The sequence below is a fragment of the Barbus barbus genome (assembly GCF_936440315.1).
Source record: "Barbus barbus genome assembly, chromosome: 19".
NCBI classification, from domain to species: Eukaryota; Metazoa; Chordata; class Actinopteri; order Cypriniformes; family Cyprinidae; genus Barbus; species Barbus barbus.
Genome location: NC_136747.1, coordinates 27,857,958 through 27,930,046, shown reverse-complemented (window position 1 = coordinate 27,930,046; position 72,089 = coordinate 27,857,958). Strand labels below are relative to the sequence as shown.

Sequence of the window (72,089 nt, the reverse complement as noted above, 5' to 3'; positions counted from 1 at the left end):
GCTCAAGAATCATGAACTAGCTGATGTGAACACATCAACTAATAAGCAGCTAATACGTTTTCCAAAAACTCCTCTATATTCAGGACGGCCGACAGACCTGGCCTGACCGCGACCACGGCCCTTTGTGGAGCAGCAGTGAAGCAGATTCATTCTCTGCTGTTCATTAACATACATATCCATATGAAGAGTCGGCACAGCTCTAAACAGCTGTCCCGTCCTTCAGAGCAGCTCGAGCAGAAAGACAGTGATAGAGCTCACATTAAACACTCCATTCACACACACAGACACGGGGGGCTGGCCTGAGCGCTGACCCTTACTAACATTTACCATGGTAACTACAGCTTCTGCCAAAACACCAATGTAAAATCATAGTAAATTAATATGGGATTGACTTCAGTGTGAGAAGCTTCAGGGACATTTGCTACATTGCCTTTCAGAAGTTTAGGGTCAGCAAGTGCATCAGAATTCCTTAAAATGTTACAAAATAATCTATTTCGAATAAAAGCTGTTCTTTGGAACTTTCTATTCATCTGTGAATCCTGAAAAATAAAATGCCTCAGTTTCCACAAAAATATTGTGCAGCACAATTTATTTCAACATTAATAACAATCAGAAATGTTTCTTGAGCAAATCAGCATATCAGAATGATTTCTGAAGGATCACGTGACACTGAAGACTGGAGTAATGATGCTGAAAATACAGCTTTGATCACAGAAATAAATTACATTTTACAATATATTCGCATAGAAAACATTTATTTTAAATTACAACTATATTTCACAATTTGACTGTTTTTACTGTATTTTTGGGATTAAATAATTGCAGCCTTAGTGAGCAGAAGAGACTTCTTTCAAAAACATCTAAATCTATCTATATAATAGATAATAGAATATATCATTAACGGAATAGTTCACCTTTAAAATTAAAATTTTGTCATTTACTCACCCTCATGTTGTTCCAAACCTGTATGAGTTTCTTAATTATGTTGAACACAAAAGAAGATATTCTGAGGAATTTTGAAGAAGCAAACAGTAAGTAAGCAAAGAAATAGGCCGATGGGAACCGACAACTGTTCGATTACCAGCATTCTTCAAAATATCTTCTTTTGTGTTCAACATAAGTAAGAAACTCATACAGGTTTGGAACAACACGAGGGTGAGTAAATAATGACAATTTTTTTTTAAGGTTAGCTATACTTTACAATGTTTTTAATGGCAAGTAATTAAATTTGTGACTTAATATTGATTTGCAATTTTTTGACCAGTAGGTGGTGCTGTTACAAAACGTTTATGAGGACAGGACCCCAAGGTCATGCAGTAAGTTTCATTTTAATATGGTAAAGTGTTGCCAGGATACAGTCTCACTCTCTGTTTGGCGCCATCCTGTTCAAATGTGTTGGTAAAGGGGTATGGAATAGTAAATGTTTGAATAATATATTTTACATTTAAGTAAGCTGCATAGTCTAAAGATTCCCTTTTTGTGAATGATCAAATTAATAATATAAAATGAGATAAAAAAAATCCAACTAGCAGAAAACCAGTATGGCGTACCGAGGAAGACGTTTATTTTTAGCAATGCATCCAACATTTAATGCAATGACTGGTAACACTTTATTTTAAAGTGTCATAGTTCCAAATGTTACATGTACTTGCTATTATAATAACAATAAATGATGCATAATTACATGCAAGTAACCCTAATCCTAACCATATGGTAAGTACATGTAGTTAATTAATATTACGCAGTACTTAAATGTGTAATTACACTGGAACAAGGACATCTTAAAATAAAGTGTAACCCAATGACTTTATGAATTTAAGACTTTCTCCACTTATTTAAGTCCTTTTAAAGATGTTAATTTGTGGAAGGGTGAATTAAGACTTTTAAAGTCCTTTTTAAGACCTGCAGAAATCCAACTTTTAATATCTGAGCAAATGGGAACGTAAAATCATATTTGTTGTTAAAGTTCACCCAATGAGGATTTCAGATTCTGAGAAACTTGGAAATGTGAAAAGCATTATACCTCCTTTTCTAATCACTGTAGCGCACTGGTGTCAAGTATCTTTAATTAACAAACACTGAGTGCCGAGTTTTAGTGATAACCGGATTCTGTCTGGTTTTGGCCCCTCACCCCCGTCGCAGGTGATGAATGGACGCACTCGAAGCGAAGGACTTTAAGCAACAGATTTTCTTTCATCGCATGCGGGAGAAGAAGAGAGAAGAGTGATTGATAAATTCTCTTCCCTGGTTTCTTTTACAACAACCCCCTTCCTTGGTTTTATTGACCCCCCCGAGGGCTTTTGACTCATTACTGCCCCCGAACAAAAGCCTCCATACGGCTCTAAACTCCAGCGTTTAGTCACACAGCACAGGGACAATTTGTGCCCATTACAAACGCTACGGTTCATTCAGGCTTCCCCCTATGAGCCCAGCGCCAGCCGTTAGCTCGCCTTCGCTCCTCCGTCCATCAATCCCTCCGGTCTCTTCATAAACACCGAAGCATCAAAACAACGTCCTAATCCTTCACAGTTCCTCCCAGCTGTCTTTGTATCCATTTCCTACTCTCTCTTTCGGCTCCTTAATCCATCGCATCACTTCCTGTCCCGCACTGGCACGCATCACAGAGAGCCTCTGATATGATGAGAAAGACAAATAAAGTGAACTAGAGCAGAGGAGGTGACTTCTGGAGACCCTTTGAAAGAGGACGGTAGTGTTTAAGGGGAAAACCCCTCCAGACTGAAGAGGGTAGCTGGTTTCCCAGGTTATTGGGCGCGAGTGCCCCAGCAGCCTGACCCTCCAGCCATGGAAACTGCAGTGAGGTGGAACATTTCCTCGTCACGCCTCCCTCCTCATGCGCTCGCTCGCTGCTCCTCGCTCCATGGCCAAGAGCCTTCAACACCATAAAGCATTGAGAAACATTCAGAGGCCACGAAAAAAAATGTCATTGCATTGCATAAAGAAATACACATTTAAACAAAACATTTCAAAACATTTAATATATATATATATATATATATGCATAATTGACATATATTTTAGATAAATATTTACGTAGTTTATATTTATATTTTAGCATGTGTGTACTACTAGAGTATGTGTGTGTGTGTGTATATATATATATATGCATGTGTGTGTAGAGTTCATTTGCAAAAACAGATAACTCAACAATAACAATTCTCAGAAATCATGTTTTTTCATTGTGCATTCCAATTAATCTCAATCAAAGTGCAGTATGGTTATTTTGATTAGGTTAAAAATAACTAAAAAAACAGCTAACTAACACAATAAAACAATAATAACATGATAACAATAAAAAAAACATGATTTTTAAATTTTTAAAAAAAACTGAGTTATCTGTTTTTGCAAATAAACTCTTCATATATTGATATATATTCACTCTTTAAGCATAAAATAGTAATACAAAGGAATCATGTATGAAACTAAATATGAATTCAAATATTATTACAAAAATTAGAGAATATTCATGAAAAAAAAAATATTTCACGCATGTTTTGGCCACATTCTAATTGGGATGCAGCTTTAATTTCAGCTCAGCTACATGCAATCACACAAAACAAACATAGTATTCACATAAATGAAAGCTGCTGTCAGTGATTTTTCTGGACCCACATAAAAACTCCCTGACAGTCATCAGTGTAACAGGTGAAATCACATCTGTCTATGGCACACCTGCAGAACAAATGCTAGTGTAGCATAGCATCATCTATCCTCTGCAATTTCATTGCTTGACGACTTCAATCAAACACCTGCAAACTTAACATATACATCATCTCCTGAGCGGCAAACAATGCACCACACTGATGCTTGAATTCTGGGTTGTCAGGTATCAATATATCCCACATCTGACGTTGAATGGAGCGCAACATTAGTCTGCCAGATGTTAGCAGGACAGATACCATTGCTTACAGCTGCAACTAAAACTGATCTTATTTATTGTCTTAATTCTATTTCTTGCTCTATTGTGCATAATTCATTAATGCAGATTTTGAATTTTCCTTTTGAGCAGACATCACAAAGCCCTCTTATTTTTCAGTCACTTCCCTCGAACATTATGTCCAATCAATTCATATGATAAACAATATAATTTAATATAATAAAAAATTAGCAAAAATGCACTCTCAAATCATGTTTACATGATTACATACAAAGCAGCTTAATAATGAGGAACTTCTTGACTTAAGGAAAATAACAAGAAGGGAAGTAATTGAAAAAAAAAATTAATTGAAAAATTATTTGTTTATAAATTAAGGTGAAAAGAATTCTGTTCTTTCATAATTTCTTCATATAGAAAGTAAATATGTAAAAAAACATTCTCACACTGCAAAAAATTTTGTTGTGTTTCTCATTCCAAATATTTAAACATTTTTAAATCAAAATGCAAACAAAGTCTTGTTTTCTGAAAAATGAATCAAAATTGTGAGTTTTGTGCTCATTCAGTACAAATATCTAAAAACTCTTAAATCAAGATACATTTTTATGAAGTCTCGATATTACATTAATATTATGCCTTTTTTGAAAAATATATCAAAATTAAGTGCATTTTTAATTAATTTATTTATTGCTTAAAACAACTATCTGTCAATTGGGTAAGAAAATTAAACTTAATTTAAAGCAAAAACAAGGTTATTTTTCAAAAACACTTCCAGATCTTTTATTTTTTTGAAACATTTTGCATAATATTTTTGTCTTGTTTTCCAGTAAAAATGTCTAAACGCTTAAATCAAGATACTTGATAGAAGAAAAATGTATATATTGTCTTGATTTCTGAAAAATGCATCAACAGAGTTTATGATTAAATCAATAAAATATATCAAATAGACCTAACAGTAATTTTGCTTCATGACTAAATGTATCTTGATTAAGAATTTTTAGATATTTGTAACAAAAAACAAGTCTGTGTTAAAAAAATATTTTTGCAGTGCAGTGGTGAGCTAAAAAGTTTCCCATATGCGGTTTATCGTACACGTCCTTTGAATCAGTTCGTCAAACACACTTTCTCATGAATGCTCTCTCCTTGTCTTTCTCTGGGAGCTCGCAGGGGTTCTTGTGCTTTCCTCCTCCACATAATGAACACAATTTCACACCACAGAGGCCAATTAGAGACATGACAGCCACCTGCCGGCACGCCTCCCAGAGAGAGACGGACAGATCGGGACCAGAAGCCAATTCAAAGCAATGTCCCTCGTCTTTGATTTGATTCAGACGTTCAAGCAGCTTTTAACCGGACCTCTTCTCTTGATCCCATCAGGAACCAAACTACTGAGAACAAAACAAGGAAGATGAGGCAAGTTCAGATTTCCTTTCCATTGCATTCCGCATCTAAATGTGCAGCTTGGCCAAAATAAATAGCATCGCCCTCCACACACACACACACACACACACACACACACATACATGCTCAAGTACCAGATTTTATGTTGTGACCTCTTGACCTGTATAGGTAATGTTATCAGTCCGGGGATGATCTGCTTCTCGAGGGACGAGCGCGTCTCACTAATGATGCAGAACAACCTCAGACTCCAGCGGTGAACTCAAGTATGGCAGAGATAAATGGTATTAAATGGGACGAACACACACACACACACACATGCATAGATGCACACAGTTGGTGTGCTGTGATGAAATCACATGTTGACAGACAGATAAAAACGAGCGTTTCTGAGGTTTGATTACTCTGAGCTGCTTTAAACCATCAATTCAGCTTCAACAACACACACACACACACACACACATAGGAGAAGAAGGGGAATTGATCTTCTGGAGATGTGAAATACAGAGTAGCGAACATGTTAGACTGCCAGTGTTGGGGGTAAAGCATTACAAGTAACGTAATCAGATTACTTTTTTAAAGTAACTAGTATTCTACTTTTGTTGTGAAAGGGCCTTTACAGTTGCTTTTATATATAATTACATGTAACTTTTGGGTTACATACGTATAGCCCAAAAAATATTACTATTATTAAACATATTATAACATATATTATATATGTTATTAAAAATAAATAAGCAAGCCTAGCCCAGCCCAGGTAACAAAAAGTACCGTAAAAGTAACGGAATGCATTACTTTCTGTAAAAACTGTAAACATATCCAAGTGATGCTAAAATAACAAAACAGAATTCAGAATTGAATGTAAGGTTGTAAAATTAAAATGAAGTGAAATTCACGTACGACACACTTTTATTCACCAATGATGCATTAAGTTGATCCAAAGTGACAGCAAAGACAATAATGTTACAAAAGATTTCTATTTCAAATAAATGCTGTTCTTTTTATCCCGAAAAATAAATGTATCAGTGTCCACAAAAATATTAATAATCAGAAATGTTTCTTGAGCCGCAAATCAGCATATTCAAATGATTTCTGAAGGATCATGTGACACTGAAGACTGGAGTAATGATGCTGAAAATACAGCTTTGATCACAGAAATAAATTATATTTTACAATATATTTACATAAAAAACACTTATTTTACCTTGAAATATTATATCGCAAGTTTATAGTTTATACTGTATTTTTGATCAAATAAATGCAGCCTTGGTGAGCAGAAGAGACTCCTTTCAAAAACATTGGTTCACACCAATCAGATTTAAAGTAAGTGGTTGCACTACATGAAAAGCAACTCCCACTGTGTGCTTGATGACAATACAGAAATAGCATCCACATATGAAAAGACTAAATCTACTGGACAAAGGCATAACCGGTCCAGTAAGTGTTCTCTTGCTCTCATTACCACCGCACAACAGAGAGCCGCTGACCAATTAGACCGCTCCAGAATTTCTGCTGCTCTGGGGAGCTGCTCAGCTGCTCTTAATAGATTTGCAAGCAATTTACCTTTTCAACATGTTGGCAATCTGATGCAATTTGTGTGCAATTTGTCTGCTTTTAGACCCACGTGGAGCTGACTTCAGTGCAGACCAAATGACACAGAGTTGAAAATATCAGTCCATGCTAGACACACACGGCTCTCAAATGTCACAGGGAAAAAGTCAGCAGACAGCGAGAGAGACAGAGAAAGCAGATAGAAGGCTTCTGGATCTGTGCAAATGGATGTATGTATGGATATGGACCGCTGAATACCTTGGGACTGAATGTATGGCAATTGCTCTGACATTTTCCCGAGTTTGTAGTTTTGACGCCACTCAAAAAAGCGAAATGACCATGATCAAAAGTTTCCCTGTCCGTCTTGATGCTCAACTTTTTCTCCCTTTCTTCTGCTTTAACCCTTCAGTGGCCCAATACGTGTTCAAATTGTGCATTACAATAAAAACAAGATATTAAACAAAGTTTCTTTTAATATTAATTTTTTTAATGGAAGAATGTAATTCTCTCATGCATTATTTACCAAGTTTTCTGGTTTAAATTTAAAGCAATAGATCACCCAAAAATTAAGATTTGCTGTTAATTTACGCACCCTCAGGCCTTCCAAGATGTAGTTGTGTTTGTCTCTTCACATTTTTAGTTGAAACTGTAGTCCTTAGTGATTCATAAAATGCAAATCAAGAAAGCATATGCAGGCAACAGAAAATTAATACCCGTGGCTCCTGATGATATACTGAGATCTTATGAAGGGAAACGATTGGTTTGTGCAAGAAACTGAACGTTATTTACAGCATTATTTTCTGTAATCCAGAGTCTCAGGCAAACTGGGAAATCCGATTCTTTTCCACAAACTGATTCTTTCAGACAGTTCATTTCAATGATTTTGATTGAATAACTTAAGTAACTAAGATCTGAGCTGCTCGAGCTGTGAACTTTTTCAGACGTTTCAATCCGATTTGATGAACTGGTTCATTTAGTTCAAAAGGATGATTCGTTCGTGAAATGAACATCACTCTGGACCATTTGCCAGCGAATCTGGATTATAATTTAGTAAATAATGTTCAGTTTCTTGCACAGACTGATTGTTTCGCTCCATAAAACCTTAATATATTGCCAGGAGCCACGGGTATTACTTTTGTGTTGCCTGTACATGATTTTCTTTAACTCTTAAAGTGCCAGTCACCACTGACTAGCATTTTAAGAATCACCAAGAAGCACGCTTTCAGCTAAAAACGTTTACATTTTTGGGTGAACTATACCTTTAAGTTTGTCACTGTATTTCTCTCCCTTTGCATAGGTCTCAAAACTCATCTGCAGATATGCGCATATTCAAAACTAAAAAGTCAGATGTGGCACTTAAAATATGCAAATAGATTTGAAAGCAATGGGGGCTTATACTAAGCAATGCACGTTTCACACTTAGTTTTCAAGGTAATTTGGGGTAAATGTTTCCACTCATTGTTCATATACTTAAGAGTGAAACATGTCTTATCCCAGGGTTAAAAGTAGCTTTAACATGGGATTTAAAAAATGTTAACCCATGCCACACTTACAGCGTGAAAAGACTGTAATTATTTGCTAATCATAACAGAGGTCGTTTGCATGTAAAACGTATACATTAAAGTTAGTGATAGGGTGAAAATGAACACGAAAAACAAAATTACGGCTGTGTCCGACAAACCTTTGGTAGGTCATATCTGATCAGCCGGATGGAAGCGAGCGAGTGCTAATCAAGTCAGACCAGATGTTTTTGTGAGTTCAGTCCACACGCCGTTAAAATAAAAAAGTGTGCCAGAGAGATTATACGGCCAATTTCACCATCTGAAAGCACTGGAATACTTAACGCGTTATAAGGTTCCCACAGCTGTTTTTCCTGAAAGCACACACACAAACAGTCATTCAGCATCTCTTTTACCCTCTTGACATTTTTCTGCATGTTCTTAAAATGACATGTTTTATGTGATTCTATCAGAGTGTTTCTAATGCAATAATCACTGTGTGGAATCTGTCATGAATCTGCCAAAGTGATTTTCTCCCGGAGAGGAATTCAAAGTGCTTCTTTTGCTGTTCATCACTACACTTCTGCTGAAAATCAGCAAAAATTTCTTCAAGGGTCAATAATTTGTCAACCTTCAACACAGTATAGAACATAAAACTCATAGGATATGAAATAGGACATACAGAATATAAAACTGAAGCCCTGACAAAACCCTAGATAGATTTCCAAACATTAATTTTGTCATTATTTGTTATAATCCAGTGAGATTTTTGTCTGACAACAGCCAGTGCTCCACACAGAGATCTGATCTGATCATCATCTGTCTGAATAACATGAAGAAACAGAACAAATTGAGACAGACTAAATCCAGAAGAACTGTGGCAACGCCTCCAAGATGCTTCAAGAAACCTACCTGCAAATCTACAGTACTGTTAAAAGTTTTAGGCACTTGTGTAAAAATGCTGTAAAATGAGAATGCTGTCAAAAATAGTGTTGCACAATAATCCCAATCAAGTCTGTGGTAATCAAGTTAGGTCAAAAGTAATCTAAAAGTAATAAAAAAAAGTAATCAGATTACATTATGTAATGTGTAATCCACATTGTCACTAATTTAGTGATACTAAAGTAACACTGGTATACAAATTAAATTAGACTTGATTATATTCAAAAGGAAGGCAAAATGTGATATTGTATTTTTGTGTTGTAAACAGTAAAATTCAACTGACTATCAATTTGGCATCTTTCTAAAAGATCACAACAATCATCATATAATTTTAATATCATTATAGTAAATGGTGTAATGGTTTTAGCATGGCTGAAAGGCTTAAGTGTGATCCATCACATCCTACCTGCTTTCTCCCCCCCCTGTGTTTTTCTCTTCACGCTTTGATGCACACGTTCAACCGCCAAATAGCACATAATAACAGTTTAGACACCTTTCAATTTTAGCATTCCTGCTTGAAAAGTTGAGTGTTTCTCCAGGTGCCATGACAACCGCGCAGCCCAGCATCAGCACCGCGAGATTCTGCTGCCATGGCGATGGAGCAGCTGTCACTCACACGGGAACACTTGACATGCACGCAGATTCCCGACAGCTCCGTAAATCACGGTTAAATACAGTGGTTCGATGCGATCTATTTTACAACACTACTAAAAATATGAGAGTGGAGCGGAGAGTACGATTGCTCTGCCAGATTGGACGGCATCGTTTCATCTTTCGCTCTGTGATGGCTGATGTCTAAATATCGCTCTTTTTCTCCTCCATCAGAGAAGCGAGCGCGGTTTTCATCTGATTTCTAATCTTTCGGAGAGTTTCCCTCCAAACAGCACACCCACAATAAGACGGAGCGAAAGAGGTGGAGCAGACAGTTGATGAAATCGGAGCAGTTATCACCTTAAACATTACCTGTCAGCTTTCTCTGGCTGCGCTCTGATGGGGCAACAATTTTCTGAAGTGGAAGTCAAGGGCGCCAGTGTGGCACAGCACGAGTAAATGTTAACAAAAGCGCTGCTGTCCACTTCTTTATTTATGAAAGGCATTGGTGAGCGGAGAGAGTTTCCATCATACTCACACAATCACTGCTAGAACAACTCCTGACTGAGCAGATTTACATTCACACTCTATCTAATCCTCCTCAATCCAGACACTCAGTGTTTGCACTTTATCTCTCATCTCTGTTTTTCTATCTCTCCATCAGCCTGGGAGACACAAATGCAAACGCCTAGAGAAATAGTTCAAACAAACACACACACACACACACACACACACCTGAATGTTACTTCCATGTAACTATAGAAATCTCAATTATCTGTTGTAAAAGTGCCAAACAAACAATAAATTATCATTCAGTGCATGTTAACGAAACAGATCTTAACTTCAGATAGATAGATAGATAGATAGATAGATAGATAGATAGATAGATAGATAGATAGATAGATAGATAGATAGATAGATAGATAGATAGATAGATAGATAGATAGATAGATAGATAGATAGATAGATAGATAGATAGACTAATCACGTAAGACATCCAGTATACAGGGAAATAAAGCAGCTCAGGCCTGTTCCTGAATGACCTGAATGTTTTTCTTGCATGCAAATATTGTGGTCAAGTGAAGCTGTAAAACCAGAAACTAACAGTTTAAATCATCTCTGAGCTACAAGACACACGTCAGGATTTCCTGATAAAATGCCAAGATGAATCTACTAGACGAAAAGTTGATTAAAAAAAGTTGATTTGCTTTAGTTACATAATACAAATGCACCTAGTTTGCTATCCTCAATTCAAATTCTTTAACTTAATTGTAATTTAAAGTTAATTCTCAATTCAGTTCTGAATGGCACACAGCTCTGGTGACATAATACTGTTGGAAGTATTTATTTTTGCTTACTGCACACAGACTCAAACTCTATTTTTAAAAATTAGGCATGCAGAATCCAGAATATAATCTGCAGTATGCAGTACATTAGTATTCTATTCAGACATAGTCACTGTAAAAACAACAGTACCTTAACATTTCCAAAAACAGTAAAAGTTCAAAAGTTTAAAGTGCTTGTTGCAATTGGGCAAAAAACGGAAATAAGAGTAGAAGGATCAAAAAAGGGAAAAAACAGAGTTTACATGCACTGACTAAAAAACAAAATGAATTCAGAAGAAATGCACTGAGAAACAATGATGTCAACCTGTGCCAGAACATTCACCTGAGAAGCTTGTCCGTTCCTCTCACACACACTTAGAGAGGATTAACCACAAATGCAGCTAATATCAGGGTTTCATATGGCACATTCTCTTCTTTAGTGTGAGAATCACTTCTATTCATAAGCATTTCCTTTCACCGGCGTGACTTGAATGAGGCTAACACCGAGCCTTTCACAAGCCATGCCGACAAAGAACATATGTGAAAAACCAAAGCCTTTCACGGATTAAACCACTTATGTCATTTAACCCCTTTTGATAAACACAGCCGGGTGGGATAAACACTCACCAGCAGACAGACGCTAAAACCCTCGTGCGACCGCCAGGCAGCGGTTGTCTTCTTCATTTGGGTCTTTAATCAGAGACTTTAACCTCTCGGGGTTCGTCTCTAAACAAGCTGCTGGGACAAAAGCCGCTAATTGCCCCCCTCCTTCATTCTGCTGACAGATAATATTGTTTTATTACCCAGAGGTCACTGGGGCAGAGGAGGAGAGGAGAGGCTGTATTAATGAGTGAAAGGATCCCGTAGGGACCATTGTCCACTTACTGTCCACTACTGTCCTAAACACCGTCCTAACCAGACCGCACATCCCTGAGGACAAATAAAGACACATAAAAGGCTCCGGCTAATTTAGACATGGTTAAGTGACCTCGTCTGCTGACCTCAGGTGGAGTTTATTGGTTGAGGAGCGTGACAGCAGGACCCTAGACTTGTCTAGCTATGCATGAACCGCCCAGCATTGACGTTACTGTAAAACGAGGTGATAAATGTGACGGGAAGAGCTGTTTCAATCAGCCTATTAATCCATCCTTCCATCGATCAGACCAACCGTAAATTCATCCGTCCTAACGAGAATAAATGAAGTGCAAGTCACATAGCGTGACTCTGAGACACTGAAGAAACCTTGTATCAAATCAATGAGATTCAATTCAACTCATCTTCTCAATAACGTTTAATTAAGAGTGTGAGAAAACAAAAAGGCCTCCGCCATGAATCTGAAAGTGTTTTTGAGGTGTCAATGAAATAACGATTTATTGAGATGTAAATAACACTGACAACAGAGAAGCCGAGATCTGTTTGGCACTGAGAGCCGTGATGTATTTTGATGCATCAGCATTACGCTCGTACATAAATTGTAAATTCAGGTTGATTAGGATACTTTTTCCCAGTCATTTCGATGTCAAAAAATGGCCCAATCCACCTGAATTCACCCCTTACTGTTCTAAGATCAACAGAATGAATGTGTGATCAATTCGTGTTGGGAAAAGTTACTTTTAAAAGTAATGCATTGCAATATTGCCTTACTCCCTAAAAAGGTTACTTTTTATGAAAAGTTATGCATTATGTTACATTTGTTACTTTTTATATCTGGGCAGGGCTTGCCTGTTTGTTTTTAATATGAAAAATCAATTTTGGCAAATGTAAAAGCTCTTTCTCACTAAAATTGACATGAATAAGCCTTAGGTGGAAGGGATTGTAAAACCACATCTGTACAAACAAACAAACAAACCGTTTAGCTGTGCTGCTGTTCTGGATTGCATTAGAGAATAGGAAGCAAGAAAGTTTAACACTCTTCAGCAATTTAAAAAAATTATGAAACTCAATCATGATGTTTAACTAAAGACATTGCTTATTATTATGGTTGAACTGGATCATCGAAGCTCAGCATGGGATTAAAATACATAAAGGATATTTGTGTTATTTAACATTTAATTATTGCAGGTTTGCTTCATATTCTGAGTTTGCATTTCACTGTTTTTATTCATTATACTGAATCTGTTTTTGTGCTGGTGAGATGAGTAAATGCATGTTGACATTTAGCCTAGAATTACAGAAAGCATCATGTTCACACAACGCCTCTCCAGATTTCTCTCAACATGTAGACAAGAGAGCTGTCAGTCAATCAATAAATGGCAAAACAATGTACCTGGCGTTACTTATTTGAAAAAGTAACTTTACCCGTTACTTCAAAAAGTTTACGTAACTCGTTACCCCCGACACTGAATCTGACATCCTGATTAATTTATAAGTGTTCTCATTAACTTCTAAATTTTGTCCAATTTTGATGTGAATGGGTTGTTTATTCTTAATAAACAATGAACATTACTTAAGTGTAGCACTTAGGTTCAATGAACTATCCATTTTGTTGATGACTTCATGCACAAAGAATTGATATCCATACCATCAGGAAATATGGAGGACAAAACAATGGTTCCTATCTTGTCAAAACAACAGCTTATCTGATTGAGCTTTATCTTAGTTATTTATCTCAGGTGTTTTAAGACCTGTCTTACCTGCGAGTCTGTCTGCATGCTATAGGCTATTTAGATGCTAACGTGTGGTTATGTTGCATTTTTCGTTGGCAAAAATAGCCTACCCTTACCATAAAGTAGTATACTTAAAGTTTATTTTATTAAGTATACTTAAGTAAAGTTCAAGTATATTTTTAAGTATACATGCCCCTGGTTTCACAGACAAGGCTTAAGCCTAGTCCCAGACTAAAATGTAAGCCTGAGCTGTTTCAACTGAAAGATTTTTGCACTGATTGATCTTAAAATAAATCAGTGCCTTTGTTTTGTCTCAAGATGCACACCAGTAATGTTTTTTCCTAAGCACATTTATAAAACTTACTTAAATGTCCTAATTGAACTATGGCCTAATCCCGGTTTAGTCTAAGCCCTGTTTGTGAAACCGGGCCTTTATGTAGTAAGAATACAAATATCAGTGTACTAGTAGTATACTTGCAAGTGTACTATTTCAATACTCATTGGGACTAAATTGGACCACTTTCTAGTATATAAAAGTATACTTTTAAGTATACTTCAAGTATAACAGTAGTAAACTTTGAGTAAACAACTAATTAACATTAAAGTTTTTAGCTTGGACTGCAACTATACTAAATGTGAACTTGTAGGTATACTGATAGTTTACAAATTAAATACTTGTAGTAGCATTTTTAGTACATTTTGAAGTAAAGTCTCAGTAAACTACTAGCTTAGTATATTCTATACTGTAAGTATACTCGTAATTTATACTCGTAATTAATTTGTATATATTTTGTTATATGAACATTTGTATATCTGAACATACAAAACACCAAAAGAACAGAGTATCTGCTTGTGAACATAAATATTTTATTCTAGCTGCATGCATTCTTTTTTTAACACTTGAATGTGGGTAAGTTTCATAAATAAAAAAATAAAGAACATTTTGAACAAAAAGCTGAAAAATGAATATGGATTGGATTCAGAATTATAATGAAAAAGGAAGATGGCTATCAACACCCCAAAGCTTGACAGTCATTATTACCTCTTCATTGGGGACATTTTATTCCATAACGTTACACAGTTTTGATGCCGTTTTATGTCTGATGATTGTGTCAGATTTCATGTGGAAACATCTGTTGTTTAGGTTTCTTCTTCTCTTGTGTTTTTTGGAAATTCTTTACAGAAAATGTGTTCTAGGAGCACAAGTTTAGCTCATATTTAGACTTTTTCTAAGTATAAGTCAAGTATACTTAAATGCCATTTTAAGTATATTTCTGATAAGTATATAAAGCCCACTTCTGAGAAGTACATGAAAAGCAGACTAAAAGTATACTTAGTCTACATAGTATACTTAGTATACAGTTCACTGCTGTGTGTGTGAACACACACACACAGCAGTGAACACACACACACACACACACACACACCGTGAACACACACACACACACAGCAGTGAACACACACACACCGTGAACACACACCCGGAGCAGTGGGCAGCCATTTATGCTGCGGCGCCCGGGAGCAGTTGGGGGTTCGGTGACTTGCTCAAGGGCACCTCAGTCGTGGTATTGAGGGTGGAGAGAGCACTGGACATTCACTCCTCCCACCTACAATCCCTGCCGGCCCGAGACTCGAACCCACAACCTTTGGATTATGAGTCCGACTCTCTAACCATTAGGCCACGACTTCCCTAATAAGTCGTGAGTACTAATAGAGTACGTCTAGAGTACTAATAGCACACTAGAATAAATTTCTTTTTCGTAAGGGTAACGATGTAAGAAGCATCCCACACAAAGTCATTTGAAAACCAAGCAGCTTTCTGTTGGTTAATGCGGCAAATTTTGAGGGGAAATCTTCCGTACTCGATCGCGTGGATTCCGATCATGACTGGGTTTCACCTGCGAAAATTCGTCGAACGACAGTAAGAAGTCAGAACAAAAGCGTAGAGTTTCTTAAAAACCTTTAAACTTACATATAACATAGGAAACAAATTCCAACAGCATATTCAATCGTTAGAATTTACGAAGGTTAGATTTTTAGAGAGATTTTTCATCCATGAGAAGAAATCGTGTTCGCGATATATGTCGGTAACTATAGCAACAGCACAGCGTTCGAGCGAGAAAAGTACTTTTACCATTATATTTTACATGTCTCAGTTAGGCTAGGCTATATGAAAATCTAATGTTTTGTTTTAAACCTTGTGAAGATGTTTGTGGAACATATAGCTATAGGCGCGAAAATGCGACGAAACACAAAAAATGACCTGTAGACATTAAAGACATTTAATGTTAATTGCACAAAATCAACTTTGATTTTCACTTTTAAACTTACTGTAAACTTAGTTCTGGAGCAGCTGTTAATGATTCTTTATATATACACAGGATAACCTGCAATCTTGGGTGCCTAGTAGGCCTATCCTGAATTTCTAATTATAACATAATTTGGTTTGCTTAATTATTAAAACCACAACTCACTCATTCACTTAAGCTTTTTATTGCAGATTTATTGCAGACTGTTTGCCAGCAATTTAATTATGTTTTTGCATAATCCTGTTACATAATAGGCTACTGACTACTATTTATCCAATGACACAACAAATCTGAAATTTTATTGATTCTTCCTTACTACACACAACACACACACACTACCAAACATACGTGTGCACTACACATGTGTGCGATACCGCAGATGTGATGAGCGCTTAAATTATGCCTGTGATGAACGACTTAATGGCGCTCGTGTTGATCAGGGTTCACATTTATCAGAGGCTAGAGGAAGATTCACTTTCTCTGTCTCTATCTATCGCCTTTACCCCTCTCTCTCGCTCTCTACACATCTATCCATCTTTCTCTTTTGCTCGGTTCACAAAGAAAATCTGACGTACTGCAGTTTCATTTAACCTTGGACAGCAACAACTGCTTACAACATCCATAGAATGACTGTCAATAAGAGAGCTTTGATTAAACCAGAGCGACACACACACACACACTAACAGTATAACACACTACAGCCTCAAATCACACACAAACCTATAATAATAAACTTCCACAAGCCACATATTTTATCGTCATGGAAGGACGCAGGCAGTCATTGACTCAAAGTGGTATCAGGGCTCCTGATTTAGATGATCATGTTATGATGGGGGATGTGATTGTTGCCGCTGACCCATAATTCAACCTGTCGTCTCTTCGATTCCCTGGAGATCCATCTTTCTCTCTCTTAGATTCACTCAGGATTCAACAGGCCTTACAACAAGAGCACTATTTAGAGACTTAGGCATTATATACACACACACACATATATATATATATGTATATATACAGTGCACACAACATTGGACCCCATTGACTTTCAAAGCAATCATGCAATCTCATTGTGCAAGTGTGCATATGCTTAAATGTACAAAAATAAACTTATGCAATTAGAGTCTAGACCTCTCCAGCACACTAATTACATTACCCAGAATTCACTCAGGAAGACACACGATGATGATGCCTGACCTCTGTGACCTCGAGGACTCAGGAATGCTTGCAAAATCTGTCTCCGTCTTTTCTGTCGATCAGCATAAATTATCACGTCTGCTGATGGACAACAGGTTGATTAAAAACAATGCAGAGTGTGTTTAGCGTACGACAAGTCAACCTAATGGAGAGAGAGAGAGACAGATTCCTCTGGGAAATCTGCAGGTCTGAGCGCTAATGAAGTGTCTGTGGCTCTCTAGTGGATCTTCAGAGTCAGACACAGCAGAAAAACAGGCAACTTTAAGCTTTTGCCAAAGGAACGTTTCTCATTTTCATTTAGTTACTAAAACTGAAAGTTAATAAGAACTATAGACATATCTAAGTACAAAAGACAAAAACACAATAACCATAACTTTAACAAAAATGTTAAAATGTCAAAATATTGATAAAAGCTATCTAAAGTATCTACAAATATAACACTGGACTGTAATAAAAGAGTTAATTTAGACAAAAATGAAAATTCTGTCATCATTTACTCGAGAAAAGTGAATGAGGACAGATGCTATCAAGCTGCAAAAGCGCCATAAACATATCATAAAACTCTCCTAAAATAATAAAATGGCTTTGTGTGTGGAACAGGCTAAATTTGAGACATTATACTCTAAGAAATCTTCATGTGCCTTGTATATTTATCATATCAAAATGAGCAGCGTAAATATTCAGTCTCCTTTTTGACACTTAAAGTCATGTTATATTTACATTATGAATGCAATCAGTTTGTTGTTACTGTAACACTTTTCTGTAATCTCACAAACTTCACACACACACACACACACACACACACACACTCACTCACACACACACACACACACACTCACTCACACACACACACACACACATTCTCTCATGATGACAGACAGTGAATAACTTTCACCAGCATGTCCTCAGGACGAGACACTCCCTCTCAAGAGATAATAAGAGAAGAGGAAGCTGTTAATCCTGCTCAGAGACTGCATACACGCACACACACACACACACACACACACAAATATACAAACACACATTTACTCAGCTTCTAAATGAAGACATACCTGCAACTGTTTTCGTGAATTATAAACACTAGACTCAAACCCTCCCCCTAAAAGACCTTATTAAAATAAAACTCAACAAATGTTTAATAAAAATAATTTAAAGCTATTTATTTTGCCAAAAAAACTTGTCAATTCAAGACACTCGAAAATATTGTGAAAAAGTAAGACCCTTTATTCACATGGCTTTAACATTAAAAACAGCACACTAAATCCAACGTACATGTGTGTTGTTTTTAATATTAAAGCCATATGAATAAAGGGTTTTACTTTTTCACAATATTTTCGAGTGTCTTGAATTGACAAGTTTTTTTGAAGACATAAAGGAATCCCTGCATCCAAAGAGCACCGATTCATGGAGTTCCCACCCCTGCAGCATTTTTGGCATATTTTTGGAGGTATTCAGTTCTCCTTTTGTCCAAATGACGACAATATCAAACTCAAAGAGAAATTTAAGATTTGGCTCACTTCTGGAGTTACATTTGTATGGCTACAGAATTCAAACGTATGCCTGCGTGAATGCATGCACAAAATTACACAGCTGTCAAACCAGTTTAACAATCCACACACACACACACACATATTTCATGTCACACACCCTGACTAACAGGCAGGCCGTGTTCAGGCAAAGTGTCATAAAAGTGGCTCCAAAACGTGTCTGATCACAACAATGTACAGTGAGGATCAAAATACTTTTATGAGCTCTTGAAACAGAGCCTATGTAGGTGTGTATACAATATATATAAATATATAGCCCTATGTGAATTTACTATACAGAATTATTTAAATTTACTAGAATTAAATCAAGTTTATAAGAAAAATACTGCTTGAAAATAAAATATACTCAAAGCAACATCCAGAATCTGAAGAAGACTTTAATCGGGATAGATGCCATATTTAACGCGGATGAAAACGAGGCTGTGAGGGATGAATGTACAGTATTTATAATGGCGCACAGTGTAGCTATAAATGTCCTAGATCGTGTAATTTTCAGAATTCCCGAGTTTTTGTCTACTTTGGTCAGCAGAGCGATCGGAATTGTTAAACTACAGTAAAGTCCAATAAACACCTGTAGGCCTAAGGCTCTCACAGCCTCTGTCAACAATCAGGCTACATGGCATAAAACCTGATATTTTATATTTCATTTAGTTTTTACATTTTTGTATTTAATTGTTATTATTGGATCTTTTTGTTTTTACTGTAAATGGAGTAGCCTACTGCTGATCACAATATGGACATTTTTTTTCTTTGGTTTCCACTCAACATGATTGGCTTTAATTGCAGGATGTTAAACGGGTTCTCTGTGCATTTCTGGATAGACATTTTACGTTCTCTCAAAAACCAACAAGCAAACAATTAAATCCCCCCCCCCCCCCCCCCCCCTCTTTCTCTCTCTCTCTCTCTCTCTCTGTCGGTGCTCGATGGTCCGTGTTAACGCGCTTATTATGAGAACAGGTTCCTCGCGGGAATTCTGCACATAGGCTATACGTGTGGGAAAGAATGCGAAGAGAGAGACATCTGTTCAACACACATATGTGCAGGTCTACTGTATCATGACCTCTGATCTCCGACTAGGACCTTACCGCACTTTATGTTTATTTATTTATTTTATTTAAAAAATGCACTAGGTTTAACCGGCTCATAGCCTAGGCTATGTTTTTTTGACGGATTTAATTTTTTTTCTGTATTTTGTATAGCCTATAAAGGAGAAAAAAGGGAAAAAAAATTCACGAAAAAAAAGCCTACGCTTTATTTATTTATTTATTTTACTTGAGAAGACTATTTAATGTTTCCAATAAACATGTATGCAAATAGCCTCGATATTTTACTATAATTTATATAATTTCGCATTCCCAGAAATTAAAAGATTTTGGGAAAATTAAAGAGAAATAAGAACAGTGCTCATCAAAATAAGAGAAATATAGGCTTCTCACAAAATATTATGCATGATTTCATTAGCAATATAAAACCAAAAGAGTCTGTGATGCTTCGACCGAGTCTTATTCTGGTTCATTTTCAATAGCCTAATTGTGATACAGGAAAACTGCACTGATCCCGCGCGTGATTTTAATTAACTTTTTCCCGCTGCCCTGTAATGATCGAACATTAATATCAAACAAATAAAATGGCATGTGATTAAAGCTCACCTCTTTATTAAATTTGAAAGTCAAATTAAAAGCATGATCTCCACGTGCACTGCATGCTGATGCGCTCTCCTGTGAAACTGCACTTTATGCATTTAATTTCCATGCCATAATAATAATAATATCTGAATAATATCTGAATATCATAATAATAATAATATACTGAATATCTGCAATCAAAATCTAATACAGACCTGGAAATAAATAGAAAGTTTTAGGTAGAAAAAAAAACGATATACTTCTAGATCACCAAGTAAGTAGGCTACATGTGTGAGCGTGATCAAATGAACTGTAGCCTATATTGTGCGGATGGGCAGGTTTTCTTGCTTGCATTAAAGCCCGAAATGCTCTTTGTGACCTTCTCAAATCATGCAGTGAATCTCAAATTCACACTAAAAGTCTAATCTGTAATGAAGGCATTAGAATTAGAAAAGAAAACATAATGAAAGCACTACTGGGAATCTCAGACTTTTTGCATCCCACTGTACTTCGCAACGCTTGCAGTTATGTTTAACTGGAAATTTGCACAGCAAATACAGAACTGCAGATGATTGAAAATGATCCACACAAACAGGAGTAAATCAGATCAGAAACTGGACTGCCTGTGGATTAACACACATGAATCTCTACTGTCTGTGAATGGGATGAAAGAGAAAAGAGCTCGTGGATGAAGTTAATCTCCTCTTGTTTGTGAATCTGCTGCTCCACCACCCACCTCCACCCCCTCGAGTTTCCCGCCACGCCCTCCGACCCAGAATTCACAACGAGTCCTGACGAATAAAAACACAGATCTTGAAGAATAATAAAAAAAACTAAATCATGCACTTTTAAATATTTTATTCAAAGATGTCATATTCAGATGTTTAAAGATAGTGGTGAATTTTGCGCAGCATAAAATATTACGTAGGCTATCCTTACATGGGTTTCCCCAACAATTAAAAAAAAGGTCCTGGAAAGGTTCACCCCCCCCAGTTCCTCCCACTTGTAAACAATTACCCGCGCTCCGCCGATGACATCACCAGCGAACGCAGATCTGATTGGTAGTGCGGGATCTGCCGGATCTTCAAAGCCCGAGCCGAGCGCATTTGTGCAGCTCCAGAACAGCCGAGGGACTTATAAATGCAGAGACCTTTCACAGGTGATGGCAACTTCACTTCTTGGGGTGAGTATAGATACAGCTCTTGCGTCCGTGCAGGGGAGATCTCGAGTAGATTTTCAGATGAAATTAGAACAATCTAAGATTGTTTAAAATTTATTTGCTGTATAGCTATTCTCATTTGGCTACAAGCGTGTTTGTGCGTAATGCTGCGTAATGCTGAAATGCAGTTGATTTGCATTCGGATTGGAGGAGCAAATAGTAGGATATAATCCTAAAAATAAGTGTTCTTTGAAAATAATATTCACCAAAGAATCCTGTAATTATTAAATGAATTAATTAATCTGGAGAGTAAAAAGTTACTGATGTTTCATTAGGTTCTTCAGATCGGTGTTTTGATTCCTGGGTTCTTTAAAAACTTCAAAAACATAGAAGGTTTAATTAGTAAATATAATAGAATTACAAGCTTCTCCTATAAAACTGTAACACTCATTGCGGTTCTATGTGGAAGCTTTATTTTTATTAAAAGACCTGCTAATTGCAATAGAGATTCTGGAGAGTTTAATGCAAGAATATTAGTACAATGGATTGAGTTTAAACAATTGCAACTCTTTGCTTTGTAGAACTATACTTAAATTGTCGCCAAGCAAATCAATTCAATGCAAAATGTATTAGTTCCTTAAGATTATTCCCACGGACAAATCAACTATCTCTGAAAGGTTTATTGCAGGAAAATTTGCAAAACGGGCTACGTTTAAAGTATTGCAACTGTAAATTGACCATGTTTTGATATGTGGCAAAGGGAAAAGTCCTTGATCTCCTCTCAGCTTTATAAACGATGTGTTTGGCATTGTTTATGAGCAATATTGTTGCCTTTTTTGCTCTTCTTTTGAAAGTCGCTTTGAATAAAAGCGCCTTGAGTGTAAATGTGAATGTTTTTATGGTCACAGGAGGAACCGAGGGTTGGATCCACTCCATTGGCCATGTTAGCAGCGACCTGTAATAAAATCGGGAGCTCGAGTCCCTCCTCGGACAGCGGCTCGTTTGGAAAAGGGGGTTTTCACCCGTGGAAGCGCGCAGCGCCCAGCAGCTGTTCTCTCTCTCCGTTCGGCGCGCAGCTGAACGACTCGTTCAGCGCCAACAGCTCGTTCTCCTTAACGGGCACCAACGCCTCCACCAGCCCGTTTGGAAACGAGTATCCCGTGTTTCAAACTTCAGTGGCCAACAGTTCTCAGGACGCGAGCGCGCAGTCGGTGTTCATATCCAAAGTGGACACTCTGCAGGGGATTTACCCGAGGATGAGCGTCGCGCATCCGTATGAGACGTGGTTCAAATCCGCGCACGCTGGCATCTCCCCCGGAGACGTGAGCGCCGGTGGCGGCTCCTCTTGGTGGGATGTTGGCACCGGTTGGATTGACGTTCAAAGCGCGAACGGCGCCGCACTCCAGAGCTCTTTGCATTCACCCTTGGGTGGATACAGCTCAGAGTATTCCTCCCTCCCTCACTCTGCGTTCAGCGCCAGTCCGTCTCCGCATCTCCTCACAGGTGGCCAGCACCTGATGGACGGATTCAAACCGGTTTTATCCGCCACTTACCCAGAAACCAGCCCAGGTACTAACGGCGCAGTGTTAGCCGGGTCTCCGCGCTCATCCACTCGGCGGTACTCCGGCAGAGCGACCTGCGACTGTCCAAACTGTCAAGAGGCGGAGCGCATGGGGCCCTCGGGGGCCAGTTTGCGCAGAAAGGGCCTCCACAGCTGCCACATCCCGGGCTGCGGAAAGGTATACGGAAAGACATCGCACCTCAAAGCGCATTTGCGCTGGCACACTGGGGAAAGGCCGTTCGTTTGTAACTGGCTCTTCTGCGGGAAGCGCTTCACCAGGTCCGACGAGCTCCAGCGGCATTTACGCACACACACCGGGGAAAAGAGATTCGCCTGTCCGGTGTGCAACAAGCGCTTCATGCGCAGCGACCATCTCAGTAAACACGTGAAAACGCACAGCGCCTGCGAGCCCGGCTCCAACGGGGTTAAGAAGGGCAGCGATACCGACAGCGAACAGAGTGTACCGGGCAGCCCAGCCTGCCAGTCACCCGAAATGATCCACAACACAGAACCCGTCCAGAACGACCTCTGAGAAGAGATATAGATAACAAGCGTTCTTAAAGATAAAGGTTCTCATTAGAGCCAAAACTTTTTATTGTCAAATTCCTTCGAAAACAAGTCTGGTATTTTAAAGAACCCAAAAACACTGATCTGAAAACCTATAAAACATAAACCGTTTTAATCTCCTCTAAATGTTTTGTTGTTGTTTCAAACCAACTTTGGGTCAAATATGGACTAGCCCAGCTTTTGGGTTAAAATTTTAATGTAAAAAATTTAACCCAAGCTGGGTTAGTCTATATTTGACCCAAAATTAGTTTGAAACAACCCAGCATTTTTTAAGAGTGCATAAACACTGGTGTTTCTCGCAGCGATGCGATAAAACCACCATTTTTGGTTCCTCAAAGAACCTTTCAGTGAAAAGTTCTTAAAAGCATTTTTTTCTTAGAACGTTTGAAATATCTAAAGAACTTTTTTCCCCCCAATTATAAACAACATTTTGCGTAACGGATGTTAAACGTTCTTTATGGAACCATTGATGCCAATAAAGAACTTTTATTTTCAAGAGTGTAGCAACTCAAGAACTCTGAACAGAAAGTGTTTCTTGGTCTTCAAAGAACCACGGATGTTTATTAAAGAACCTTTGTTTTTAAGAGTGTTCACATGTGAACGCACTAATTTCGGTGCGCAGTGAAATCACGTTTCTCAGACGCCAATTTTGATCATATTTGACTGTAAATCAGCAGAAGGTCTCTCTCAGGTGTTCTTGGATATTTCAAATAGTCCTTTTTGGATGCAGTGATGAACATAACCTCGCCATGCAGATAAAGATGAAAGAAACTGCTGAACTTTAATATTTGCGCTGCGTCTACAGATTCTCCATGCACTCATGTCTATTGAGGCACTTTATTAACTAAATAAGAAAATCAAGGATTTTATTCCTCAACAGCTGCACAAATGTCTTATTCTGTATTTGCCAATTGAACTGTTTTGTTTTGTGCTCCTTGATTTGGAAACGGAAAGTCTCTAACCCAGCGAGTCTATAATAATAATACGCTTAATCTGGAGATGAAAAGTGCGTTTTTGTACATTAGTCGTGCAGTTTATATCTATGACCGTGAATCTGAACTCTTCTCAATGCAAAGTGAAATTGTACATAGGATTGTCTTGAAACTCTATTTATCATCGAGTTTGATTTGTGCTTTGAAGTCTATCAGAGTCGCACTTTGAATCTATATTTATAATTTCAGGACCTCTTGTTTTATTATTATTTAATTGAGCATGTGTGTTTGTATTTACTGACCGTTTACTTTAAGGTAATAAAGTCAAATATGACTTGGCTATTTGGACTGTTTTTGGGGGAAGTTTGTGATAACAATAATGATGGTTTACCACAGAAATAGTCGCTAAATGTGTTCAACGCTGCACATATTAATAAATACGCAACGTTATTAAAGCCTGTATGAGATAATTAAAGACGACGTCACATGCAGTGAAGAAACAAAGTGGTATTGAATGTTTTAAAATATTTAATAATAAATAGCTAGCAGGCCAACTTAAAAATCTCAGCTGGTTTTGACATGTCTCAGACTGAGCTGTTAGATAATAGATAATAAAGTGAAATAAAAAAATCTAGATTTAAAAAATATCATTATACATAATATAATAATGAGAAAAAATTTGAATTGATTTATAATCATGACCCATGATCCAAAGTTTTATTTCTTTGAAATGGTCTAAAAGAGGTTGGCACGAACTGTGTATTTGGAAGTGACTTTATCTCAGAACATACAGTCATAAGTCATTTCTAAGTTAAAATCAAAGATGAGATCAAAGTTTTAGTTGCAAATCTGTGACGCAGTGACATTTCATTTCTCACAGCAGCGCTCTTCTGAGTATTTGAGCCTCCAGTGGTCTCTGGCAGAACTGCAGCTCAAGTTCATTTAGCCTATTCTGCTTTACCAGAATACAAATGAAAACTGTTAGGAATAATATTAGTAGACAGTATTTATCATGCTCACCTTATTTTGCAACGCGGAAGCATATTCTGTGAATTGTGCTAGACTTCTGATTGGCATGAAGCTAAAAGAGTAGCAAAAAACAAGTAGTTTTAATGTCAATTTAAATTTGGGAACAATATTTGCAGGCCTACTTGTATGCTAAAAACTAAGTTTAAAGTAGGCTATACAAACATTTATTGTACAACATTTTTCACATTCAAATCCATGCTCTCAGTTTTGCTAATCTTTCACCTTTCGTGCTGATTTGAAAAACAATAAAAAAGGTCCCACTTTATATTAAGTGGCCTTAACCAGTGTACTTACATTTAAATTAATCATTAGTACAATGCACTTATTGTCTACATGCTTTTGCATTGTAATCTGTAATTACATTTATAATTACACTGTTGCCCCATCTCTTACACCTTAGCCCACCCTTAAACCACCCTAGCCTGTCCCCAACCTTACCTGTATCCCACCTCAATAGCAGCAAAAGTGTTTTGCAATACAATGCTACTTATTTTCTGATGTAAGTCCATAGAAGGCCACTTAATATAAAGTGAGAATCTCAGTATTTTTACGCTACAACATGCCAAAATAAATCAATTGAATAGCCTACATTTAAAATAATTTGATATACTTTTTTTTTTCTTAAATTAAACTCACAATAATGAACTGGAATGATGACAGTAACTGAAGAACAGTGTTATGATTTTTATTTATTATTTCGTTAAACCGGCTACAAAGCATAACCGAAATGGCTGGTGTGATGTTTGCTTTACACAAGTACATTCACATATCAGTCGGAAATGTGCGGTTACACATGCTAACAATATTGCTCAGTACCACATCTGTTCACACTATACAAAAAAAAAAAAAAGTTTTAACAAAAAAGAGAAAAAAAACCCTAAAAATAAATATTGTTTAATGTCCTCCAGATGTAAACAGTGTGTAAAAAATGGATTTATTAGAGCCACAGGAATGCTATGGTGACCTCAAGGGTTCGTACCATCACGCACTGCGTTATAGGGCCGCTGCCGGGGACAAACCGGCCCTCAGTAGTACACGACAACAGATATAAATACCGACCAGCAGCTAAATAATTAACACAACTCAAAGCGCAAATCTGAACATACAGTAAACTAGTGTAGGAAGAAACTTCCTTGAAACTCCAGTTGCATCAGGGAATCATTTGAGTTGGGAAAAGTGCTGGGAAATAACTTAGGCTACAGTTCTGAGATCTCTGCTTAAATATTAACACATTCAATACCCCCCCCCCCAAAAAAAAAATTCCCCTGCTAAAGTTGTTAGAAATGGTTAAGCTCTGTTGAACACTAGGTGGCATACTAATCCAAGTCAGCACGACAGGGTGTCCTAAACACTGTTCAGAATTGAGTACTAGCATACTGCTTCAGCATACTGTACAGGATCTGCTGTATCCACTTTATTTTTGACGATCGGGCGCAGGTATATTAGCTGTACAAAGTCCCTTATGCTGCTCGATATTATTGCTTATCATACTATTTTAATGTATTATCATAATCATAAACACTGGATTGTTTACTGCACTTTGTTATTTACCGAGCAGCTAAAGAATCAGATATTCTCAAACATTCACAGAAAATAGCTTACACCCGTGTCGCAAAATAAAGCGGATACTGTGAACATTGCTATTAAAAAAAAGTAGGCTAATATAATAATAATAATAAGCTACTCAATTTATCATTCCAGCATTTAAAGTAGCCTACTAAAATGAAAAATAAAATTAAAAATATAAAATATCATACATACTAAATATTATATTTCTATTTAGCTTTAATTTATTCATGTATAAACAAAATAAAAGCACATAAAATTACTAAAATGTAAACTGAAATGAAAACTATATAAATCTAAAAATAATTAACTTTAATTGATTATATAATTAATTTATAATATAGTTATTTAGTCCAAACAAAGCATCATTATGCTGGAAGTGTCAAGCCCATTGCATCGGTCTGTGTATTTTCTGCATGCATCCTGCAGAAATAGTATGCGCAGTATGCAAGTACGCTATTCTGAACGCAGCCAGTGTCTGTAGCATGTTGATGATTAAAATAAAACAAGTAAAAATATCACAAACACACATCTGCTAACAGACGCAAACAAACAGTAACTCAGCAGAAAACTGGCTTATTGAGGTGAACGTGTCTAAAGCACATCAGTAAGGGTTTACCGTACCATCTCTTTTCTGTGACAAGAGATTTAATGCCATTCGATATCATACATGAGAAACAGAATGAAAAACACCTCTCGTGAAGTAAGTGCTTAAAAAGAAAGATTGTGTTTTCATTCAGGTAGTGCTTCGGTTCTAGAGCGACCTTTGACCCCCATCATCACTGCCAGGCGTCGCTCAGGGGCTTCTTGGGCTCTTGTGAGTGCATCTCCACCGGGTGATTCGGCAGACGGTCCCTCCTGTATGTGATCGTCTTCTCGCTGGTCGTGGGGACGTATGAGTTCTGCATTCAGAAAGAAAGAGAAATACATCTTTTATTAATAAAACATCTTTTATTAGTCTGCTAAATGACTAAAAGTAAAAAGTAAAGAGTGTAAAGACCATCGACTCTACCGTGCGACTCCACCGGGCTGGGACACCAGCAAAGGATATAAGTATCACTTTTTATATTATTTTAATTTTTTTTCCTTTATATGTTTGCTATTGAAATGTTGTTGTTGTATGCATTTGCCAATTTTATTTAATTTCTGTATTTTCTTAAATGGGTGTGTATTTACAGAGTGTTAACTTTTAGTTACTTTTTCTTATTTGTAAGTCGCTTTGGATAAAGGCGTCTGCTAAATGACTAAAAGTAAAGTAAGTAACGTAATAAGCAAGGAAGCATTAAATTGAGCAAAAGTGTCACAAAAGATTTCTATTACAAATAAATGCTATTCTTTTGAACTATACATCAGAGAATCCTGAAAAATAAACTCTATCACAGTTTCCACAAAAATATGAAGCAGCACAACTGTTTTTGTACTAATAATAATAATTAGCAGAGCATATTAAAATGATTTCTGAAGGATCATGTGACTCTGAAGACTGTAGTAATAATGCTGAAAATTCAGCTTTGATCACAGAAATAAATTACATTTTAAAATATATTGTATTAAAATACAAATATTTTAATAAATGTTTAGTTGGCAGTACTAAAGAACTAAAATTAATAGAAGTAAAATTTAAATATATAAATTAAAGTGAAATAAATATAACAGAAAAAAGTTATTACATAAAAAAGCTAAATTTATAAAATGTATTTGGGAATTAGAGATGTTTTGTGGGCAGTAATACATGAACAAAATTAATAGAACTAAAACTAAAACAAAAAAACAATAACGCTCAATAGAATAGAACAGAAATAAAAAAAATGAATAAATTAAACTTATAAAACTTGTAAAAGGAATAAAATAAATAAAAAATGCAAAAATCATTTTGAATATAACTGGAAAAAATATATATTTATATACGACATGAGGATGAGTAAATAATATTAAATTAATATCAATATTATTATTGAACAAATGGGCGGGTGAACATTTCTTTAAAGGGGGCCATATGATGCGATTTCAAGTTTTCCTTTCTCTTTGGAGAGTTACAAGCTGTTTGTGCATAGATAAAAATCCCTGAAGTTGCGAAGACTAAAGTCTCAAAACCAAAGAGATTTTAAGACTCGACCACGCCCCCCTAAAACGGCTCATTCAAACACGCCCCCACATGTCTACGTCACGATGTGGAAATATTTGAGTAATGCCACCCAAATGTTCACGCAAAGAAAGAAGGCGTGGTTTCAGTACCACAGTAGTGTTGATGCAGTCATGTCAGGGAGACGCTGTGTGTTTCTATGCGAAAGCAAAACCCCTTCATTTGGCCTTCTGAAAGCAGATGCATTTAGGAATCATTGGTTAAGATTTGTTTACATTACAACAGCACAACCCAAATGTTCGAATTTGTGCTACGCAGTTTAATAGAAGGCTGGCTATGCACAAAGTCTATTTAAAAAAGAAAAGGTCAATTCTGACTTTGCTATGACAATCTGGCTCTTCATGACTGTAAGTATGTTTTTTTATTAGTTCAAGTATTTGCTATTGACTGTTCAAATGCGGAGTTTTGCGCGTAACGCATCGTGTGTGTGTGTGTGTGTGTGAGGGGAACAGGGTCACATCACAGCGGAGTGTACAGCCCGTCAGAAAACATCTTAACCGTGGCTTGTGTGCAAATACATAAGAGCATCATCACACTGTGTCTGTCATGCGACTCTGTTCCCCTCTCGGCCTTGAACTGATAAAACTAACGTTAACTTGAAAGCTGAAGCTCACGATTATGGTAAGGGGCGTTACATTTCCGACGCATGATTCTGGTGTTTGGCCAATCACAATGCACTGGGTCTGTTGGCCAATCACAGCAGACTGCACTTGATGGAAGGAGGGACTTTGTAGACAACGACATGTTTGAGACAGTCGGGCATAGAGGGACTACAATAATGTACAGTATTTGAAAAATAATGTTTTTTGAACATTAAAGCATGTCAACACATTCTGTTACACCAAATACACAAAATAATGATCTTTAAAATAGGATCATATGACCCCAGCTGTAGTTTTCTCATACTGAACACACACATGAACGCACATTACCTTACGGCTGTGGTCAAACTGTTGCTCAGGTTTGGACTGCCACGAGCAGTTTCTAGCTCTCAGCAGCTGTCTGACGGCGGCCAGCATGCTGATTCCCAGCGTGACGGTCAGAAGGAAGGTGCTGAGGAACGTCTTTAAGTACCGCCGACTCCAAACACACACTGTTACACGACAGAGACCAGACTATAAACAACACAAACAACAGCCAAAGTCCTCACAAGACTGCATTTTACTCATCTCTGATCCCATAGGAAGTCATACTGCTCAGAAGTTGCTCTTCAAAGACATTTCTAGATAATCGTTTCTCGTAACATTCTTTAGTCAATAGCATACCGTAAGATTGAATACAGTAAGATAAATAAATGTGGAGTAGATTAGTTTATTTTATGATAAATGCTTGAGTTGCCGAATAGAATAGAAATGGAAATGGAAATGGAATATAAATTCGAACTTATAAAACTTGAATGAAAATTAGAAATATTTTACTGGCAATACTAAAGTACAAAAATTAATAAAACTAAATTAAAGCTGAATAGAATAGAACAGAACAGAACAGAACCAAGCAGAATAGAATAGAATAGAATAGAATAGAATAGAATAGAATAGAATAGAATAGAATAGAAATGTTAGATAAACTAACTTATACAACTTCACTGAAAAGTTGAAATATTTTGCTGGCGATACTAAAGAACTAAAATGAATAAAACTAAATTAAAGCTAAATAGAATAGAATAGAATAGAACAGGATACAATAGAATGGAATAGAATAGTAATGTTAGATAAATTAACGTATAAAATTAACTGAAAATTAGAAATATTTTGCTGGCAATACTAAAGTACTAAAATTAACAAAACTAAATTAAAGCTAAATAGAATAGAAATGTTAGATTAGAAAAGTTTCACTGACAGTACTAAAGTATTAAAATTACTTAAAGTAAAACGGAAAAAAATATAAATTAAAGCTGAATAGAAATATTAAAAATAATAATAAAATGAAAATGATAAAAAGACAAAACTAAACTAAATCTTTATAACTATACAGAAAAAATATAAAACATTAATAAAATTAAAATGAAAACAGAAAATGTAAAAATATGATCTAATTCAGAATATTAACAAAAACTAAAAGAGTATATAAATGACCTTAAAACTCAATAAGATCTCAACTGGTTCATATTGAAATCTCTGACTTTTAATAGCAGAATTTGTTAACTTGGCAAGTCTGACATATGCTTGAGACTTCTGAGACACGTGGAATATTTTTCTAAGAAGAAACATCTGGGAAGCAGAAGACTAAAGGCACGTTCACACCAAAAAATATCCACACCATCAAAGCTCATTAAAGCAGGATGGATTCTGGTTGTTTTTAATACTCAGTCAGCTGGAAAAAAAAAAAAAAAACATTCTGAAAAGATTCCAATAATATCGTTCCTCTGTATCGTTATTGTTTATAGTTGTAGAGTGAACTTCCCTGTTCTCATCAATCTGAATGATTTTAACATTTTTATGTTTTATGGTTTCAGTTTTTTTACTGAAAAAATTACTTTTTTTTTTTTTTTTTACGAATTTTTTTTTTGATTTTTTTTTACTTTATTGGAATATGGATTGGAATATTTTACCAGGCATGAAACCTGGTAAAATTTTTGCCACTTGTGGAAAATTTTTCATATGTGGAAAAAAAAAAAAAAAATCAAGGAAGTTTCGAAAAGGTTAAATGGTCCTGAAAAAACAAACAAACTAAAAAAAGTCACACTTGTAGAACTAGTGTTAAAAATGAGCGTATTGGAAATGAATAGGAAGCGAATTTCATCTAGTGGAAGCATTTGGTACTACGCCCAAACTAAATCTTACTGAAAGCTCATTTTTCATGATATCAACCTCAAATTTAGAAAACAACTTGTTTAGATTCATAGGTTTGACTTTCACGCAGTTTCAGAGTAAAACATAATTTGGAGAATATATATTTCATATAAAACTTGCAAATAGTAGCCAAGCGTCTTCAAAAACAGACCAAATCTGTGCATTCAAGATTCAAGTAAGAAATGTCATTTTCTATGCTCAAAAAGTGGCTAAAAGGTAATAAATGAATTATAACTCCTGCAGAAATATAATTCTATAAAATCCCCTAAAAATACTAATATCATATATATATATAACATTATCAAACTAAAATATTGTACATTAATTTCACTGAAGTAAATATCGGTTATTTTTGACCGCCACGCGAGCAGCACCTGAAGGTTATAATTATCATCTCTGGTGTGAACGAGGCTTAATAAAGCAGTAGTCTCTCCGTTTAATCGCATTACTGTCACAGCAAAGCAACAGAGATATTACAGCGATCTCAATAGTGTTGTTTTGGTCTCCTGCACATTCTCTCTTATAAAGCCACTCATCCGAATGGCGTTTGGGACACACCCCACGCCCCCTCAGTGCTGCACCGAAACAGCACAAGCCTTTGTATGTGTGTGTGTGTGTGTGCTGCTTCCAGATTACCATGGAAACCTGCTAAATGTCAGTATGCTACTCTGTGTCCTCTGTGTTGGGGCCTGACTGGATCGGAGCCACTGAGAACAGGAACGCTGGATGTGTGTAGCTCAGCTGCTGCTGATGTTGTAACAGCACACAACAGAAACATCTGGCCGCTGTTTAACTTATGAATGAATGATTGGATTCTTTTGTCCTAAACAAACCCTTTCCCTGAACCTCTTTATCTGCCTGACACAGTTCAACCAGCATTGTGAAGATTTTGAAAGAAATAATAACAATGATAAGTTTTTTCAGATTTTTTATATGAATTAAAAATGCATTAATATATCAGACGTTTTTCCTAGGCAGCAATGAAAAGCAATCAAAATAGATCTCAATATGAACTCTAACATTTCTCATCAAATTATCTGAACTGCTCTTTACTGTAAGTAAGTGTGTGTGTGTGTGAGAATTTAAAGTGGAACATAAGCTTTGACTCTTACTTCAAAGAAACAAAACTCCTATAAACATCCTGAGTAAAATATGAGCAATAAAGACTCCTTTTGGCAATAAATCAGAACAGAGAAGAGAGACTCTCCTGAATGTTGCCACAAAATCTAAAAAAAAAAAAAAAAAAGAATACAAATTTAAAATACAAAATGAATACAAAATTAAAATACAAAATAAGTAAAAATAAATAATTAAATGAAGGAAAACAGCTTACAATTCACCAAAGTATAAGACAAAAAAGTAAATAAACAATAAATAAAGTTATATAAAATAATAACTAAAAATAAATAGACAGCTTACGATTCACACAAAAAATTATTAAATATAAATTAAATAAACAATAAATAAATAAATTATGAATAAATAAATAGCTTTTATTCATCATAAAAATCAAATAAATAAATACATAAAATATAAATAAATTAAAATATAAAGCTTCCAAATTACTACAATTCACCACAAAATTATATATATATAAATAAACAAAAATATAAATAAATAAAATATAAAATAAACAAATAAATAGCTTACAAATTCACTACGATTCACCACAAAATAAAATTAAAAACAAAGAAATAACTTACAATTAACTACAATTAAGCACAATTCCATAATAAAATTGCACTACTATAAAGCAAAAAATTACTTTTCACATTACTGTAATGTGGAAAATAACGACTGTAATATATTTATATAGTAACACAAAACTGTAAAGTATATATACGTCGTGGAACAGCAGTCATTGTTAAACTGCATTTAATTGAGTTTAAACAAAATTTAAATACCAAAATAAAAAACAACAACAATGTTGTATTTCAGGAATAAGAATCAAATGAGAAAAAACAGCTCGAAACTAAAACATCTGAACTGGACACATTACAGTAATGAGAATTTGTTGGGGGAAATGTGCTCTTAAAATAGGCTTCATTCTCTGTGAGCGAAATTTCTAATTTTTCAGCGCTGTCGAACAGAGGAGGGAGAAGGGAGAGGCGGAGGAAGAGCAGATGAAGAAAAGAATTCATTTCCTCACCAGGATGTTGACTGATGTGCAGCTGAGGCCGATCCGAATCCAAGTCCACGAGGAATCGATGCTGACACTTCTCACTGCTGGGATACAGGCAGTATTTCCCCCGCACCAGCTCTGAACAACAGCACAGTTCATTCAGACGCACTGCAGCCTCCTGTGTTTGTCTCTGTGTTTGTGCTGTAGTACCTGTGATGTCTTCCACATACTCCACCACTGGAGCGCAGCTGTGATTACAGAGCTGCAGCGCGTCTGATCCCAGCCCGTGAGACAGGTGACACTTCACACAGCTCCTGATGACAGAGAGCACAGCATTAGGATTATTAGGACGGAAACTAATAATGATGACTGATCAACTGAGGATGTAAACGACACAGACTGAACTCTTAGGCTAGTGCGAAAAAGACAAACTTTGAAGTTGTTGCAGAAAAGTGGAGTAGATCATATACATTTATAAAATTATTATTTAACATTTCAAGCTATTTAACATATTTATTACATTATTATAACAACCTTATTAAATTAATAAATAATAAATAAACAATTATAATTAATTATATAAATCAGGGTCATTTACTAATACTAAAATTAAAACCATAAAAAAAAAATTGTTACTTGAAATAAAATAAAAGTTAACTAAAATAAAATACAAAATAAATATTTATTTCAGCTAGATGCCAAAGCAAAATTTCTTATTTTAATTTAATTTAAATTTTAACCTGATGTACTAAGATGTACTAACTAAAAATGAATAAAAACTATATAGACATACACACATAATTATTTGTTTATACACACACACATATACACATATATATATATATATATATATATATATATATATACACGTCTATATGTATGTATGTATGTATGTATATATATATATATATATATATATGTATGTATATATATATATATATATATATATATATACACACACACTGAACAAAATTATAATCGCAACACTATATATGTGTGTGTGCGCGTGTGTGTATATGTATATATATATTTTGTTATGCGTTGCTGAAGTAGGAGGCAGGACGACGAAGGATGCAGAATAATCAGGTACTTTGATTGAGTAAACGTATTAACAACAGAAATAACAGCATGAACATAACTTTAGTTTGAGACATGACGAAGACTACTACAGAACTCAAGGCTTATAAAGAACACAAACTAATGAGGAAACAAGATGATTCACACAAAACAGGTGAAAGGACTAAACAATGATTAACTAATGACTGGAAACAAGAACAGAAAATACCAAATAAGGGCAAAACAGAACTAAAAGTAAACCGACACGTGACAGATATGGCCCCCCTCCCGGAAGGTGCGTCCCGCACCGTAACATACACATAGGGGAAGGGGGGCAGCGATTCAGGGGATTCCGGAAGCCATGGCGGGACAGGAGACTCAGGGAGCCATGGCGGGACTGGAGACTCGGGAGACCATGGTGGATCTGGGAGCTTGGAAGGCCATGGCGGATCTGGGAGCTTGGAAGGCCATGGTGGACCTGGGAGTTTGGACGGCCATGGGGGACACTTGGGGGTGCTTGGGCAGCGCGGAGCTGGACGGGACCAGCGGAGACATAGGAGGGCACTCTGGAAGCGCAGACACTTGAGGGCGCTCTGGAGGCGCGGAGCTGGACGGGACCAGCGGAGATGCAGGAGGGCTGGACGGGACCAGTGAAGACGCAGGAGAGCACTTGCGAGGAGCGGGCATTGGAGGGCATTTGCGAGGAGCAGGCACTGGAGGGCATTTGAGAGGAGCAAGCACTGGAGGGCACTTGCGAGGAGCAAGCACTGGAGGGCACTTGCGAGGAGCCGGCACTGGGGGGCACCTGCGAGGCACAGACTCTTGGGGGTTCTCAGGCAGCGCTAATTCCTGGGGGCCCTCGGGAAGCGCTAATTTTTGGGGGCGCTCGCGAAGCGCTAATTCCTGGGGGCGCTCAGGAAGCGCTAATTTTTGGGAGCGCTCGGGAAGCGCTAATTTCTGGGGGCGCTCTGTCAGCATAGGTACAGGAGGGACTGGCCCTGGAGAATCGGGCACTGGAGGGACTGGCTCTGGAGAAGCGAGCACTGAGGAATACTGACTAGGAGCGGGCACTGGAAAGCGCTGGCGCGGAGCGGGCACAGGAGGGCGCTGTTGAGGAGCGGGTTCTGGGAGCAGACAGGAGCCAGGAAATCGGGGGTATCGCCATATCCAGAAGCTCCAAGTTAGGAACAGGCGGGTTTGGGAGAGCCACGGGCAGTGGCGTAAACTTTACCGCGGGCAGAATCATCATCATCATCGTCGCGGGCGACGGAACCATCTTCGCCGCATATATATATATATATTGTGGCGGGAGGTGCAAACGACAGACACAGTGGGTGTGGCGTCAGGCCTCGGAGAGGCTTTTATTAAACAAAATAATCAAACAAAGTGTCAAAAAGGGGGTAAAAGTGTCCAAAATAAACAGGAGGTCTGGTGTCCTCGCCGTGCTGTGGGGTTCGTGAAGGTGGGCAGTGTTCGGAAAGGAAGGGTCCAGGTAAGGGGCGGAGTCCAGTGGCCGCACACGCTCCCCTCTCGGGACCGGGGCGCGAGTGGAGTCGGCTTCTTATCAGCGGCTTCGTCCATCTTCTGTCCGCGGCACTTCCGGGGGATTCGACGGCCCGGCATCCTGGCCCGTCAGCCGTCTCACGGGTGCGGTTTTCCATCCGCTCTCGACGCTCCCTTCCTGGACCCACGAGGACACCAGCGTGCATGCACGGGGAAGAGACCGGTCTCCCGAGGAGAGGCGCGCTCGGCATTTAAACAGCGACGGTGATGAGGCTCTATTCACATCAGGTGCGCCTCATCACACGCCGCCAGCCCTGGCTATTCAGCCAGTATATATATTGTATATATATATACATACACATACAATTATACAAATAATTAAAAATAAGTAAATAGCTTACCATTCAACAAAAATAAACAAACAATAAAATAAATATAAGTATTAAATATTACATTTAAAAAAATTTTAATACAAAAAACAAATAGATAAAATAGACATAAAAACTGAAAAAAAAAAAAAAAAAAAAAAAAAAAAAAATATATATATATATATATATATATACACACACACACACACGTACACACAAACACTGACAAAAATAAACAACAAAATTACTAAAACTAACTACAATTACAATGAAAACGGAAAATAAAAATAAAAACTGATTCAAAATATTAATGAAAACAATAATAGTATCTCAATGATACTAAAATAGCAGTGATTTAAATATAATTAATAATAATTAAATTAATTAACTTTAAGAACATACATACATTTATTTAAAATAATAATAATTTTTAATATTATTAATGTAAAAAGGCATCCTGGAGTATGACATAATTTCAGCTTTTTCCAGAACTGGTCGATACCGATACTTATACGATACTTATATTTTTGGTACTTGCCGATACCAAGTACTGATACCTTTATTTTCATTGCACTTGTAACAGAGATGAACATATTTTCTGAAACTTAAGTCACGTTTTTTTTTTTACACTGATCTATAACAGATATATATATATATATATAGATAGATCAGTGTTTTTTTAATCATCTGAAACATGCTGCAACTTTTATTTCAAAGCTCATATAATGCAATTAACATCAACAAGCAAAACATGCAAGGTGTGTACAGTACACATCTGTATTGAAGCAGAATGAGAGCGACGCATACAGCCGAGCGCATTTCACACAGGCTCCTAGTTTCACTTTCACTTTAAATAAGTTGTGTATGCTTGACATTTAAAATAAATGTTGTTTATAGTGAATTCCCCTATAATTTAAAAAAATATATATTTATGATGTAGACCTAATCCATATGATGCATGTGCTAAGTGAGCAATCATGCATCCCTAACAATTTTACATAACTTCTTTTCATGTGACCGACACTTTAGGCTATGTTGTGAATTTAAGCAATGTTCAGAATGGCATACTACTCATACTATTTCTATGAAATTTGCTCTGGTATAAAGTCAGACCACACTGCATTGAATACAGCATCCCACAATGCAATGCGATCGATTTGACCTTCCATTTCCAGTGTGAGAAATGAGCTGGAAACGTTATCAATGACTTTATTTCATTTCAGTACATACAGTAGAGACATTTAACATGCATTTTAAAGAATACTTGCATTTTTATGCAGAATTACTGTGCAGTATGCAGTACGCTTGTATTCCATTCAGAAGATTGTCTAAATGGGTGATCATGCTAAACTTATGCAAAATTATTTCATAATTAAAATTACACATGCGATGTGATGAAGTTGTGTAGAATACTACTTCATTGTTGAATACTGGATAATATTTTACTTACAACTCTTAAAAATAGTATACAGTATATGCTCTGCATTATGTAGTACACTAGTATTCTTCAAGTATACCAAATTATTGCATATTAAAAAAATATTGTATGCTTTAAGCGTGCAAAATTGTAAGTACGCAAACGTATTTCAGAACTGAAATGACATGCAATTATGTGATGAGGTTGTGTAGCATACTAATTTATTGTTGAATACTGCATACTATTTTATTTACAACTTAAAAATAGAACACAGTATATGCTGGGCAGCATGCTTGTATCCTTTCAGTATGCAAAATTATTTCTGAACTTAAATCATACATGCAACATGATGAGGTTGTGTAGCATCCTACTTTACTGAATACTACATATTTTATTTACAACTTAAAAATAGCATACAGTATATGCCTTGCAGTATGCTGTAAGCTTGTATTCTTTAAGTATGCAACATTATTGTATACTGAAATATTGTATGCTTTAAGTATGCAAAATTGTAAGTATGCTAAATTATTTGAACTGAAATTATGAAATGCGATGAAGTTGTGCAGCATACTACTCTATTGTTGAATACTGCATACTATTTTACATACAGTACATCTCTTAAAACTAGTATATACTGTACAGCAGTATGCAGTAAGAATTATGGTTTTATTGAGTATGCTAAATTTTAAATATGCAAAATTGCACATGCAACATGAGGTTGTGTAGTATACTACTTTATTGCTGAATACTGCATGCTGTTTCACCTCCAACACTTAAAACTAGTATACAGTATATACTGTGCAGTAAGCGGTGTGCTTGTGTTTTTAAATTATGCAAAGGTATTGTATACTTTAAGTATGCAAAATTATTTCAGAACTGGAATTACACATACAATGTAATGTAGTTGTGCTACTTCATTGATGAATACTGCACTATTTTACATTCTAGCATAGAGTATATACTGTGCAGTATGCAATACGCTTGCAATTTTGCATACTTAAAGCATACATTTAAAAAAATACAAGTATGCAAAATAATTTTGAAACTGGAATTACACATACAATATAATAAATAATACAGTATATACTGTGCAGTATGCAGTATACTTGATTTCCATTAAGAACAAAACCTAAAGTGCCAGTCCCACAAAACTTAGCATGAAAAATAATTTTATACAAAAATATGGGCAACAGGATACGACATCATATTCCAGGGTGTCTGTTTTTACTAAATAATAAAATTATTTTAAAATGAATTTACATAAACAAATATTATTTAACTAATGTAATTATAATGGTTTATATTTCTATAAATAATCATAATTATTTATTTTTTAATTATTAATTTGATAACCCTTTATTTTATGGTGTCTTTGCTAGAAATGTTACATGTACTTACTATTATAATAACAATAAAATATGCATAATCACATGCAGCTAACCCTAAACCTGTCACGGTGCACACAGCAGGGAGGAACAAGGAACACGCAGACGAGGATGTAACTCAAAATATAGTCTTTACTGAAGACTAAAGACAAGACATGGCAGGACAAGGCAAGCCTTACAAACAGGAAACACCGGGGTAACGAGTAGACCAGACGACATCTCACAACACAGACAGGACTTAAATACCAGGATAATTAACGAAACCCACACCTGGAACAGAATAAACTACTAATGGTTACATCAGACAAGGACAGGAAACAAACCAAATAAGGGCACAAGAGGCAGGAACACATGACACACAGGACAGAGGTCTGACATAACTCCCCCCTCCCCAAGCCTAAACAGTTCCATCAGGGAGGGGGAGTGGGCGCTCTGGAGGCCCCTCAGGACAGACACGGACCGGAACACAGCACGGGGCCCTCCAGAGTGGAACAGACAGACGCAGTCCGAGGTGGAGCAGGGAGCTCAGGAGGCCATGGCAGGTCTGGTTCCTCGGTCTGGCCACTCCAGCCGGAACCCTTCTACCCCCCCCCCCCCCCCAATTTCCCTGGGACAGCTCAGGGGTATCAGGGTGTCCGGGACCAAACGAACTGGCACAAGTGTTAAAAAGAGCTTGGTCACTGGTCAATACGGCGGCAGCCGGCTGACACTACAACAACGGCGGGGACCGGTGGGCTGGAGGAAGCCACAACCGGCGACAGGCCGAGTGACCGCGGACAGCGGATTGGCCTTCCCCGCGAAACAGCGAACTAGAGGGGGCCGCGGACGGCGGCGTGATCTCCCGCGAACGGCGGGGTCGGAGAGCCGCGAACGACGCCGTGATACCCTGCGAATGGCGGGTATGACTCAGCGGCGATCCGGCGGGCATTGAGTCATCTACTCCATTTTTATGACGTTTACATCCTCTATTTATTAAACGTGTTTTCGCTTTATACATTTTCAGGCCCGAGTTTAAGTCTGGTATGCAGCAGAAGACGAAACATTCTCTCTTGCATTCCCACGTTTACATGCGCATGAATGACAGTGAATAGAAGGCAAAGTCTAGTGTGATGCCCCTTTAGAAAGGTATACAAACTCTCTTTTTAACTGTGTGATTGACAGCTGTTCTAGCCAATCAGTGCGAGTGGTTACCAGTGTGATTGACAGGAGCTGTAGCAGATGGGGCATTTCTCACAGAAGGCTCCAGATCGCAGAGCGTCGTCACACACACACTTGCCGCACACACACTTTCCCCAGCCGCTGCAAATCAAGCCGTCGTCTGACACGCAGCTCTCGGTGGAGACGGGACAGTCGCAGGACTCACCCGTCCAGCCAGGGAGACACACACATTCACCCGAAACACACCGGCCGTGTCCTGAAACGTCACAAAGGAAACATAAAAACACACATTTATATGACGGTATATACCAGTACAAATGTGTCCATTCCAGAGATTTTTCTGTTGTTTAAAGCAATACACATTTTTTATACATTTATAATACATAAAATGAGATTATGAGTACCTTTCATTGTTAGATATTTATTTCATAGTATTAACCAAAAACAGGTATTAACGAATGATTATTTACTATGTATTTACTATTTAAATAAATATTCTAACAATTTGTTTTTATTATATTTACTATCTTATCTTTTATGAAATGATCAAATTAATATTCAATATATAAAACCTTTTTAAATTCCAAATATATATATATATATATATATATATATATATATATATATATATATATATATATATATATATATATATATATACACACACACACACACATACATATACATATACATACACATATATATATATAATTTAAAAATAGGAATTACCAAATTAATTTAACACCTACAACTTTTTTTTAAATCCAAATTTAATATTAATTATACATGCACACAAATTATATATATGCAGAGATATACTTTGTTTTTAAATATATATGTACAGTGGTGTGAAAAAGTGTTGGACCCTTCCTGATTTTTTATTTTATTGCATGTTTGTCACACTTTAATGTTTCAGATCATCAAACAAATTTAAATATTAATCAAAGATAACACAATTAAACACAACATGCAGTTTTTGAATGAGGTTTTTTATTATGAAGGTAAAACAAAATCCAAACCCACATGGCCCTGTGTGAAAAAGTGTTTCATGCTCGAAAACCCTCCAATGTGTCTGAATTACAACAATTCTGCCAAGATGAGTGGGCCGAAATTCCTCCACAGCGCTGTAACAGACTCATTGTAAGTTATGGCAAACGCAGTTGTTGCTGCTAAGGGTGGCCCAACAGTTATTAGGTTTAGGGGGCAAGCACTTTTTCACACAGGGCCATGTGGGTTTGGATTTTGTTTTCCCTTCATAATAAAAAACCTCATTCAAAAACTGCATGTTGTGTTTACTTGTGTTATCTTTGATTAATGTTTAAATTTGTTTGATGATCTGAAACATTAAAGTGTGACAAACATGCAAAAAAAAAAAAAAAAAAAAATCATGAAGGGGGCCAACACTTTAAATTTGTTTGATGATCTGTGTGTATATATATATATATATATATATATACACATAGGGCCCTCCATAAGTACTGGAGCAGTAAAGACAATATTTCTCTGTTGGCTGTGGACTCAAGACATTTGCAAATATGATTAAAAGATGAATATGAGACAAAACTACAGAATGTCACATTTTATTAGCCGTTTAAACACAAACATGTTTTACCAAATAAAAAGAACAGCACTTTTAGAGTTCATCCCACTCATTGATGTGAGCATAAGTATTGGGACAGTTGAACATAAGGCAGATATAAAAGATTAAAAGCTATTATTTAGTTGCATATCCCTTGCACACAATCACAGCAGTGAGTCTGTGACCCATAGACATCACCAGACTCTTGCTCTCATCCTTTGAAATACTTTTCCCAGCCTTTAATGCAGCCGATTCCAGCTGTTGCTTGTTTTGGGGAGTTTCTGCCTTTACTCTCCTCTTCAGCTGCTGAAATTCATGTTCAATCAGATTTAAATCTGGAGATTGACTTGGGCAATCTAAGACTTTCCATTTCTTTGCCCTTATAAATTCCTTGACTGAACTGGCAGGGTGTTTTGGGTCATTGTCCTGATGCAATATGAAGCACTTCCCAATGAATCTGGTGGCATTTTCTTGAATATTGGTAGGCAAGATGGTTTTGTACTCTTCCAAATTCATTCTGCTACTGTCATCATACATTAAGTCTTCAGTAAAGTTGAGAGGGCCTGTTCCAGAGACAGCCATGCATGCCCATGCCATGACACCACCTCCACCATGCTTTACAGATGAGGCTGTATGCTTGGGATCATTGCAGTTCTGTTTTTTCTCCACATTTTTGCTTTCCCATCACTTAGATAAAGGTTCATCTTTGTCTCATCGGTCCATAAACACAGTTCCAAAACTCTTCTGGCTCACCTTTGTGCTTTTTTGCAAACTCTAATCTTGCCTTTCTATGTTTGGTGCTGGTCAGAGGTTTGCATCTTGCTGTGTAGCATCTGTAATTCTGTGTCAAAGTCTCCTGAGGACAGTAGATGGTCAGAGCATCACCCCAGCTTTCTGGAAGTTGTTGGTGATTTTACATACAAATCTTTTATGATTCATTTTCACAGCTTTTATGATTTGTCTGTCATCAACTATTGTTGTTTTCTCAGCCGATCAGGTCGTTGTTGGTTGCTGGTGGTTTCCAAACTCTTGATTTCTCCATGCCCTTTGTTTTTGCTGGAGCTCTAATTGACTTCCTCTTTTCTTTTAACATCCAAATTGCTTGCTTTTCTCTCAAAGTCAGCTCCCTCATCTTCATCCTGGTTTGTGTGTCATCATCGAATGCAAGATTCAGAATACAGAAGTAATGGATATAACTGATACGACACATTCCCTGCTTTTAATATCTGAAGAATTAATGCAACAGGACACAGCTGATCACTTAGAAAGACCTGTGAGGCAACTGCTCCAATACTTATGCTCTCATCAGATAGAGGGATGAACTCTAAAAGTGCTGATCTTCTTAGCTGGTAAAACATCTGTGTTGAATCACCCAATAATAAAATGTGACATTCTGTAGTTTTGTCTCATATTCATCTTTAAGTCATATTTGTAAATGACTTGACTCCACAGCCAACAGAGAAATATTTTCTTTACTGTTTCAATACTTTTGGAGGGCACTGTGTATACATATTTATTTATTTTACATTTACAAAACATTTACATTTAGTCATTTAGCAGATGCTTTTATCCAAAGGACTTACAGATGAGGACAATGGAAGCAATCAAAATAAAAATTTATGAAGATTTTTTTTATTATATTTACCATTTTATATTATAAAAATCTAAGAATATTTAAGTATATTTTAAAATATATTGACAATTTTACATTTTATCCTCAATTTAATTCCAAATATTAATATTTCAAGTATTAATACATTAAAATACCTAAAAAAATAAATACAATTATATAAAACTTGGCATTAAATTCCAAACTTATTATTAATTTATTTAATATAAATTATACATATTATACTATATAATATAGTTAGTTAGTCAGGCAGGTCTAGTTGATCTTACACACATCTCGGCGCTCACCTGCACACACCAGGTCCTTCACATACGGACAGGAGAAGTCGTCCATCTCACAGAACTTGCCGTAGATGTTTCCCAGTCTGCTGGAGTCACACACACACGTCCCGCACTTACAGACCCCTCTCCCACTGCAGACGGCTGCGCTCCGGTGCGCTCTACAGCCGCTGGTCTCCACGGGACAGTCCGAGGGATTGGGCTCATCACGACAGCGCCCCGTCTGAGCGCAGCCGCAGACACACATCTGACGGATCCGGATGCTCACGGACTCGTTAAAGCCCACTGGCCTAACGGACATCACAACGTCCCGATCACCGCCGTCTGCCGGACACCGGCTCATTCCTACAGTCACCCTGAAGAAAACCTTCAGACGAGACAAACACAGAGATAACCACTGACGACAGTTCAGAAAATATCTCATTCTGACCCATACTGTTCAAAAGTTTGGGGTTGGTAATATTGGTCCCACTTTATATTAGGTGGCCTTAACTACTGTGTACTTACATTTAAATTAATAATTTGATACAATGCACTTATTGTGTACATGTTTGTGCATTGTACTCATATTTAAAAAAATACCTTTATGTAATTAATTTCTGTAATTACATTTATAATTACACTGTTAACCCACCACTTACACCTTAACCCACCCTTAAACCAACCCATACCACTTAACCTGTCCCTAACCTGACCCGTATCCCACCTCCATTGCAGCAAAAGTGTTTTGCAATACAATGACCACAATAAGTACATTGTACTTATTTTTCAGCATCATTACTCAATATACTATATGTGTGGGGTATTTATTAATATTTGTAATTATTTAAAGAATTTATTAACATTTATTCATATTTAAAATGAGCATTTTTTATATTTTCAGTTTTTATTTAATTATGTTTTTGTAATTTTTATTAGTTTTATGTAATATTTTTATTTAGCTTTAATACGTTTTATTTTAAATAATATTACTACTTATTTATTTAAGTAGTTTACCTAATATTCATATTTAATTTGTTCTATTATATTTAGCTTTATTTTTTATTTCAGTTTTAATTTGTTACTTTAGTACTGCCAACAACAACAACAAAAAAATAATTTTCAATTACATTTTGTAAGTTTAAGTTTTTGGGAATATTTAAACACATTTGTAATATTTTTCTATTCTATTTATTTAGCTGTTTTAGTTTTATTAATTTGAGTTCTTTAGTACTGCCAGCTAATCATCTTTTCATGTCTAAATTTCATCTAATTTTCCAGATTTCCTCTAATACTTGTATTTTATTTCACCTTTATTTCAGTTAACAAAATTCATTTTAATAGTTTTAGAATTAGTTTTAGTTAACAGTAACAACTCTTCTGTGAACACAAAAGGAGGATTTTTAAAAAAGTTTTGAAAGAATGTTTTCTTATTAAAAGTATTCATTTCTTTAATAAAAGCCCAGATGGTACTGTAGATAAACCAAGATTTTTTAATATTTCTTGACGAAAATGTGATTTGCGTTTTCCCATGCAAAACCCACCACCAAGATGCAAGGGTGTGGTGCAACAGCATTATATTTGGGTTTGCGGTCTCTCTGCTATGTTCCTAATGTGCTGGATATTTCAACACAGGTCACATGATCATATAAAACAGCTTATAAATTTGTGGCATTATAAACAGTGCAGCACAGCTTAATTACTTCCATTAGCTACTATTTTCTCATGGGACAAAAGAAACCACAGATACTATAAACCATTACTTGAAACTAAAAATCTCCAAGGCATGTATTACCTTAAAAAGACTATTATGTAATCATTCGCTCACTCTTATATCATCAATTATATCATCATGCACTAAAAATAACATGATGTTTTCCTATGAAACACAAAAGGAGATGCTTAAAAAAGGCTGTCTCCATGCAACAAATGTAAACAGGCTGTCAAGCTCCAAAAAAGTAAAAAAAAAAAAAAAATAGGAAATAGTTTTATAATTTAAAATATATTGTAAAATGTAATTTATTCCTGTGGTCAAAGCTGATTTTAAGCATCATTCCTTCAGTGTTCAGAGTCACATGATCTTCAGAAATCATTCTAATATGCTGATTTGCTGCTCAACAAACATTTCAGATTATGTTGAAAACAGTTGTCCTGTCCAATATTTTTGTGGAAACCGTGATACATTTTATTTTTCAGGATTCTTTGATGAATAGAAAGTTCAAAAGTACAGCATTTATTTGAAACACAATCTTTTGTAACATTATAAATGTCTTTACTGTCACTTTTGATCAAGTTAATGCATCCTTGCTGAATAAAAGTATTTATTTAATAATAAAATAAAATAATTTCCTTGTTACTTTTTTGGTCTTGACCGCAACTGGTCACCATGAACTTTAATTGCATGAAAATATCTCCTTTTCCAGTGAGTGAAAATTAAAATCATACGGTGTTGAGCAACAACCAGGTGAGCAAACATTATTTTTGGCCGAGCACTTTTCATATCAAAGCCAGCATCTCTGTGCACTGTGCTGAACACACACGTACTGTTTGTTTGGGCCGAACACCGGAGCATTTCGTGTTTCCAGAGACAGTGGATCCGTCGGGGCAGAGGGCCGTGACGCTCACCCGGAAGCGCTGAGCCTGGCCGTCCTCCAGCCCGATCTGCACCTCCACATCCGACAGCAGCTTCTGCAAGAGAAGACAGGAGAGTAGCTATAAAAGAGCCCATTGTCTCTGGTATAAGCAGGTTCACTGGGAAAAGGCCGGGATAAAAATAGCGGCTCTGATTGGTGCTTACAGCATTTTTGGCCAAGTACTCAGAGGCCGTTTATAATGCAGGCTTCTGTTCGCTGGGATCACTGGATTTTGAAGAGGACAATGCATTGTTGTGCTACATTCCTCTCCTTAAACGCATGCCGGAACAGACTCTGGCATCAAAGCCGGTGCTATTCCCCTTTAAACTGAAAGTGTGCGCTCTCAAATGTTTGGGACCTTCTGCACTCCTAATCATATTGTCCTTGAGTGGACACAGAGAGTGGAGTGAAAGAGAAAGTAAAGCTGTTTACCTTGTAGGCATGCACAACTAAATCTTTTAGATTAGATGCTTTGGGAAAGAGTCGACCCACGTAACTTCCAGGAATCAAGTCCAGCAGATCCTGTTCAGGGGAAGAGATGAAGCATTTTAAAAAATACAGCTTGAGAGAAAAATAATACTGAGTCACGTCTCGGTTTGTCAAAACAAATGTGTTTACAGTAATCGAGTGCATTAGAGCCGCCCACTTATTCAGGGCGGCTGGTTCTGGAAGTATTTTTCTGTTAATTCTTTACTAGATGGATTTAAAAAAAAGTCTTTGTTAAAGCTTTATGAGTCATGAACCGAACCAACCAGCTCTGAGGGGAATCACAACATTATCAAGTTTTGTTTTGAAGCAGAAAAGCATTTGAAAATAGGATATAAAAAGACAAGATTGCTTTAATGAGGGAAATAACTACAATCCCATAAAGCATTGCAAATGACATAACTGAATTAGACCTGATTTTGAAATATAAAACTATTCATTCAAAGTTGTATATAAATACTTTTTAGCATTTTGAGATCATGTTGAGAAAGACTCAGCTACATCATTAGCAGCGTTCCTTGCCGAGCTCTGATTGGTGGAATTTTCTTGTACAGCATCATGGGGAAAATTTTTAAAAAAATTAAAAATAAATGAATAAATAAATAAAAAAATATAAATAAAATATGTGTATGTACTACTTTTATGTTACTTTTAAAGCTTTGATAGCCATTGGTCACCATGAGCTTTCATTATACAAAATAAAATAAATAAATAAAATAAAACATACTACTATGTTTTTATTTATTTATTGTATTTATTTATTTATTGATAGCCACTGTCATAAATAAAAAAATAAAAAAAACAAACACACTACTACTTTTTATTTTATTTTATTTTATTTTATTTTATTTTATTTTATTTTATTTTATTTTATTTTATTTTATTTTATTTTATTTTATTTTATTTTATTTTATTTTATTTTATTTTATTTTATTTTATTTTATTTTATTTTATTTTATTTTATTTTATTTTATTTTATTTTATTTTATTTTATTTTATTTTATTTTATTTTATTTTATTTTATTACAGCCACTGGTCACCATGACCTTTCATTGTATAAAATACCTCTATTTAAATGAGAGAAAAACAAAGTTCATATGGTTTTCTGAGCAATATATTTTAGATTTATGTAAAATATATATAATATTTTGTTTTATTATAACACTTTACAATAAGGTTCATTAGTTAACATTAGTTAACAACATTAGTAAACATGAACTAAGAATGAACAATACTTCTACAGCATTTATTAATCTTAGTTAATGTTAATTTCAGCATTTACTAATGCATTATTAAAATCCCAAGCTGTTTGTTAACATTAGTTAATGCACTGTGAACAAACATGAATAAACAGTGAACAACTGTATTTTCATTAACATTAACAAAGATGGATAAATAGTGTAATAAATGCATTGTTCATGTTAGTTAAAACACTAACTAATGTAAACAATGACACCTTTGTCACGTGTTGGTTTCTGTTTAGTTCCTGTTTACCCATATTTGGTTTTGTTCCGGTTCTTGTTATTAGTTAATCATCGTTTATTATCCCCACCTGTTTTGCATTAATCATCTAGTTTGCTCCTTTGTTCCATTTCCTTTATAAGTCCGCAGTTCTGCCCTTGTCTTTGTCTGAGTTTAACGTTTAATAAATGGAAGAGTGTGTTGATGCTATTTCATCTTTTGTTTGTTTCCCGACAACCACAAATCCGTGACAACCTAATTGTAAAGTGTTACCTATTTTTTTTTTTTATAAGCATTTTGAGAACGTATTGAGACTGAAACAACTGCATTATTTGCAGCATTACTTGCCCACTGCTCCAGGTGTGTGTTCATGGTGTGTGTGTGTGTGTGTGTGTTCACTGCTGTGTGTGTGCACTTTGGATGGGTAAATGCAGAGCACAAATTCCGAGTATGGGTCACCATACTTGGTCGTATGTTACGTCACTTTCACTGATTTACAACCTCAGAACTCCCAAAAGCTCAATCTTCCTCTGGAGAAAATTAATGGATTTTTTTACTTTCAGAACTCAATTGTTACACTCTATACACTTAGAATGGAAGTGAACAGCACAAATGTGAAGCAACTCTATTTTTTAAAAACATACGAAGACATGAGTAAAATCAAGTTAATTTGAGCTGTCAAGTCATCATTCATAATCATTTCAAGGTGGAACTATTTATGCATGAACTTCTGGTAATTTTTTGGGTGGAGTTTAGCATTTTTTTGTTGGTGCAAATTTATGTGCATTTTTTCTTTTAACCACAGAAGTTGCATTTAATCCAGAATATTTCATTAACTCGAACTTCTTTCATTCACATATTTGTTGAACCAGCACTATAATCACTGACTGAACAAGTCGCTGTGTGTGTTTCCATAAATCACTGCAAGCGTTCTTGAAATCACTGTTGCAAAACTGACTGATTTCTGTAGGAAACACCCAAACTCATTGTGTGGAGAGAAATTACCTCATACCACCGATATTGCACCTGGTCCACTGCAAAGATGGAGTAAACGCTGTTCTCCAGAAGCTTCTCGGCCAATTGAGCGATTGTTGGGTGCTCCTAAACAACAACAACAACGCTGTGAATTTTGTACAATCATGTACAAAAGAATATGAGCATGTTTTTGGACATGCTTGCATGGTACTAGCAGTTACATCATGTTTTTATTTAAAGTACTATTAATGATGATTATTCATTATCATAGTATATAGCAACACAGGTAACATGTTTTTTGGACGCGCCACTGTGGTAATACCATGTTATTTTTTGAAGTACCTTGTAGAATCATGTGCATACTATGGTATATGACAATAATAACAATACAGTTGCTGAAAAATTACAAAACAAAATGTTTTCATTAATTGAAATAAATCTAAAATAAAATAAATATTAATATTAATATTAGATTAAAAACTCCAATCTCAATAAATTAGGGTTAGGTAATTAGTTAATTGGTTTAGGTAGGGTTAGGTATCAAAAAAAAACTGACTTGGCAGTTAACTAAAATAAGTTTAAGTACTAAAAAATAAATTAAAGCTACACAGAATATATTATTCTAGACATATATATATATATATATATATATATATATATATATATATATATATATATATATATATATATATATATATTCTAAAATAATATATTATTATAATATATATATATATATTTTTATATATATATATATATATATATATAAGTAAATTATAGAAATTACAAAAGCACATAATAAAATAACTAAAATGTATAGTAAACAAACCCACACGAAAATATAAAAATAAAAGCCAATTGAAGTATTAATAAATAAATAAATCAAATATTAATATATAAACAATAAATAATGAAACATTGCTGTTCAGCACCATGGTGTATGTATGTGTGTGTGTATTTATATATATATATATATATATATATAGAGAGAGAGAGAGAGAGAGATATATACCATGTACAAAGTACAATCATATTACCTTTTTTTGTAACGGAAGAACTAATTCTTCAAGCCCATGCGTATGTTTTATACAGCATGTGCCCCTTTCATGAAAAGAGACCATAAAAATGGCAAGACGTTTTTGAGGAAAAGAGACACGGAATTGGTTCGGGACACAAAACTGAACTACTGCACTGCGTTACATCTGGTGTTTTGTGTGTTTAGTGCTTTGGTTTGGTTAATCGTACCATAGTAGTGGTTTGGGAGTAGATGTTATCCTCTAGATGGCAGCGGCCGTCGTGAGGAATCACGATACCAGACAGTTTACTGTCCAGAGCCAGATGAGACGGCTGGTCTGTCATAACCAGCAGCAGACGCTTCGCTTCGGGTCGCCATCCGATGTCTTTCTGCGGAGATGAATCAAGCTTTACAAATCTGCATGAGTGTGCATTTAGCATAAAGTTTACTCAGCAGTTAGAGGAGTTCTACATAGCATACATCTGTCCTGTGTTATTAACACAAGACAAACTGCACTGCTCCAGCTTTCAGATGCCAGGATGAGTAATGCTTGGATTGATCAGTCCTTAAATCATGTCTTGAGAAAAAGAGTGCTGTTACTTTGCTGATTTACAGTTTCCCTTGACAGATTGTAAAGCATGCAAAAATATAAATAAATAAATACAAAAAACACGTACAAAAAATTAAATAAAAAGGAACATAAAAAAATAAAAAAATATTGAAATAAATACAAAACACTGGGAATGAAACAAAACAAACAAACAAAAAACAACTCAAAATGAAAATAAATAAACCATAATATAATAGGCTCTATGTTTGACAGAATAAAACCCACAATAAATAAAATAAATAAATGAATAAAAATAAATAAATAAATAAATACAAAAACAAAACAATAAATAGAGCAATAAATAAAACAATAAACAAACAAATTTATTTCTTTAAAAAATTAAATATAAATAAACAGTCAATAATAAAATAAATAGCAAAAATAAAGTGCAATACAAATATTAAAAATACAACTAAATAAAATAACCAATAATAAAAAACCACAAACAAAACCAAACAAAAATCACAAAAATAAAATATGAAGAAAATACATAAATTAAATAAACAAATACATAAAAAATACAAAAAATAAATACATGAAATAACTAAACATAAAAGATAAAACAAAAACATAAATAAAAAATAAACAAATAAAAAAAAATAAATGAAAGTTTTTTTGATAGTAGAAATAATAAATAAAAAGAAAATAAATAAAAAGAAATGAAATACTAAAAATAAAAGTAAATAAATAAATAAAATAGTAAATAAAAAATAAAACTACAATAGTCTGTGCTACTAGTACAAGACAAAGTGCACTAGTTTTTTTTTGCCAGGATGAGTAACGTTTGAATTAATCATTACTTAAATAATTTATTAAGGAAAAAAGTGCTAACTGATGTATAACTTCGCTTGCCTGATAATAACACATAAATACATGAATAAACAAATACTAACAATAAAAATAAATTGTTACAAAAAAATAAAATAAATAATAATAATAATAATAATATCATAATTTAACTGATCAGAGATTTGTGGGTGGACTCTTCTGACCTGAGCCTGTGTTACTAATTGAACACAAACCGCACAAGTCAAGTGTTTTTAGCTGCCAGGAGTAATGAGTAATGTTTGACTAAAAAACCCAGACCAGATGCCAACAGGAACTACCTTTTAAAGCTACAACCGGTAGTTAGCGAACAGCGAGGCGTCTGCGTAACTCATGCATGACGACAGGATGACGGGAAACAAACTCTATTTCACCTGAGAGCCGAGCGTTTGGAGGCCAAAGCAAACGCTTCGTTTCGCTTTCCAGCTCGTGGAGGCACATAACAAAGATTGAAACTCAGTCAAGGTCACAAACCCTTTCAGGCCCACAGCTCAGAAAGTACTCGCTTATCATTCACGGGAAAAATCCCAGCGGCCGGATCCCATAAAGAGGCTTTGTTAATGCTGCTGGGCTACTCTGAGCAGTGACGGGATGGAGATGCGGCTGATGCAGCTCTTTGTGCTTGATGACCGCACTGTGACTCTTCAGGAATCACTCCGGTTCCCAGACCGTCTCTGCAGCGACAGCAGGAGAAATATGTGCTGATGACACAGGAGGACTCATGCTAACGGACCGGGTTTAGATGAATCCTTCCAGAGACCATATTTGCACAAACGCAGAGGGACAAGAGCGGCTGCTTGAATCATTAGTGCTGTCAAAGCAGGCTTGGGATCAGATAACATTGAGTGCCATGTAAATCACCCTGTGCTGTTTGGGCCTCGGATATTGATCATTCTTCAAATCAGACTTTGCTGATTTATAATGTTGCTTGGTTGATGAAAAAACATGCAAAAATGAATAAATACATACATACATAATTTAATAGTAAAATATAACAAATAGAATAAAAAGTAAACAAAAAATTAAATAAATAAATAAACAAACTAGAATATTACTGTATCATCCATAAAAGATTTGAGGGTGATTTAAGCCAGTAAAAAAAACACCAAACAACCATCATTAACAAGAATAAATAAATAAATAAATAAAAGCACAAGTAGTAATCACCACTAACAATAAATATATAAACAAAAAAATAAATGACAACCTACCAATAACCACTAACAAAAATAAAAACAACAACAAAAACAAATATATTATAAAAATAAAAAATAATATAATATAACAATACACTAAAAATAAAAACATAAATAAATATATAAAATACATAAATAAATGCATCATAAAATTACCAGAGATACTAAAAATATAAAAAATAATAATAAAATGAATAAAGATATAAAAAATAAACAGTCATAATGCTAAAATAAAAAAATAAAACAAAATGAATAAATAAATACCAAAAAGTAAATAGTCATAATACGAAATATAAACAATAAATGAAAAATAAATACTAATATAAAATAAATAAAACTGTAATGTTACTAAAACGAATACTACCATTTTTAACTTTTCAGCAATCACCATTAACAAAAAATGAAATTATCATTACAAAACAACAGTAATAAATAAATAAAACTATAAATTAAAAACAAATAATAATAAATAAATACATAATAAAAACAAAATGAACAAACATAATAAATTAATAAAACATTACTGGCTAAAAAAAAAATAATAAAAATAAAATAGTAAAAAGTAAATAAAGTCATAATACTAAAAGTAAATTATAAATAAAAAACAATCGAGTAAGGAATGATCCACCACTAACAAAAAAGTGGAAACACTAATAACTAAAATACATAAACAAGTAAATAAATAAACAAACTATAATATATATATATATATATATATATATATATATATATATATATATATATATATATATATATATATAAAATAGCGACCTCTTTTGATTTGAGCATGCAAGTAACAACCTAGCAACCACCCAGAACTGCATAGCAACCACAGAAAACATGCAATCAGCTTACTAAAAACCATGCTAAAAACCACCCAGTACACCTTAACAAACCAAACTGCAACATGCAACTGCAAAACAACCCCCTGGCAACCCCCCAAACCTGCCTAGCTAACACACAGAAATGATCAGTGTGGCTCAGGTGTGTTTACCTGGCAGACGGTGGCCTGCAGCATGGCGTCGAAGCCTCCCTCCGGTGTGTCCATGTTCCCGGAGATCCTCTGCTCCTGGATGACCCGCGTGAACTCCGTCATGTTGTGTGTGATGGGGAGGACGTGGATGAAGCCGTGAGCCGGCCTGCAGTTCACCTCATAATCACTGAGACACACACAGAAAGCTCACAACAAATCAAACTTCAGACCGCTTCAGTGTCTCATCTGTGTTCTTTACTGTGAACTAAAACCTTGATCATTGAAAGATTAAAGAAAACATAAATATTAGATGAAAAATGCAAATTTAAAAGTGTATATAAAAATGAGAAATCTTGCTTTGGGAACTAACTTGAGTAAAATGAAGTAAGTTGAAGAACTGAAATTACCAGAGATATAAAAAACTGCAGTAAAAATAGAGAGAAAAAGAAAAATGTCAAAAAAGAGAAATATTAAAAGAGAGAGAAACATAAAAAAATTAAAAATTAAAATCACAAAAAACCTAAAACAACTAATTACATTTTTTAATAATAATAATAATAACTAAAATTTGTAGAAGTAAAACTGAAATTAAAATAAATAAAATATAAAAATAAAAAAAATAATGACAAAAGCACACCAAAAAACTAAAACAACAAAATGCTAAAGATTATTAATAACAATAACAACAACTAAATTTACTAAAACTGAAATAATATAAATAAAAGCTGTATAGAAACACTAAAAATAAAAACTAATAAAAAAATTACAAAAACACAAAATTGAAAAGTACTAAAACAAATTACTAAAATATAAATAATAAATATAAGTAAATAATTTAAATAAATACTTAATATTTATAGTGAAAATATTTCTAATTTACTTATTTTTAGTATTTATTATTATTAATTAATAATAATTACATAATTATTATGTAATTATAATTAAATGTTATTATTATGTAAATATAATTATGGAATAATTAACAATTATGTAATTGTTGTTTTAGTAATTTTGTACTTATTATCATCATCATCATCATCATAACCATCATTATTATTGTAGTAAATACTAAAATGACTAAAACTGACATGAATTAAATAGTTTTTAAAAACAAACTAAGAAAGCATAAAAAAATATTAAAACAAAAATAACAAAATTAGTAAACATGTAAACTTATATTAAAATTAAAACAGAAACTGTAACAATAAAAGACAGAAACATTTGCGACAAAGTAAATACTCAATCTTGTCATAAGCATGCATATTTTGTCCAGTTTATGAAGAAAATAAGTATATTGTTTAAACATTTTGGATCTTTCCATTTGCAGCGTCACTTTAGTGAATCATTTTAGGGTCAAGAGCTTCCAGGGAACAACGATATAAAAAATTATGCCCTTCATAAATAGGCAACAAAAGGTTTCACAAGAGATTCAATCTGGACAATGTATGAATGAATGAATGAATGATGCATTTATATAGCGCTGTATTGTGTATTGCTGTACACCCAAAGCGCTTTACAATCATGTGGGGGGGTACCACCACCAGTGTGCAGCATCCACTTGGATGATGCCACAGCACAACGGCGCCAGTGCGCTCACCACACACCAGATACAGGTGGAGAGGAGAGAGAGTCATAGAGCCATGGATGGGGATTATTAGGAGGCCATGATAGACAAGGGCCAGTAGAGGGAATTTGGCCAGGACGCCGGGGTTACACCCCTACTCTTTTACGAGAAGTGCCATGGGATTTTTAATGACCACAGAGAGTCAGGACCGCGGTTTAACGTCTCATCCGAAAGACGGTGCTTTTTGACAGTATAGTGTCCCCGTCACTATACCGGGCCGTTAGGACCCGCACAGACCACAGGGTGAGCACACCCTGCTGGCCTCACTAACACCTCTTCCAACAGCAACCTAGTTTTCACCGGAGGTCTCCCATCCAGGTACTAACCAGGCTCAACCCTGCTTAGCTTCAGTGGGCAACCAGTCTTGGGCTGCAGGGTGATATGGCTGTGGCTACAAGACAAAATAATCTTGGGTGTAGACAAAATAATCTTGTTCTCCTCCAAAAAAACTGAGCTGTGTGATTCTGCGCCAATCTCAGTTCAGAAGCATGAAGTGCACAGCGATACACAGTAATAATATTTACAAAATAACTCAAGTATCAGCTCACATGTTTCTCCTAAAATCCCTTTCCAAAATAAAAAGTAGATGCATATGAGTCAAAAGTGAAGAGAATAGAACTGTAAGAATATTGTAACTGTTTAGATAATTTAAGAAAAATCTTTGACTGCATATTTCGCACAAATCGCAAATTTGTTCTTTGGCTTTGGCATGTTGTGCTGCAGTTTTGGGTCGGGTGTGTTCACCTGCAGGGGTTCAGGAGTTTGGAGGGATGGACGTCAATGTAAGGAGACAGCGGTTTATCCACGAACGAGCCGAAGCCCACTCTGAAGTCACTGGAGTGTTCCTTCATCAGATGAGACAGAGCCAGACCCGCCGTCTTCAGCCGGTCCAGATTATCCTGCATGGAGGCCGAGACATCCACTAGATAGTACAGATCCACAGGATAGCGCTCCAACTGCTGCACCTCCACCACGAACGACGCCTCGCCGCCTGACACAGGAAGTGACATCATCACAACACTACATTTACTATTTTACATTTTAGGAGAAAGTTATTGCTGGTTGCCATGGCGTTGTTATGGTGTTCGGCATTTATGTTGACACATTGTTATGTGGTTTCTAAGGTGTTTTGGGTTGCTAAAGCATTGCTAGGGTGTTCTAGGTGGTTGCCATGGCATTTCTATGAGGTTGCTAAGGTGTTCTGCATTTATGGTAGCACTGACTTATGTGGTTTCTAAAGTGTTGGGTTGTTGGTTCTAAGGTGTTTTGGGTTGCTAAGGCGTTGCTAGGGTGTTATTGGTGGTTACCAAGGTTTTGCTGAGGTGTTCTGCATTTATGTTGGCATGTTGTTATGTAGTTTCTAAGATGAATTGGGTTGCTACAGTGTTGATAGGGTGTTCTAGGTGGTTGCCATGGAATTTCTATGAGGTTGCTAAGGTGTTCTGCATTTATGTTAGCACTTTGTTATGTGGTTTCTAAAGTGCTGGGTTGTTGTTTCTAAGGTGTTTTAGATTGCTAAGGTGTTGCTAGGGTGCACCTGATGGTTGCTAGGGTGTTTCTGTATCAGTCCAGTATTTTAGTGGTCAGACGTTACCTGGTCGTAGGTGGATGTTAATCTCTCTCGGTGACACCTGTGAGCTGCCGATAGTGGCATTTACTTCCACTTTCACATTTGGGTTTTGGATAAAAGCCTCTTCACAGCCCCGGACTCGAAGGTCAGACACAGATCCACATCGCTGACTTACATGAGCACCGTCCAGAAACCTCTGTCAGCGTAAACAAACCGTCAGACAGGTCAAGGGTCACCGCTAATGCCTGTTTCTTCATGAAACAAGGTGACTGTTGTGTAGGGTGGCATTATTGAAAGCTCTTTAGCTCAGAGATTATAGCTGAGATGTTGGTCAGGGATTAGTCTGACTGGTGCCGAGCACCGCAACCACTTAATGAACTTAACCACAATCCCAGGAATATGCATGACTCTCTGTACAAAGAAAGCATTTAAATCAATTGTTTGTCCCAAGAAAATAAACACGTTAGTGATGGAGAAAGTTAAAACTCTAACTGACTGAGTAAGGCCTGACCAAACCACGACCGGGCTATAATGGACGTCTACATATTTGATTTACACCTTTTTGGAAGGACTTTTGATTAATACACTCCTAATTAGCTTTAATATATTTTTATTTTGGTTTTGGTAATGTTTTTAATATTTCTATTTTGCTTTGATTTGTTTTAGATACATTTTAGTTGTATCATCTATACACTATAGCATATAGTATATTTGTATTTTATTTTTTCAGCTTTATTTAAATTCTTTATTGTTTTATCTTACAATAACAACAATGGGTTAAACCAAGTTGTAACTGCTCAGAATGTGTTCTTAATATATTCAAGAATCAACTTGTCTCAGATGTTTGAGAAATTAGTCAGTAATAGCTGAACCTCATTGGTATAAACAACTGAGATATTACAGAGACTTCATGTGCAATTTTTCCTCACTACACTCTCAGAAAAAAGGTACAAAACTTTCAAAAGGTACTTACATGCACACTTTACTGACTAATGTGTGCTTTCAGAGTAGAAGTATTAGGGGTAAATAGGGCACAAAGTTGTTTCCGAATTTCTGTTTTATGGGTTCCCACGATCACCGGTGCATTCTGGGGATTAGGGCTCCGGTACTTTATCACTAACAGACCAAACATGAGCACTTCACACACTCAAACCCTGAGCAGTGTGCCGAGATACAGCAATAGCAGCTCACACACACACACACACACACACACATACACACACACACACATTACCTCCTGAGAGCACCACGCGCATTCAGGGCCGCGTCTCAAACAGTCTTCACATGTGGAGATGAGGGACGACAAGCATCGGTTATCCACTGAACACAGAGACAGAGACATTTACACATGAATGAGCGAGAGTTCAGATCCTCAGCAGGCCTTTGTGTCTAACACAGACTTTATCAGGACAGAACAGCACACTGTTTGGAAAGAAACGGTCTCAGAAAGATGAACAAATCACAGCATTGAATGTCAGCGTCAATCAGAATATTAATTGCGAGAAGCGAAAATAAACATCTAGATAAAATAGAAGATATTAATGTGCACAACCAACCAAGCTAGTTTTCCAGCTTGGTCTGGTTCCAGATGGTTTTTGAGGGTTTTTACCACTTCTGTAGCTGGTCAGGCTTGGAAACCAGCTGACAAACCAACTAAAATCGGTCAAACAACAGCTTAGGCTGGTTTTAGATGTTTTTTTTTTTTTTTAAGCAGGGAGATCCTGTTGTGCCACAATACAGTATGGGGCATGTTGTCACAATGGGAACCTGGCAGTTATCATCCACAACATATATGCGTTTAAAATGTATTATAACCTATAAAATGCCATTGTTTTGATTAAGAGAAACTGATAAATAAACTTAACATTTCTGAAAAAATTACCAGTTGGTTTAGGAATCTGGCTCTAGAGGGGGTTTGACAACTTCTTTAGCTGGTCCGTTTGGTCTTGGTTGGGAACCCAGCTAATCAACCAGTATACAGTATGGGGCAAGTTGTCACAATAGGAACCTGCGGGTTACTGACACTGACAATACAAATCCTGTGTTTTGAATTCTACTAAATACTATCTAACACAGAAAAATGGCATTAATATGTGACCCTGGAGCACAAAAGCAGTCTTAAGTCGCTGGGGTATATTTGTAGCAATAGCCAAAAATACATTGTATGGGTCAAAATTATTGATTCTTCTTTTATGCAAAAAAATCATTAGGATATTAAGATCATGTTTTTTTTTGTAAATTTCCTACTGTAAATATAACAAAACTTAATTTTTGTTTAGTAATATGCAAGAACTTAATTTGGACAACTTTTAAAGGTGATTTTGGAAATATCCATACATCAATGGAAAGCTTATTTATTCAGCTTTCAGATGATATATAAGACTCAATTAAAAAAATTGACCCTTATGATTGGTTTTGTGGTCCAGGGTCACATATATGTATTTAAAATCTATTATACGCTATTAATACTGGGAAACAGCCTAAATGGGAAAAGTGACACCAATATCAAAGCCATGAAAGGAAACTGATAAATAAACTAGACATTTAGGGAAAAAACGTTAAACCATACCTTCTAACTCCTTCTCTAATGTATAGCCTACTATTGCGGTTTGAAGTGTTCACTTGTCACCAAACAAGCTATCCAGTATGATGCTGGAATATGTGGAAAACGACATAACAGAGTTTCGACTCAGAACCTTGCTGTAAACCGTGTGACAACTTGCCCCGTGTGCAAACACTGACTGACATTTCCATTCATTCCCATGAGTTCGTTATCTCAAGATGCGTCCGGCTACAGCATGACAAGATACAAACAATGAAATGCACAGCGAAAGGGTAACAATCGACAGCCAAACTCACCCGAATCGGACCTCACAAACACGAGCAGCACCGAGATGAACAGCAGCAGCATGAGAAGAGCAATCAGATTACAGTACAGACGCATGCAGGAAGTCATAGCAGCATAAAGTGTGTGTGTGTGTGTGTGTGTGTTTCCAGCGTTTGAACCGCGACTGAAAATCCCCTGGGAACACGTCAGACCCTCATCCGCGCGAACAAAGGAGGGCGATTCGCTTCACCCAACAACCTCATAAAACTAATTTCCAGATTCAGATGAAGCGCGGCGGGACCGCAGTGTGCGCGTTTTGTTGTCATTGCGCGCTTTTACGCGCGCCGCGTTTAGTATCCGCGGTCTTCTTATACCGTCGCGCAAAGGTCACCGTCCGCGCGTCATCCCTTAAAGGTACTCGGCGACGCAAGGAACTGCAATCGTTGCTATTCATTGCAGTGATTTTGAAAGCTGATGAACGCCCAGCTCTGTGTGAACTGAGTCAGGCTGCGCTATGGTAACTACTGTACAGAGGAGGAGCAGGAATTTTACCGTTACCCCCGCTTTCCCCCTTTTGACAGTGAGAGGTTGCTTGAGGAAAACTCTAGCAGGGTTTGTATTGAACGTCTCTGCGTCACTGTGGAATTTAAACAATGACGAGTACATGGCTTTCTGAATTTTCCCTTAGTGTTTCTTAGTTTATATCTCACAATTGACTTTTTTCCCACAGTTACGAGAATTACGACGTATAAACTTGCAATTATGAGAAAAAAGTCAGAATTGCCTGATAAACGCTCTTAGTTAATTCACTTCAGTCAAGGTAGAACCCTATTATTTTTTTTAACTAATATTTATATTATTTTTAAAAGATTTGTTTTTGACTTTATTTAGATAGGAGAGTATAACACAGGAATTGCAAGAGGGTATGGGATTAGGAAAGGTTCACATGCATGGATTCGAACTTGGGACACCAGTTGTGCAACAGCACTGGGCCTATTTGTGATAGAATGCAAAGTATTTCAATGCAAGCATCTCAGTCAAATTTTATTTATGCAATATTTCAAACCACTAACCTACAGGGCAAAACCAACCGGTGGCAACGTTTTGAAGTAGCCCAGTTCAGTTGAAAAGACATGGACTTGGCAACCCTGCATTCAACACAAGCTGCAGGAGTCAGATTTGAGTGATCACGGGTGGAGAGTAAGGAGAGATGACTGACAGATCATGCTGGAGGATTTGCTGCTCAACAAATCCTGAGCTCACTGACAAATTTCTTACCTCGTAAAATGCGCTCCCTTTACACAGAGTGCGCGAGATTGCAAAATCGAAAGTGAAAGTAAACAGCAAGTGCAGATTCAAAAACTATTTAAACACCCTGCATATTGATAGTGCCTTCCTTATGCGTGGAAATATATTACAATATTATAATGTTTGCTGGAGCGGGATTAAGACGCAGTCCTGCAGTGAGGGACTCAAGTACAGCATGTTTTTACTGTAGTTTTACAACAAACTGACTGTTCAGCTGACAATCACTGATTGGTAAAGTCATTGTGTCACTGCATCTGCTGTTAGAAATAAGCCTTTTTAAGGCTATGTCAGCATAAGGAACAACATTTATGGAGCAGTAAATTTCAGATTTTGTTGCTGATTTGAAATATGTAATTTAATTGTGAGTTCAGTGAGCAGTTTTTGAGATTACAGTATTCCTGTGCTTCCATACTAAGGAAAGGAATCACTCAGAAATGAACATTCTGTCATTCCCTCACCCTCATGATATTCCAAACCTGTTTGACATTTTTTCTACCAAATACGAGATCTTTAATCTAAAGTTTATGATGCTCTGTGTCATACAATGAAAGTGAATGGGGACTGGAGCTGCTGATCTTAAAAAATGAAGAAAAAAACAAACAAACCCCAGCATGTTTCTTCTGCTCACCAAGGCTGTATTTATTTGAACAAAAATGTAGTAAAACAGCAATATTATGAAATATTATTACAATTTAAAATAACTGTTTTCTATTTGAACATATTTTAAAATGTAATTTATTTTTGTGATCAAAACTGTATTTTCAGCATCATTTCTCCAGTCTTCAGTGTCACATGATCCTTCAGAAATCATTCTAATACAGCTGCTCAAGAAACATTTCTGATTATTATCAATGTTGAAAACAGTTGTGCTGCCCAATATTTTTGTGGAAACTGTGATACATTTTTTTCAGGATTCTTTGGATGAATGTCCAAGTTCAAGTGCACAAGTTGCACTTTTGTGGTGCATTTTGTCCCTATTGGAGTTTAATGTCACCCGTCCTCATTCACCTTTATTTGTATTTCCATGGAAGAAAGAAACATTATTTTGGAATGACATACATGTAAATGATGACAGAAGTTTTCATTAGTGTACTATAGCTTTAAAAAAAGGCTTTTACTGAAGTCTCTCCAGAAGCACGTAGCATTGCATTAGATGCAATACGTTTCCAATTAGATGTGTCAGTAAGAATGCAGTTAAAGGTATTCATGTATTCATTTGACAAACAGATCAGACTTCATTTTGAGACATTTATTGAGCCCAGGCACAACTGTTTATTTCACTTCTACACAACAGACTGTGAAAAACCGGGACAACAAATAACAGCCCATCTCTCCAAACCAAAATGAGTGTTTCACCATGGGTGGAGGAGGACAATGGTGTCTCTTATTCTCCAGAGCTCAGTGGAAGCAGATTACGGGAGCGGGTCCAGCATGTAGGACATGTCCCGGCGGAGGGACGTCGCGGCTGTCACAGAGACGAACTGTGAGGAACAGAGGAGAAAGAGAAAAGTGAAAGGATGGTAAATCACTGTGATATGACTTTACTGTGCTTTTTGCTGTGATGTAGGTCATGGGACTGACGATAAGACAAGAGTTGTCGTTGCTTCTGTGACTTACTCAGAATAAGTACACTTCATCATGTTCAATTAGGCTTTGTGTTAAACTGTTCCCCAACACATGGCAGATATAAGCTAACAGTCATGTATGTTTGTCATATCACTTAAAAATAAAAATCTGGTCATTAATTACTTGCCCACATGTTGTTCCAAAATCAAAAAAAAAAATTATATATATATACACACTCTAAAAAAATTGAGCTATATAGCACTAAAAGTTTATTATAAATATTATATATATATATATATATATATGTGTGTGTGTGTGTGTGTATGTATGATGAATAAAGTATAACTTCTATAAAATAATTTTATAAAATTAAAAGTTTGGGGTCAGTAAGCTTTTTTAATGTTTTTGAAAGAAGTCTGTTCTGCTCACCAAGGCTGCATTTATTTGATTATAAATACAGTAAAAACAGAAATATTGTGAAATATTTTTACTATTTAAGATAACTGTTCTCTATGTGAATATCTGTTAAAATGTAATTTATTTCTGTGATCAAAGCTGAATTTTCAGCATCATTACTCCAGTCTTCAGAGTCACATGATCCTTCAGAAGTCATTCTAATATACTGATTTGCAGCTCAAGAAACATTTCTGATTATAATCAATGTTGAAAATAGTTATGCTGCCCAATATTTTTGTGGAAACTGATATTTTATTTTTCGGGATCCTTTGATTTTAAAAAGAACATCATTTATTTGAAATACAAATCTTTTGTAACTTTAATGTCTTTACTGTCACGTGCTGAATAAAATGGTAAATTTCCTTCTAAATGAAATCTCATATGGGATCAAATCAACATAAAGGCAAATAAATAACTGAATATTCATTACTGGGTGAACAACTCTTTTAAATGACTCCACAAATTAGTTTTATACTTCCAATACTTGTTCTTTTTTAGTTTTTGTGTCTTATTACTCTAAATGGTCAGTACTAATAATGAAGACTGGCAGGCCGTGTATTCAGGGACTGTAAGATTTCAGCGTGTTTCTCATCCTCCCCCATGCATCGTATGTTCTTCTCAGACCGTTATTTTTCTTGCTGGTCGGTTGAGCTTGAGGCCACGCTGGTCTGGTTTAATCTTCCTGCCACAATATATCACATTCCCCTGCTTGGACTGTGGGTCTCTCCGCTCGGGCTGCCCGCTGACCCAATGGGGCTTTTTGTCAAACTCCCAAACAAATGCTTCTCTCTGGATAGCATCACGGTTATTTTCTCTGCCGTGACATGTTTTGGTTAAAGCCTTAAAAGGCCAGTGACAACTTCAATATTTCACTTGCTTTGCATGCTGTAAAACACTATTTGGCATGATGATATCAGGAAATCAGCGCGCACACGCTCCGTTCTAGTGAGCTGCCTACCTAAATGCCATTCTAAGGCATCATAGCAACCATCAAGATTTTGGAATTCTAAAGCATTTTAGAATGCTTTTGATTTTTAGAACGCAAAAGCATTTAGAATTTAAATTTCGAATTTAGAACTCTCAATTTGACTTCAACTGACTCTCAATTTTAAAATGCATTAGCTTTTAGAATTTAAAATGCTCAATTTTAAATGTACTTCTTCATTTATATGGGAAACTATCACTAAAATGGTTAAATCTAATTAAAAATAGACTATTTTATTTAATATTTGAGTATTTTTATGCTTATTTTAGCATTATCAACATGCTAATGTCACACTAACACTAAGTTTTGGAACAGACAAACTAAAGAATGTTAAAGGTCAGTCTAACTCTAGCTGCCATACCTCACATGCATCAGAGGTCACGGCTCTAATTCGCTAACCGGCTCCTGGACTCTTCAGTCAGGGTTCACGGGTCAAAGGGAAACTGCTGCAGGTTAACGGCATAAACACTTGCTAAAAAGCACCAGCCGACAATACAGGATTCTCGCAATTTTGCACATCATTTAAGAGCTTTCTAAGCAAAAAGTTACATGCAAAAAAGCCCTGATTCTACTGGTTTTTAGTGTGTTGCTAAACATTTGTTAGGATGTTTTAGTTCTCAATTCCAGTCCTATTAAGTTAATATAAAGTAAATATTAAGATATTAATTTATTTAATATAAATTGCCATATTTAAACTGAGTGATAAATGTCTGTCGAAGTGTTATTTTAGTATAACTGAGATACTATTATAGTTTTTATTATATGCACATGTAGCAGCACATCTAGCCATTCATCAGTAAATCTAGAGGAATCTTTGTGACGTTTTGCTTTCCTTCGTGGGGCCTTAAGATCAAGTGCGCATCATCATTTTAAATGTTATCACAACCTTTGCACTTTACCTTTAGAAAGGGGAAGATGTACTGAATTCCCCTAAGACATGTCTGTGTTTATCATGCTGTGAAACCAACTAAACCTCAATGTATTTATAGATCTGAAAATGAAAACACCCACACACCTATTCTTCATTAGTGATTGATTAAAGCATCGTCACATGGTTTAAATGAGTATGCATATAGACTCAGAGCAACAAATGTCACATTTCACCTCCTACTCAAATGAAATTATATTCTGCATTGAGAAAATAAAGCCTATATCTAATAAAGAAAATAAAGCATATATAACATTTTATTGTACTATAACATTATTTTCATGCCAATTAAGCACTTTTCCATGCATGTTCTTATAAATGCACACCAAGAAGTCTGTAAAAATGTTGTGTTAATATAGTTATTTTCTGTATTGATTTTTGAATTACGCATTGCATTGTGTTTTCAAACATAATGTCCTGACATGTCCAGTGTGCATCTGAAGATTTTACTATAGTTTATTGCTTTTTAGATTTTTTTAGATTTTTCACAGACTTTTTCAATTATATTATGCTGCATTGCAGTAAAAATACAACGGCTTCCTTTAAATTGAAAAACTAATATATCATTACTGTTTTTGCAATACAATATTGAGAATAATATTTTTCATATTAAGTATTATTAAGAAGAATTACTGAGAAAATCATGTCACAATGCAAAAAATAAATACAACAAAATTAGGCTTTAAATCTGAAAATTAAGAAAAAAATCTTAAATACAAATAAAATATAATATTAATATTAATATAAATTCTTAATGGATTTTGGGGTGAAATAAGACCTGCACAATAGAATAAAATATGAGAATATTTTTGTTTTTGTTTAAAATCTCCACTGTAATGTAGTACAATTATTATTATTATTATTTACATACTATACAAACAATATATCATTATTGTTGTTGCAATATTGTTTTTTGTTACAAGAACAATTAGTGAGAAAATAATGTGACAATGCAAAACAAAGCAAAAAACAAACAAAAATAAGCTTTAAAAATTCACAAATATAATATAATATAATATTAATATAAATTATTTGATTTTGGGGTGAAAGAAGGCACAGACATGACAAATAGAATATGAAAAAAAGTATATATATAAATCAAAACCATCACAACACATGAAATATGTTAAGATAATATTTAAAGATATTTCTAAAATACATCTGTGGGTTGTTTTTCATATTTTCAGTGTCTATGTCATGCTATAATCTAATGTCAAAGAAAAGTCCCAGTGTATCCACTGCAGAAGTGTTTTGTGGCAGAGATTTAGCATGTTTTACCACCCCGGCCTACAGTGGTTTAACCACACTCTGGACTTGACCACGTCTGTGAGAATGACACAAATCCTGTCCTTCCGTTCCCACTGGGGATCATGTTTATGGTCTTCATGACTGCATACCGCCACATCAGCAGCGTGGGCCGAGTGGTCAACCACACTACGCTATGTGGAATCGCTGCGATTTCATCATCATACGGCCATAACTGAGGAGCGCGCTCGCAACACTGACATAAATAATAATGGGTTCAGCTTCAGAGACGGAGGCTTTTCTGCTGATGTGACTTTGTATGGCATATAATCCCGTGAACCACAGAGAAGTGTGACGTTGCTGAGGAGCAGGTTGAGTCCTCAGGGCCTCAGACTGACCACGCGATGGAAGAACAACAAGTGAACGAGAAGATGAACTGAGTCAGACGCGTAGGCTTTCATTGAAAGAAATTCCCCTCAGCTAATTAAACAGATGTCTGAGGCAAATAACGCTGAGCCATAATGAAGAATCAGTGACATTTATGTTTTATTTTCTTACAAGAATGGTATAAACGAGTATTAAACACGTGCAAAGTTCAATACACATGATATTGTCTGTCATTTATGATTGTTTATCATCAATAAGAGCCAAGTAAGGCCAGTCTGTGTGACTTTTAATGGTTTATATCCGACTGTATCATGACTTATGATGACTGTCTTGGCTGGGTGAAGAAGTTTATTTGTGGATTGCTTCTTTTTGCAAACCCAAAGTCATTTTGAGAGTGAAGAGATTCCTAAATAATGAGATATTTGTGTTGCGAATCAAACACATTTGTCATCAGTTACTTTGCTGTTGGTAAATTTAAATTAGCTTCAGTTACCTTCAAAATGTGTCATTTATTTTTTTTAAATACATTAATACTTTTATTCAGCAAGGATGCATTCAACTGAATGTTACAAAATATTTCCATTCCAAATAAATGCTATTCTTGTGAACTTTCTATTCATCAAAGAATCCTGAAAAATAAAATATATAACTGTTTCCATAAAAACATTGAGCAGTACAAGTGTTTTCAACATTGATAATAATCAGAAATGTTTCTTGAGCAGCAAATCAGCATATTAGAGTGATTTCTGAAGGATCATGTGACTCTGAAGACTGGAGGAATGATGCTGAAAATGCAGCTGTGCATCACAGAAATAAATTACATTTTACGATATATTCACATATAAAACAGCTATTCTAAATTGTAATAATATTCCACAATTTTACAGATTTTACTGTATTTTTGATCAAATAAATGCAGCCTTGGTGAGCAGAAGAGACTTCTTTCAAAACATTAAAAATCTTGCCAACACCAAACCTTTCAGAATTCTTTCTCATCCCATAGACGTGAAGAAACGATACAAAAGAGTATCACAGAATATCTCATTTCCTGATGGCAGTAAGCTCTAAACGGATGAGCAGCTCTCACGTTTTACTCAGAAGTCAAGGTAATTTTGCTATTCCAGTTGCTGTGCCCACTAACGGTGCAAAAATGACACACTGCACCTTTAAATATAGCTGATGAGTTCATACCAAGCCTCTGTGTGATGAGTTTTGTTTACAGTAAAAGCAAAAGCAAAAGCAATCTGGAATCATATACAGTATGATAAATATACAGATAATGGTTGCAAATCATATATTATGTATCATTGTATTATCAGTAGTGAATTTTCTAAATATTCCCCTGTTGACCTCTGAAACAAAACATAAAGTGTGGGCCTATAGCTGGGACTGCTGTAATGTACCTTTTTCTTGCTCAAATCAAAACTGGAAATTCACAGTCACCGCAGTGAGGTGGACGATATTCTGCTGGCGTAGGATTACAGAGCCTGTGGTCACAAGACAGATATAAATATTGATTTCTGTGAAGAACACACCCAAGGTAAAATCATTACTATTCCCGAGTCCAAACCCATTGAAATGAGCTTGAGAACTTCCTGCTGGATATGGCTGTGTGTCACAGACCTTATCTATCGCTTCTTACAACGCTCTACATTATAAAATAAACCTTCAACTTTCAAAAATGTTTTTTACAACATTCTACTGACATTGTTTTCACTAAAATAATGTTTATTTTTAAAAATTATTTTTGTTTTCTTGTGATTAGAGCATTATTTAAAAGTTCCTAAAATGTTTAAGTTCTACTAACTTTTATTTTTACCATTATTTAAACATTTATTTTTAATATTCTAAGAATATTAAAAAGTCTAGTACAAAAATGCTTCTTAAATGTACTTCTGACTTTGTTTTCATCGAAATAAAATGTTTTTGAGCGTTTTTTTAAATTCTAAGAATGTTCTTGTTGCAATTAGAAACTAAAAACTTTTTTTTTTTACAACATTCTACTAACTTTATTTTAACCAAAATATTAAAATGTAAAATATTTTGTGAAATATTCGAATTTTACTTCCTGTAAAATGTTAGTTTTTACTTAAGATTTAGCTTTTTTTTAAATTTAAATGTTAAGTTTTGAAATTTTGTTGTACGCATTTGTCATTTTTATTTAATTTCTTTATTTTTAAAATGTTTTTAGTTGTTTTAATACTACAATTAATTGCTTCTGTTGTCCTCATCAAAGCGTCTGCTAAATGACTAAATATAAATATATAATATACACTATTTGGATGTTTATTTTTAATATATTCTAAGAGCGTTAAAATGCCTACTTTTGTCATGATTCGAACATTATTTAAAGGTTCCTAAAACATTTCCTACAACGTTCTACAAACATGATTTTCTCTCAAAATATAAAGTTATTTAAACATTTATTTATAATATTCTAAGAACATTAAAATGTATATTTTTCTAGAATGTTATTTGAAGGTTCCTAAAATGTTTCATACAACGTTCTACTAACTTTATATTCACCCAAAATAAAACATTATTTAAACGTTTATGTTAAAAATTCTAAAAATGCTTTCTCTCACCATTATGAGAATGTTCATCAAGTACAAATGCCATTATGTGGACGTTCTGAGAATGTTGTTCTAAGAATGCTTTATGAGAAAGTACATAAACTATTAGTAAAGTTATAATAACGCCCCATACGAATATTTTGTCTTAACAATCATAAAACTTATAAAAAACATTTCAGCGAACATTCCCTGTTAGCGGGGTTCTGGAAATGGCTTTCTTCAGAGCCTCTTTGATCTGAAGTTCTGAGGAAGAAACAAATGTTTTGGTTTTTCATTATTGTGTAAGCTCTCTAATCTCCATGTGTTTGATTGTGGGGTTTTCTGTGACTATTGTGCCAGCAGGCATACTCAGGAGTCTGAGGGACTTTCCTCTGAATAAGAGGAAGAAAGGCACTGTAGGAGTCGATCCCTGACAGCACCTTTAATGATTCCTGATTTCTCGGACACCTGTTAATGTTTCAGAGCGAGCAGTGGTGCGTGTAGAGCGCTGACCACTAGTGGTCTTTCACTATGACGCATGCATGGAAAGGGGAATCACAGCTTCACTCAGCAGTGAGAAGACAGCACACTCCTGACATTTCATGAACTTTAACACTAATAACATTACAGAGTCAAAGGTCTGTCAGATTCCACTCTGCATTAAATAACCCAACATCAGACCGATCTCAGTATAGTTCATAAGTACTATTCATTTATATATTTAACTTTTCATAAAAATGAACTGATTTACAGTTTTTTTTTTCAACTGCTTAAACACATTTTCAAAACTTGGCCTCTTTTTTTTCCAAACTTTACACACAAATGCAAGAACTGCACACAAAATGCCAAACGCCTCGCATTTCTTGCAAAATGAAGCACTGCGTTCAAAATATCACAAACACATCTCAAAAGCAAACATTTGCAAACACCTTTGCCATAGTATTAATTCCTGTTAGATTTTTGAGTTGTGTTTTGCAAAAAGTGTTTTATGAAACTGAAAACTGAGTCAAAGCCAGAGAATTAGTGCCTGGTTTTGCAGATTTGGTGTGTGCTTCTGCTGTTTGAGTGACAGCTTTCAGAAATTGTGTGACAAGGAAAGATTTAGTGTGTAAGCAGTTGAAAAAAAAACTGTAACATACAGCTGGGCATTATTTCTGAAAAATGCATCGATTACAGTTTTTCCCAGTCGCTTTGGTACATTTCTCAGATCAGAATTGAAATTCTCAAAACTACCTGTTCAATCATTAGTTCACGGTATAAGTCATTAGATGCAAAATGGTTGATGTAGTTAAACAGTCAAGCATATTTTTTACACATCTCTATCAGACTTTTAGTAAATTTGCATGAATTGTGCAGTGAATCTTGACTCTCACTAATGAAGAGAATATAGATCAACCAATTATAAACCAATTCTCTGAAATAGCTCAAAGATGCATTTCATGACCCTTCAATTGGAAAGCATATATAGACAGAGGACAACACAAAATTGACAAATTCTGACGATGGATGAACATCCAGAAAACGATCAGGGACAACAGCCGAGAGGAAGAAGAGGAGTAAGGATGCATGGAAGTGTACAGAGGCAAAACAGAGGAAGAGGCCAAGGACAGAGGTGCATATCAGATGAAATAATGTTGTCAATCAAGGCCTTACAATGGCTGAAGGGTGCAGATAAAAATTGGGAGATATCCTTAATAATTCAAACATTTTGAAACAGTCTCTTTCAATCAATATCCCACATACAGTAATGTGTAAATGTATACCTTTGAA

The 72,089-nt window shown here is 35.6% G+C and overlaps 2 protein-coding genes across 2 annotated transcripts; one reads left to right on the top strand and one right to left on the bottom strand.

The window, feature by feature from the left end:
* Positions 1-21,638: 21,638 nt before the first annotated feature.
* On the top strand, positions 21,639-23,728 carry sp8a (sp8 transcription factor a; the record flags this gene model as incomplete). Its single annotated transcript, XM_079441661.1, has 2 exons — positions 21,639-21,659; positions 22,544-23,728. 2 exons carry the CDS (start codon positions 21,639-21,641, stop codon positions 23,726-23,728), a joined length of 1,206 nt encoding a protein of 401 aa, XP_079297787.1.
* A 4,341-nt stretch (positions 23,729-28,069) lies between these two features.
* itgb8 (integrin, beta 8) lies at positions 28,070-61,021 on the bottom strand (the record flags this gene model as incomplete). The annotated part of the gene is made up of 15 exons (XM_079441096.1): positions 28,070-28,192; positions 30,366-30,526; positions 34,375-34,485; positions 34,558-34,661; positions 41,268-41,490; positions 44,731-45,088; positions 47,245-47,388; positions 47,766-47,855; positions 50,286-50,381; positions 51,498-51,656; positions 54,893-55,058; positions 57,240-57,486; positions 58,090-58,261; positions 59,300-59,385; positions 60,925-61,021. The coding sequence occupies 15 exons, from the start codon at positions 61,019-61,021 to the stop codon at positions 28,070-28,072; spliced, it is 2,337 nt and encodes a 778-aa protein (XP_079297222.1).
* Positions 61,022-72,089: the final 11,068 nt, after the last annotated feature.